We start from the raw sequence: 60,948 nt of genomic DNA, 5'->3' as shown, positions 1-60,948 counted from the left end.
AGTATCTTCATTTTCTACTCTTTCATCTTTCTCACCATCTTGTGGCACACTCGATGAAGAAGGTTGATCAATGACTTGTACATCATCTTCATCATCTTTTGGCTTGATGTCTCCCACCAGAATATTCTTCATAGCCTCCCTCAATGGTTCATCACCTACATCATCAAGATTCTCATGTGCTCCTTGGGAGCTGTTAGATTCATCAAATTCCACATCATATGTTTCTTCAACCAAGCCGGTGGCATGATTAAATACTCTATATGCTTTGGACTTTGATGAGTAACCAACAAGAAAACCAATATCACAATATCTTTGGAACTTCCCTAGGTGTTTCTGCTTCTTGTAGATATAGCATTTGCAACCAAACACCCTAAAGAAGGAGACGTCTGGCTTCTTCCCATTGAGCAACTCATAAGGTGTCTTGCCAAGGAACTTTTGAAGGAATAGGTGGTTGAATGTAAAGCACGCGGTGTTGATTGCTTCTGCCCATAGAGCTTCGGGGGTGTTGTACTCATCTAGCATTATCCTTACAAGAGTGATCAAGGTCCGGTTCTTCCTCTCAACTACACCATTTTGTTGAGGAGTATAAGTTGTAGAGACTTCATGCTTGATCCCAACTTCATCACAATAGGCTTCAATATTTGTGTTGTCAAATTCTTTTCCATTGTCACTTCTTATCTTCTTGAGCTTCACTTCAAATTCAATTTGAGCTCTCTTGGCAAACTTCTTGAAACAAGATGCAACTTCGGATTTGTCATGAAGGAAGAATACCCATATATACCTTGAATAGTCATCCACAATCACAAGACAATAGAGATTTCCTCCCAAACTCTTGTATGTTGTTGGTCCAAATAAATCCATGTATAGGAGTTCTAGCACTCTTGTGGTTGATATGAAAGCTTTGGTTGGATGGGTATTTGCAACTTGCTTGCCGGCTTGACATGCACTACAAAGCTTGTCATTCTCAAACTTCACATCCTTCAACCCTCTCACTAAATCATTCTTCATAAGCTTCTTGAGTGAGCTCATCCTAACATGAGCAAGTCTTCTATGCCATAGCCACCCAAGTGTTATTTTGGTGAATAGGCAAGTCTTCAAATTTGCATCTTCGGAGGTGAAGTCCACTAGATATAAGTTGTTGTATCTAAATCCATTGAATATCACTTGATTATCATCTACCTTGGATACAATAACCTCCTTCTCGGTGAACAAGCATTGGAAGCCAAGATCACACAATTGTCCAACGGATAGCAAGTTGAAGCTCAATGAAGTAACATAGAGCACATTGGAGATGGAATGATCATTTGATATTGCCACTTTACCTAATCCTTTAACCTTGCCCTTTGAGTTATCTCCAAATGTTATTTTCTCTTGTCCATCTACCTCTTCATCTAGTGAGGTGAACATACGAGGATCACCGGTCATATGTTGAGTGCAACCACTATCAATAACCTAATGACTTCCACCGGTCTTGTAGTTCACCTACACACAAGAGATTCAAGCTTTAGGAATCCAAACTTATTGAGGGCCCTTCACCTTCTCAACAAGTGACTTGGCCACCCAAATCTTCTTAGGCCTATTCTTGTTAGGGGGGCCTAAGAATATGACTTTCATCTTTCCACTAGAGTCCTTTCTAAGTATGTAGTGAGCATTGAAGGCAAAGGGTCTAGCATGCTTGGGCAAGGGTTGTGGCGGTGGAGTTTGACACTCATGAGCAAAATGGCCTTCTTGTCCATACTCAAAACATCTCTTTGGCTTTGGCTTTGGCTTTGATTGTTGTTGTTGAACTTAAGCCTTCTTCTTCTCTATACTTGCCAAATATTCAATGCCACTTCTATCCATCTTCATGATGGTGTTCATGAGTAGCTCACTTTGGAGATGCTTGCCTCTAGCAAACTTGCTCAATCCAATCTTGAGATGCTCTTTCTCCAACTTGAGCTTCTTATTTTCTTCCTTTAGAGTATCATCTTTCTTCTCTTCCTTGAGCTTCTTATTTTCTTCTTTGAGCTTCTCATTCTCAAGAATCAACTCTTTGTCATGATCAAGAGTTTCTAGCACAATGGTGTTGTGGCTTTTCATTTCTTCAAGATCTTTCATTAGCTTCTCATTTGTGTTCTTGAGCTTGACATATTTATCATAGTCATTGCACTCAACCACTTGCTTGCCTTTGCCACTAGATCCTTGCTCAATGCTTTCATCAATCAAATCATCACATGATGTAGCTATATCAATCTTAACAACATGGTTAGTAGCATCATGTGGCTCATTTGGTAGGAATTCTTGAGCAATGACAAGAGTATCATGATTGATCTTAAGAGTTGTATACTCATCTTTTAGTTTGTTGTGACTAGTGATGAGCTCATTGTGCACCCACTCAAGTTTATCATGTTTATCTTTAAGCTCTTTCTTAGAAGATTTGAGCTTCTTGAGTTTGGATGATATAGCATCATTAGTTTCTCTAAGCTCATCATTAGCCTTTTCCAATGTATCACACTTAGCTAAGAGTGAATCATTTTTAGCATCAAGCTTTTCATTTGTAGCTCTACTCTTTCTAATGATTTTAGTGTATTTTCTTAGTATTTTGACAAGATCATCATATGTAGGTAAATCATCATCATCACTATCGCTATCATCATCACTAGCATGCTCGTCATCACTACTATCATCATTCTTAGTTACCTTGCGTTCACCCTTGGCCATAAGGCATAGGTGTGTAGAGGATGATGGCGATCGTGGTGGTGAAGATGCAAGATCAATAGCAATGGCGGCCACCTTCTCATTGTTACTATCATAATCGGATGATCCATTTGATGAATCAATATCTGTGAGCCAATCACCGACAATTTAAGCCTTTTCACTCTTCTTCTTCTTGTAGAAGTCCCTCTTTCTGCCATCTCTCTTCTTGTATAGCTTGTTCTTCTTCTTCTCATCTTCATCTTCATTACTTGAGTCATCTTTTTTGCCCTTGTTCTTGTTCTTGAACTTGTCTTTCTTGGGCTTTGTGCGTTGATGAGCTAGATGGCCAAGTTCGCCATAATTGTAGCAATCCATCTCGGAGATTGGCTTTCTTCTTGAGCTAGTGAAGAACTTCTTCTTGCCGTCAAACTTGATGCCACTCTTGTTTAGCTTCTTTAGCATCTTGGCGGTCTTCTTCACCATGAGAGCAAGACTTTTTTCATTATCTTCATCACTTGAGCTCTCATACTCAAGTCTTGCTTTGCCCTTATCTAGCTAGCTTTGAATGATAAGTCCTTCTCTTTCTTCTTTGTAGAGGATGAGCCATCTTGTGGCGTGATGTGCATGTACATCTCATTAGCATTGATCTTTCCCAAGATTTGTGTCGGTGTAGCGACGGAAAGATCACCTTGATGTAGCACGGTCATAATGTGCCCATATTTGTCAATGGGGAGGACACTCAAGATCTTTCTCACAACGTCGGATGGTGATATTTGAGTGAGTCCAAGCCCATTGACTTCCTCTATAAGAACATTTAAATGAGAATATATCTCATTAGCACTTTCTTTGGGAAGCATTTCAAATGAATTTAGCTTTTTAATCACAAGATGATAGCGTTCCTCACGCTCACTCTTGGTTCCCTCATGGAGCGCACAAATGTCTGACCAAAGTGCATGGACGTCTTTGTGGTTCCTTACACGGTTGAACACATCTTTGCAAAGGCCTCTAAAGATGGTGTTGCGAGCCTTTGCATTCCATTTTTCATAATTAACCTCATCGCCTTGTAGGTTAGTAGCATCCCAAGGTTTTGGGAAGCCTTGTGAGGCGGCTCTAAGAATACCAACATCAAGAGCTTATAAGTATGCCTCCATGCGGATTTTCTAATATGGAAAGTCATCTCCCTCAAAGATAGGAGGAGGTCCATCCCCATGAGACATCTTGCTCTAAGTGGTTAAGCTTAAAAATGTGAGCACGAGGCTCTGATACCAATTGAAAGGATCAAGATGCCCAAAAGGGGGAGTGAATTAGGCTAATTCTAAATTTTCTTGCAATAATTAAATCCTACGGTTAGCCCAATTAACCTCTTGTGCCTAGAAAAATGTTTCTATTACTCTAACGTACAAAGGACTTGCAACCTATGTTCCAAACTTACTCTAGCATGCAATTCTATGAATGTAAGAACATGTATTGAATTGCACAAAGTAAATGCTCAAAGTAAATGGAGAGAGAGGAACGCAGCGATGTTTTGCTGAGGTATCGGAGAGTCGCCACTCCCCACTAGTCCTTGTTGGAGCACCCGCATAAGGGTGTAGCTCCCCCTTGATCCACGCAAGGATCAAGTGCTCTCTACGGGTTGATTCTTTGACACTTCGTCGTGGCGAATCACCCAAAGCCGCTCACAACTTGAGTTGGGTCACCCACAAGCTCTGTCGGGTGATCACCAAGCTCCCAATCACCATCAAGCCATCTAGGTGATGGCGATCACCAAGGGTAATAAGCATGAACTCTCACTTGACCATGCGAAGCCTAATGAGAAGATGGATGCACACTTGGCTACTCTTGATTCACTAATGAGCCTACTCTCTTGGATTCTCAAATCTCAATCACCTCACTAGGACCTTGCTCTTCTTGGCACTCACAAACGTGTTTCTCAGCTATTGGAATGAGTAAAAGTAACTCCACACATGAGTGGAGCTTCTATTTATAAGACAGCCTAAAAAACGAACCGTTATGAGCTTCTGCGGGGTGACCGGACGCTCCGGTCCTGTTGACCGGACGCTCTGGTTAGTTCAACCTGCGAACCAGTGAAAATGTGTTAATTGGACGCTGGCAGGGTCCGGTCACCATAGACTGGACGCGTCCGGTCGCATTAAACCCTTACTGGAACCTTACTGGACTCGACCGGACGCTAAACCCCCAGGGTCCGGTTAGTACTAACCGGACGCGTCTGGTCGCAGATTCCCTTCTCTGGAACCTTACTGGAGTCGACCGGACGCTACCTTTCAGCGTTCGGTCACTTGACCTCTCCAGCGTTCGGTCTCACCGAATGCAGTCTGGTGATCAAATGAACTGATCGGACCCTACGGCCAGCGTCCGGTCAGCATTTGACCCTCCATTCACTTCCAACTCTCGATCATATGTGAATGAAGTTTGCTCCAAAGGATCTTAGGCATTCATAGGAGCTACCTAGAGCTAGTTTTAACAAGTGTGCACCACACCTAACTTACTAGACTCACCTAGGTCAAGCTACCCATCCATACCCCCCTTAATAGTATGGCCAAAGGAAAAACAAAGTCCTAAACTACTCTAAGTATCACTTCAACTTCAATCGACACTTAGAACTAGTCATCCTTAACCTTGTCGTCCATCCTTTGAAAATCGAAACGATTTCCATCGTAGGGGCATGACAACCTTGATTGCCCAATTGATCTCCATTACCATGACCTAACTTACTTGTCTCTACAAAACACACGTTAGTCATAGTAACCTTGTATTGTCATTAATTATCAAAACCCAACTAGGGGCCTAGATGCTTTCAGAAATGTTTGTGAAAATATGCTAACACATGTGCATAAGGTGATACACTTAGTGATTGGCACATTTGAGCAAGGGTTAGGAACTTCATCGGCGGAGTGTCATGGTCTTCATCGACGCCTTAAATAGAAAAGATGGAGGTCACTGTAAGTGACCGAACACTGGTCTCAGTAGGACCGGTGCGTCCGGTCAGAAGAAGCAGCAAAGATGCTGGCGTCGGTCTCTGACCAGACATTGAATCACTTAGTGACCGAACGCTAGAGGGTTGCGTTCGGTCCTACTGACGTGGTAGTGCATAGAAGAGATGCCGAGTGACCGGATGTTGGGTGAGTCCAGTCGAGCATGACCGGACGTATCCGGTCATGAAAAATCATTTCTGAATGCTTACTAGAAACGACCAGACGCTGAGGTCCAGCGTTTGGTCACATTGCAGCAGCACGTTCGGTCATCACTTGACCGTTGGGATCAGGCACTCAGTTTTTAAAGAGAGGGGACACGTGGCGTGCATTGCATGACCGGATGCTAAGGTCTAGCGTTCGGTCACCCCGTGTTGTGCCTAGTGAAGAGGTACAATGGCTCTATTTTGTGGGGGCTTCTATTTAAGCCCCATGGCCGGATCAAGCTCACTATCTTGGCCATTTGCATTGACATAGCAACCTTATGAGCTTAGCCAAAGCCCTCCCACTTATCTCCATCATTGATTCATCATCTTTGTGAGATTGGGAGAGAATCCAAGTGCATTGCTTGAGTGTTTGCATATAGAGGCACTTGGTGTTCATGTTTCGCTGTGGGGTTTGCTTGTTACTCTTGGTGGTTGCCGCCACCTAGACGGCTTGGAGCAACGAGGATCGTCGAGCAGAGGTTGGTGATTGTCTCCGGCTCCGATCGTGGTGACTGTGAGGGGTTTTTAACCTTTTCCCGGTGGAGAGCCAAAAGGTACTCTAGTAGATTACTCGTGGCTTGTGTGATCCTCATCTTATGTTGGTTGTGTGGCACCCTATTGAGGGTTTAGCGTGTGATGCCAATTAGCGCGTGAACCTCCAAGTGAGTGAATCGTCACAACGAGGACTAGCTTGCCGGCAAGCAAGTGAACCTCGGTAAAAAATTATTGTGTCATCATTTGATTCCGAGGTGATTGGTCTTCATTGTTTTTCATTCTTGTGATTGATTGGCTCCTTCCTCGATATGGTGGTATAACCTTCTTGCTCACTCTCTTTACTTTATCGTAAACTAGTTGTCAAGCTCTTTAGTGTAGCTAGTTGTCAGAGCTTATTAGTTTGGTTAGTGTGTCTCTTTAGTTAGCTTTTGAGAGTACACTAACTTAGTGTAGTGTCATAGCTATTGTGTGGATAGAAACTATATAAACTAGAATTGTGGTAGGGGGCTTGCTTTTTAGTAGGCTAGCGCAACACTTGCTTCACCTCATAATTGTCTAATCAGTTTGTTACGTGTTGTTGTAGAAAATTTTAATAGGCTATTCACCCCCCTCTAGCCATTAGGACCTTTCAACCGCTCTCCCTCTCCCTTTCTTAATCACTAGCCTGAGGCTTCCTAGTCCAATTCCTCGCACCGGTGGGTAGCTGAGCAAGTTAGCTAGGGATCGCATTCTCATCGAGCCCAATCGTGGTCTATCAATGATCAATTTTGGCTTCTCCTCACCGCTGGTCATGTGCACCGCCGTGACCAGAGGGTTGGGGGTAAGGCCTGTAGGACTGATAATAGTTCAATTGCTCGTAACCCTGAGTTCACCTTGACTCCCTCCATTCGTTGCTCGCGTTATTTTGGCCAGGGTGCTCATCGTCGATGGGGTGACGTACTAGTGTCTATCACCGAGCGTCGTTGCATCCCTAGAATAGTCTCATCGCCACTACGTATAGCCACTCGCCACTGCAGCCCGCGATAGTGCGCCTCTGAGTCCCTAACGGCCACCCATCCTTGGGCATTTAGCTGTAGATGGTGGTCAGCCCCTTAATGCCGTCGTAGCAAGCCTAGTTTGCCCGGCGTAACCGCCTTGTGCCGTCGCCCGCCGCGCCAGCGCGCGCGGGGTTCCCAAGGACCTGCCCATGGTAAAGGCAAAACAATCCGAGGGTATGGTTACAAAGTTACTGATGGTAGGAATAGTGTGTATAGTAGTCGTATTAAGTTTTAAAAGCTTAGGGGCCTTTCTGTAAAACGGCCAGCGCGCGGGCGCCCCTGGCCTTGGGCCGCCGTGACGCGCGCGCAGCCACACCGCGCTGGGCTGTCTGTCCAGGAGGTGTTGTTGCCGGCCCTTTCCTTTTTCTAATGCATTTTCTAATTTAATTTCTAAGGTAAACTTGTAGATTCAATATAAAATTGAGACTTTTCCCTGTGTGCCCTTATAAAAGATCGTAATTCCCTGTGTGCCCCTGAAAAAATTCAGCGGTCTTCAGCGCCACTACTCCAACTTTTTCGTGTCATCCATGCCACTTCCGTCAGTTTGGGCTCTAACGCCGTTAAACTGCAGGTGTGAAAAGACGAAAATGCCCTTAAGTTCAAATATGTTATTAAATTTTTTTGAGCATCTTAACGACTTCAAATGAAAAAACTCAAAACTAGAAAGTTGTAGATCTCGTCGAGATCTATAATTTTCATATAAATTTTTTTTCATTTAATTTCGCAAAAAAAATATGATTTGATATGATTAATATATCTTAGAAAAATCATATTATTTTTTTTGCGAAATTAAATGAAAAAAAAATTTATATGAAAATTATAGATCTCGACGAGATCTACAACTTTCTAGTTTTGAGTTTTTTCATTTGAAGTCGTTAAGATGCTAAAAAAAATTAATAACATATTTGAACTTAAGGGCATTTTCGTCTTTTCACACCTGCAGTTTAACGGCGTTAGAGCCCAAACTGACGGAAGTGGCATGGATGACACGAAAAAGTTGAAGTAGTGGCGCTGAAGACCGCTGAATTTTTTCAGGGGCACACAGGGAATTACGATCTTTTATAAGGGCACACAGGGAAAAGTCTCTATAAAATTGTGTAGTTAACCAAAAATTGTGAAACCAATTTTGTTAAGTTCCTAAAATCATGATTTATCTGCTAGTATGTTTTATTCACATAGTCTTATAATATTTTTAGAAGTGATCTAATTAATTTGAGGCGCTTAATATTGTTAAGATATAAACTTGAATGAATTGTTGTGATAAATTGGTGATAGTGTTGGTTTTAAAATTTTTACAGTAAATTTCTAACATTATTAGGTGCTCACTGTAATTTTTGTAGCTCCATAATAATTAGTTTGCTAAGGTAGCTAAAATGAGCCCTAGTTTGAAAATATTTGTTTAATCAATAAAATGTCGAAACACCTTGGCATTTTAGAATTAAAAAAAATCGGAGGCAAAGCCTTACTTGACAACGTGGATACGTAGACTAGTACGTTAGTCATTAAATCTAGCTCGTCAGCTTGCGAAGCGTAATCGTATTTTAGAGTTGCAGTCGTCGTTGATTATTTACGTCTCTACGTTGCATCCACGTATATCATAATAGGAACAACGATGGATCATGGAGTCTACTGAAGTAGTGGAAAAGATGGTGCCTTGATGATCGTGTCACCATGATGGAATACTAACTTTTGGTTATATCTTACCCAGGCAAGCCCCGATACATAACTCCTATTATTATGCACTTTATTTTATACTTGTGCATTAAGTTTTAAGGAGTTGAATAAAAACCACTTATATATATATATGTATATATATACCATGTGATAGTAATATAATAACAATAATAATATCTTTTCTATCTCTCACGAGTGATAGGTAATCACTTGACTTCTACCGGATCCTCTCTCTCTATACATATATCATTATCATATAAGTCCTACTAGTATGTCAAGATCATTTAGATTGATATACTATAGGATCTGGTAGAAGTCGAGTGATTACCTGTCACTCGCGAGAGATAGAAAGATATTATTGTTATTATTATATTACTATCATATGAAATATATATGGATGATAATTAGAGACCGGACTGAATGGTACTTTGGATCTGGACTTGGTTAGGCATTCGAGCGAGGCTCGAATTGCACTTGTTCCGCATGTGTCGATTGAGGACCGTCCGCTGCTGTGGATGGTAGTCAGGTCACAAACTTATTATCCTGAGCACATACTTGCTTATGGGAGCGAGAAGGGTCGTTACGCTCTTGTCGTGGATTCCGGCTCTTTTCGGACCGACTGATTGGAGGCGAGGAAATGTGGAGATCTAAGCACCATACTGAGATCGGGTCTTAAATGTGGGGGCTTGGAGTCCAAGTTTGGACGGGGACCTAGACCTCTCGACAGGAGTGGAATGGGTTGGTCTCGTTTGTGCCTGGGGTAGAAACGAGGCGTGTGTTTCGGAGTACTTAGCTGTAATACATTGATTCGCGAATCGCTGTTTCTATGAGACGATACCGACTTGGCTATGGTCTAGCACCGTAGTAAGAACTGAAATACGAAGGATGGTAAAATGATTCTGATTGCTTACCACCTGCTTGAAAGTAGCATAAATGCTTACATAGAATGATTAGTTAATGAACTAATGATGACTGCTAATAAAATTGAATATAAGGACACACGTTTATTAATGTTTCCGCGGATACAATAACCCACAAGCCAGAGAGCCTTGCATATCCTTGGAGTCTTTTATTTTTCTCCTGTCGAATAAGTCTTGCTGAGTATAATCGAGTACTTAGGGTTTTATTCCACTGTTGCAGGTGAACGAAGGATACCTAGAGCTGACTCTTGTGTGGAAACCTCCAGTGAGCTCAGAGAGGATTTCTTTCACGCTACAACCATAGTATTTACTTATAACCCTCACTAAAGGTTTTTATAAGAAAAGATGTAAAATCTGCTGGCATCTCTTGTATAAAAATATCCACTATGTTAATGCTCCACCATGTCGTTAAATTAATCTTGCTTCCTCTATAACTCTGATAACATTGTTATATTCCGCTGTTATAATAAATTGAGGTAATATTCTAGTACTGTAATAAAGTGATGTAAGAAATGACTTAAGAATATTGTAAGCTTTATTATCTCATTTATGATCCTGATGGAAAATGTGGATTCTCGAGTTTTTTCTTAGAGTGTGCTCAACGGAATTACATAGTTTAATATTCTCTCTTTGATGCTTAGGGTCTAGAAGACAAGTACTTAGAAGCATTAAATTAGACGGTTATGGCACACTTTACGTAGGTGGCTGCTCCGCTAGAGGCAGAGCCGTGTTTGGCACGGATTTGCATGCGTGGACTCCTCCACCAGTCAGAGCCAGAGAGGTGCTAATTGTGGCTCCGCCTGTGTATGTGAAAAAGAGCTCTGGCTCCGAACGCGCAGAAATACTCATCTCTCATTGCCGTTTGATGCGTCTCCTCGGCAGTGCGGTGCCGGAGCGGCGGAGCGCCACCAAACAAGTTCTAAGATGTCGTCCCAAGAAACAGGGTTGAAAATTATCTAGGCTCTCGTAGTCTCCTGGGTGCATCTAAGAATCCGGTAAGTCGAGGAATGTCTACGAACAAAAAAGGACATCCCAAATCCAGAAAATTTACACAGATGGACATGCCGAACTGGTGTAGCACACTAGCACGCACAATCAGGACACTATTTATACATACCTGAAGAAAAGTGCTTACAAACTGGGATAGCTAACCCAACCACCTAGAGCATGCCTGAGATCAAAAACGGAGAAGCGCGAGCAGAGCGACGGCGGCCTCACGGGCTGCCCATCCAGCATGGCTCTGCACCACACCAGCATCGGCTCGAAGGAGTCGGTGGTGAACCTGTCCATGGTTACCTGCGCCGACAGCGGCACCCGCTCCTGCTGCAGGCGCTGGCCCTCCATGAGCCTGTGCAGCCCCGTGGGCATGCCCGGCATCCCCTCGCCCGTGGCCACGATGGGCACGGTCCCGACGCTCCACCTTGGCACGCAAAACGCCGGGAGGGCGGCGCGCGCGAGGGGCACGTGGGCGTACGACACGGCCACGCTCCCCCGCTCGGCGCAGAACTGGCGCATGTTGCGCTCGTTGTTGACGCGGAGCGCGACGCGGAACGTGGGCGCCGCGTCCGTGAGAGCCGGGTCGTCCAGCCCCTCGTACGCGGACATCATCGCCTTAGCATGTTTGTTTGGCTGTGGCTTGTCGTAAACGATCGTAAATTTTCAGCCGAAACAGTAGTACTTCTTCACGAACCAACAACGATACGAACCAGCCAATCGAACAGGCTGCAAACTTCGGGCGTGTGGTAGAAGACGTCCACGAAGAAGTAGACCGCGAAGGCTCCGAAGCCCACCAGGATGGCGCACGTCAAGCACCAGCCCACCAGCGGGTACCTTTGCAGCAGCGAACGTGGCCTCTCGCCGCCGCCTTGCTCATCTCCGGAGCTGTCGCCAGTGGTCATCGATGCGCCAATAATTAACCGGTGATTATTATTGCTTCGCCTAAGGATGGGGCCTGATCTCGTTTGTTGATATATAGCAGGAAGAGACTCGTGCTCTGCAAGAACTCCGATCCGGGCCGAACTCTTCTCTCTCTCTCTCTCTTAAGGAAAATCAAAAGAATGTGGCTTCTTTTTTGGTGGTGCATTTGCACCCCTACACGTAACTTACCTTCAACCCTGCACGTGGACAGAACTGAGACCAATAGTTGAACTGCTATGATTCTTCATAGTTGCTGCCTTGTTGGATTTTTTTTTGATAAACATATTTGCTGGAATATTGAATTTGAATTGGCACGTATGTGCTCAAGCAAGTACTACTATGATTTTCCTTCAAAAAAAAGTACTACTATGATTTATTGATTTTTTTAGTTATATAAAATCTCCTTTCCTAAACGCCCCGATGTACATCTTATCCTTGTGAATGAATAGTATATACGAGAGACTGAGCTAATACACTTTGAGATTTACTACGAAGTCACCACGTTTATCATATTGCCAACGTGCCAAAATACATTTTATCATTGCGATGCGGTATATGAGAGAATAAATCAGTATATCTTGAGTTTGAAAAATTTATCGTACTCACCTCGTTATCAACCTTGAACAAAAAGATTTCTTAAATTACATCAGACATTATATATACCAGTGACAATGCACGTGTGACACACGCGTGTTGAGGCAGAACGAAAAAAGAAAGTTTGGCTGGCTGGCTGCTCATAACTTCCTTGCTACAATTTTGCAATAGGAATTATGAACTATTTTCAAACCACCTAACTATTTTTATATTTCCTTTCTCTCTTGTACATTTACATTGGAAACCCTGTCATACTCCTTATTACCACCACGTCCTTCCACTTTTAGATTGGCCGATCAATACGCACGTGTATATTTTCGCATGATTGGATCGATTTTCCCGTAGAAAGGTTAAGAGTTTAGATAGGGTGTTGTGGGAGACCAGGTTTCCCCCCAATCTTGTAGGTACCTCGACTGGAGATCGTAAGATTTTATGAATGTGAGTTCATAGAGGGGGGGGGGGGGGATCTAAACATATAATTTTGTTTTTATCATATACTTTCTCTGTTCTAAATTATAAGACGTTTTGACTTATCTAGATATATTTTCTTTTACTATGTATCTAGACATAGTGTATATATCTAAGTGTATAACAAAATTAATGTATCTAGAAAAATCAAAACGCCTTATAATTTGAAATGGAGGGAGTACATAGTACATGGAAAGATATTGCAATTTGATTTCGAAAGTTCAACTGAAAATATGTACTTCCTCCTAGAAAAAAATACAATTCTAGCATTTAAATATTATCATAGTAAAGAGAATACAACGCCAACTTAAAATTAAATATGGTGTTTTAAAAAGGACGTCAAGATACGAACTTTGTTTAGATTTTGCAGAGGTAGACCGCCTCCTACTTAAGACAGTTAAAGTTAAGCCGCATCAAAACTTTGACCATTCCATATGGGTACGTGACTGAGTGACTGACAGATGAACCCTTTGTGCCAGGCACCCAAGCAAAGTCGAATCGTTCCAGCGCGTGATTGAACAGTACAAAGCTCCAGCCCCACCTGTCATGGATCCAGCAGCTCAACACCCAACCTCCCACACGCCACACCCCCGCCTTCCCAGAGCCACACACGCACCGCGTCGGCTGGTTCGGACCGACCAAACTCAGCCCCACACGCCACACACAGACACACCCCGCGGCGCGGTTAATAAAAGATCCCTCCCCCCAGCCTCTCCCGACTCTCGCCGCGCCTCCCCCACGCGAGCGAGCCCAACACGCAAACGGAACGCTGCCTCCTCGTCCCACTCCGCCTTATCCGATGGCGTCCCTCACCACCACCACCTCCTCACCGGCCGCGCTCCCGGCGGCCACCACCGCCGCCGCGGCCTCGTCCATATCCCCCCACGCCGGCTCGAAGCGGCCGCTCCTCGCGGGCGACGACGCGCCCTGGCGCGCCACCGCGGCCACCGCCGCGGGGCAGGGGATCCGGCCCGTCCCGCGCATCCACCACGCCCCCGTCCTCCGCGTTGCCACGCAGGAAGACTCCGCCGCCTACGCCCTCGCCATCATGAAGGTACGTACGCACCCTTCCCCCTCCCCTGGCTTGATTGCGGTTGGGTTGGGTTGGTTTGGTGGGGAAGGCTAATTCTGGAGGTTGGTTGATTGCTCCGCAGCATCCGGATCCGATTGGGGAGGGGCTGGCCATGGAGGCGTTCGCGGAAGCCGCCGGGCCGGAGTGCATCGTGCCCGGACAACAAGCGCCTCTAAGGCTCATGGGTCTCAAGGTACGAATCAATCCGTTTCCTTCTCCAGTATGTTAGGAATTCCATCGTGATTCATATGTGGTTGTTGTAGTTTTTAGTTATTCTATATATGGTGTTAAGGCCGTTTCGTGATGGTACTCGTGGTTGATTTCGTTCAACTATATGTGCCCCGGTCCTGTGGTTGATCATCGATTCATTCATTCATGCATAAGCCGTCTTTGATTCATCCATTCATGCATAAACTGTCATTGATTATATCATCAATTGCCATCCCTCGCTTGCTATTGGACAGGTTGTGTGGTCGATTTTGTTGTATTAGTTGTAGTATAAATAAGAGACTATTCTCTAAATCAGTTCACATCATAGTGATTGTGTACTTGAATACATCACATGTTCATTTTTTTTTACATTTATTACACACCTGCAGGGCTTGGCTTCATACTCTATGCTGTACATTGATGTTTATTAGATAATTTGGTCATCTTTGGAAGCAAGTCATTGTGAATTATATGATCTTGTTTAAAACTTAACAATGCTTTTCCCTTGTATGCAGGTTTGGCCCCTTGATATAGATATGAAGTTCCTAGAGCCATTTGGACGGGAATTACAATCAATGAAAAAAGTGAGTCTTTAGCATTAGACTTGTCTACATGTTTTCCTTTGATGAATCATTGTTTGTTTGAGTTATGAAACACTCAGTTATAAACTAGTTAGCAATAATATGTGTTAGGTCACGATATAACCTTGTAGGGTTCTAGCAATCATCAGGTGGGACTACTGTTCAGTGTTTTCCTGTAATTGTTACAGGTTTCACAAATGTGTAGCCATTGCCAGACTTGTTTGCGAGAGAGATAAGCAGGATATGCAGTTATCAATGTATTAGCTACACCATTAGGTCATGATAAACATGGGAAACATAGTAGGCATCGTACTCTTCCTTTATATAGTGCAAAATTGCTAAGTGCAGCCATTTATAAACTGGTTGTGTCCCTCTTACCTAATATTTGAGGACAATCTAGTGGTCCTAATGGTATAGGGAATTTGTCCACTATTGAGCATGGTTTGAAAGCTCTACTTATATAGTCCAGCAAACTTTTATCCGAGTAATTTGAAGAAATCAAGAAGATAATTAATTTGCTGTTTAAGATTTCTTACTCAGGCATAGATCCTAGTTCACTGGATTCATTTCTAAAATGAATGTAGTTTTAGAGAAGAGTCTCACTTGTGTGAGACCAGGGTAGTGCTAGAGCAGTGATATACTGATATGTGCTGTCCATTTAACCTTGTCAGAAGAGACATCATATAGGATCCGGTCTTGTACATGTAACCATGATTCTACACTTTATGTCAGGCAGGCAATGAACTAGCCATTATGCCAGTTCAGGTCCTCTTAGTAGTTAGTGGTGTTGGAGAGGGGATTTGGCTCTGTTGGGCCCATGGTCTCCGGCTCATTGACTGTTTAGACCTTGATCCGTATCCTCTTAGCTTTTGGAGAGTATATGCAGACGCACGAGCTGTTTTTGCTAATCAATTGTGCAATAATTGAATTGCTTAGATCATATATGTTCTTATGCTCTGCTCAATAAGAGACCTAAGCAGAAGATAGTTGCAGTGTTAGAATGTTAGCTACTCTACTGTTGTGAAGACCGAATCTTTGATTCTCGTTGTCATTATTGCCTTCCTTAGAAAGTTACTTTCACAAATATCATGCTTCCTGTTCTAATATTACTGTTCTGCACTTTTGCAGTTCATGGACAAGTCGTGCAGTGTTATGGACTCATCTATGGCAAACAAGTAGGCACATGGTACAAGCTGTTGTTGTATCCACCTGTTTGCTGAAGTTACAAGACCCGAAAAACAGGAAATTGGAAGAAGAGCCATGGAGAGAAGCCACATTCTTTTGCATATCTTGCCCACCGTCACTTGACGGAACAAGATATGGCATCGGGAGTGCAGTAACGATTAGTTAGTAGTCCTGTGTGGAGCCTGGGCGCAGCCTCAGCCAGTATAAGTTCTCTACGTGCTATACATTTTTTATATGTTCATGAAACATTGATCCACTGAGAAAATATATCTTCAGGTGCCAAGGGATCGGTTTGGAAAAAAAAAATCTTACCAATATCTACCATTTGATCTGTTCTGTTGCTAGATCAATTTATTTGTTTCTCGGGCGCGGGCCACATGTGGTGGTGAAGTCAGAATTCCTCCGAGTTAGTAGCATTTGTGAGGCGTGTTTGGTTCTGCGGGAGAGTTGTGGGCTTGTTTGTTGCCGTGTTTTCCTGTAGTTTTCAGCTTAATGTCCGTGTAGGATCTGGAGACTCTTTCGGGCCACACAATCCCTCCTGTCGGTTCACCGTTCACGCATGGTATCGCCGCCCGGATCGCGATGGTGACAAGCATGGAATGGAATCCATTGCTTACGAACGAAACCGAGGCACTGAGCAAAGATGGCAGTGCCCGTCACGGATAGGCGCCGGATAAAATTTGTATGTTCCACGCCCGTTGCTTTTGTTTTGACTCAAATGAGCGACACCGGAGCGATAGTGTTGAAACCGGCGCGCGAATCCACGGAAAATATTGGCACCCCTCGTTTTGTTTGAGCTTCTGGATTTGAAGAGTCAGCTGTCATTCAACGTGCTTTGCCCCCTGGTAAAGGGCTAAAGTCTCGTTTCAAAAAAGGGGCTAAAGTCCGCCGGTGTTTTTCTTATCGTAACGAGGAAGTGAACGAAGCAAGTTGAGACTCGGACACTCGGTGCTTGTACGTAGGAAAATTCGATCTGATCCTGATGTAGTGATGTCCATGGCAGCAGCAGAGTCGGCGTGGCTAGGATACAGGTCTAGGTCTCCACGAGCTTAGGATTCGGAAGCGGACAACGGGAGTTGAAGGCGAGCGCACGCCGATTGGTCCATCCTTGCTACAACTGCTAGTCTAGACGAGGCCGGAGGCAAGACGATCGTGTTTCTTGGTCCACGTGCTCCGTTCCTAGGTGTTGACGCTAACTAGGCCACCACATGGATAAAGAGCTAGATAGCTCGGTATAGGCGAGGTTAAAGACCGGTCTAGCTGAATTTTAGGTCGTTTTTCATCTACAACGTGTTCACAGTCGTAGATGAACACTTTATCTGGTGCCTCGAGGCCGATATGCAAGGCACCTCTCCAGAGGAGTTTCATCGAGAGTGCGATATACAAGACACGTTGATGAGGTCTCTTAAAATCCGAAAGGCCGAAACCCCACATTCCAGAAAGGGACCCTATCGGGGCATGTGGAGGTGATGAGCTACCCTAGTCGGCTTGACCACTCTAGATCTTTGTCATCGTGCAGCAGCAACAAAGAATGAGGAGTAGTAGTAGATAGGAAAAGAGAGGGTAAACTGTGTAGTACATGGCTTCTTTTTGTCAATTGGATAGATGGATTCTCAATCAGTCCTGATCTTTTCATATAAATAGAGGAGGTGGTCCCAGTAGAAAAACGTGACCACACACAACTTATAAGTTTACCACAAGATCGGATGAGTTTCAAAAAAAAACATGACTTTGAGTTCAGACCGCCAAAATCGGCTTGAGCCAGTTTCCAAAGTGCAAAGCGAGGACTCGGGCAAAACTGGCTTGGAATTGTTTAGTCTGCACAAACTGTCATGGGCTTGTTTCCTAAACCGTTCTGGTCCTATTTTTCCAGGGTGTTGCAAACTTCGTCGAATTCAATCCAAATTTGATCCTTTTCATTCCCTTCTTGTTCACGTGTTTTTCAGTCCATCTTCAACTCTTAGATCATGTTTTGGTCGTCAACATATAGTACTCTCCTCCGTCCGAAAATAAGTCTCTATTTCACATTTCAAGGAGTTAAACAATCTAAAAAAATATGTTTGATACATATGTTAATTTCTTTAAACCCAGTCAAAGTTGAGATTCTTCTCAAAATATGAGATGGAGACTTATTTTTGGACGAAGATAGTCATAAACCATATTCGTAATGGAATATTTTTGAAAAATGTTTTTTATCCAATCATATGTTTTCTTTCTTTGATCTATCACCTGCCTATCACATCTTTTTCATATATTAGTTCCATGTAGACATAATTTCTTGTACAAGAAATCATTTTCTTCTTTCTCTTCCTTATTCCAATGGCACATCTATTATCTTGCTTAGTTGGCACCCTAATTGATGACCATAGAAATCATCATACTTGCTAGGTTGGGACTACCTTTATATCAATCTACTGTGTTTATGTTCTTGTGCTGTATGAGAACACAATATAAGGCCTGATAATTGAGATTGGACGCGTGTTGTACCGTTACCACAAATCTTGTTTTAAATGTGACCTTTCGTAATATATTTTTAGTCAATCGTCACTATTACATAAGTGTTCACGAAGTATGAACAATGAGCTCAAATATGTACATCTACATATACATGTCAACATTTTGTTATATTCTTACACCATTTGCAAAAACAAATCCTCAACCGATTAAACATAATTAGCATAAAACCCAACATTAATTCTAAAGATCTCTGGCCTGCACAAGCTAGGTCAGTTAATTGATTGATCCAATGGCTAATCTAAAACTCACCTCATCATCAGGTTAGAGCCTTGTCTAGGATCCCAGCATATCATTCCTTCCCATGATCACCTCGTCAAATACTCTGTAAGAACACATACGAACATCTCCACCTGTTCCCTGTAGCTCTTCTTGTTGGCCACCGTGGTCTCCGCCTTCCACAGATCGACACTCCTCTGTGATCACCGCCCATTTTATTATGGAATGGAAGGTGGCAGCTGTGCCGCCGCAATCGGCGGTGCGGTTGACCTGTGCGACGAAGTCAGCGACCATGCAGTAGGATTGCATCCGCGACACAGCGCCCATGAAAGCAGCCGCCCAACATGAAGTCTTTGCGTGGCGCCAACCGACAATTAGAGAAAAATGGATTAGCGCGGGAGAGAGAGGCAAGCGAATAATGAAGTTTTTAGACGGGACACGTGATGGAGGCCCACTTGTACGTGACCTTTTAAAAATTAATAGCCCAAAAATAAGCCGAAACACTGTTCCAGCTGATTTATTGTGAGAGTAAAATACTGTTCCGGCTGAAAAAAAAAACTAAGTTGAAAAGTACGGATTATAAGAGAAGCGAACATGGCCAATAAGCGGTCTGTTCGTTTGGTTGTGGCTTGTCGTAAACGATCGTAAATTTTCAGCCGGAACAATATTTTTCTCTCACATAAACCAGCCAGCAGTACTTCTTCACGAACCAGCAACGATACGAACCAGCCAACCAAACAGGCTGAAGATTATGTTTAGATTCAGGTAATTATTAGCTGCTAGGGCACATACAGTGCGGGCGCTTGCACCGGTGCTTGCATGTAGTATGTGCTTTTTTTTACCACGATGGAGGCTCATAGGGTGCTTGTGTTTGCGTTCGCTGCCAAGTTAAGCAGCTGGCACCTGTGATTAAGTATGAAAATTAACGGTTATATAGCCTAGATTAGCGCCAAAGTTTAATTTACTCCATTGTAGGTTAGGACTCTTGTAGAAAAACAAATTAGGTTTTTTTAAACGCCTTCTCAGACATCTTTGCGTTGTACATGGCCTTAGCCAATTTGGCTCAACTAGTGAGGAAGTTGTCAGTTAGGTAGGAGTATTAGTTAACAATTAGTTGAGCTCGTTTAGATCCAAAGAAACTAATTATTAGAGCATCTTCGAGAGTCTTTCCGAAACTCACTCTTTAAATTATTATTTGAAGAATTATTTGCATAAAAATCGTTTTCTATATTTTTTTACTCTCTAATAGTTTTTTTAATCTTGTGCACTTTAGAGAGCTATTCTGGTTTTGTGTTTTTGACTAGCGAGAATTTCAGAATAGAAGATTGTTATATTTGAATAACCAATTTAAAAAGCTATTTAAAGATATTTTTTTACCAAAAAACTATATTCGTGATAATTAAAAAGGATACAGAGAGTCTCTTAAACATGGGGAGTCATAACGATCGATCGGGGAGCGCAGATAATTCCCTTTCACACTATGTTATGGATAGTACCATCTTCTGTGCACGCCGACGTGGACCGATCATGTATGCATATGTACGCGGGTTGAACTTGGAAGTTGCGTGTACGCCCGTTCCAAGTACGAATAAGCAGCATCTGTTGAAGTGGAGTAGCTAGAGGCGTTTTCTCTATAATATACCAATAAAACGTAGAAACTGCATGCCAACGTGTTTAGCTCAAAAACCATCGTAATCACCTTTCTAATGGTAATGGTACGATGCTTTTTTATATAAAGCAGAAGTGACAAAATCAGAGAAAGAGATGGCACCTCGTCCGTAATCACTATCATGACGTCTTCAAATACTACATCAATTCTAAATGGCAAGTCGTTCTGATTTTACTAGTATATAGTTTTTGTTAAACACCGCCTAGTAAAAGCTACTTTCTCCGTTCCAAATTACAAGACGTAAAATATATTTTTAGATACATTATAAAATATATTTTTATAATATGTCCATTTAGTGTCACAAATGTTTGTACTCTTTTCAATAAATCTGGTTAAATATAAAAAATTTGACTTAAAGACAACTTTAAAAAGTGTTTTATTCATGACCCAGGGTGTAGATATAACCTCATGCCATTTCGCTAAGAAAGAAATCTTCTTGTAGTGCCACACAGTAGTATAATTCCATCTATTTCAAATTACAAAATATTTGGCTTTTCTAAATAATAGCTTTTGCTATGTACTTGATATATATACTATGTTTAGATAAACAGTAAGGGAAATTATTTCATACTCCCAGCGAGTAATTACTCCCATGTCCATATCTCTAGCTTTAGGGTGTATATGGCCCGATGAAGTGTATAGACGAAGTATATGATCATACCAGACCATCTAGAGTAGTATGTATATCAAGTTTATATACTACTATAATATTATTAAAATAATATATTAAACAATATGGGTTCTTTTATAAAATTTCACATAGTAAGATTTGGAGTATCATAATGAGTATATAAACATACTCAAACCGATAAATGAGTTTGCGCACGTACGTAACGTGGTTTATTGAAGATAAGAGTAACTACTCCCGGGAGCAGGAAAAATACACTCTACATATTAAAATAAACGTAATATATCTAGAAAAAAAAATGAAATGCCTAATAATTTGAAATGGAAGGAGAAGTCACTATTGGTCGTCACAGTCTTGTTACCATATAAACTGAAACACGAGTAGCAGATACTACAATGAATAAAATACTTCCTTGTTTAAAAAAAAAGTGGCAGATATTAGAACCTTGGCCGCTGCCCGCTGCCACTGCGCCTGTGGGAAAAAATGTTCCTCTTTGTCGATCCCAATCCCAAGGTCAAAAAAAAATTCCATTCGAAGGTCCTCTCCCAAATCTGTCCCACTTGGCCGTCTCCAATCCCTATAGATTTGCCTAAAAAACTAATAGGCTTTTACATGTATGTCATTAAAAAGGTTTGTAATTACACATAAGTTATTAAAAAAATTGACCACACACAGGTGCCACTGCTCTAAACTTCTTTGTCTTACAGATCATTCCGTCCGTGTTCTGTTTGTTTTTCGTCGTTTGATGTGGGACCGACCAGTGAAATTGTCCATATTACCCTTGGCGGTCCCACACCAAACAACGAAGAACCCTGGGGAGAGAGAGCGCGGGGACGCTCCGGCTCACGGCGACAGCGGCGCGCGGCGGACTAGGAGTGCCGACGTCGGATCTGGCAGCGAGGCCGCCAGGGCACCTCCTTGCTCTCCCCGGGCACGCGGCCTCCTCCCTCCCGGCGGCGCACACGGTGGCCCTTGGAGGCGACGCGGATGGCCTCCTGGAGCCACCCGCCGGCCTCGCGCCCCGCGCCCCCTGGATCGCGGCCACCCTCCTAGAGCACGCGCCGCTGGATCTGCCGACGAGGAACGGCGGCGCCCCGGCTCCCACGGCGACGAGCAGCGAGGCCACCAGGGCACCTCCTTGCTCTCCCCGGGCGGCGTCCACTTCCCGTTCCTATCCCCACCGGTGGTGCATCCAGCATCTTGGGCGCCGCGCGCCTGTGGCGAGTGCGCTACGAGGCTTGGGGACTGAGACGGCGACGGCGCCCTGGAGCTAGCGGGCGCGCGCGGGTATGGCTACGGCGGACGACAACAGCAGCGCGCGACTGACGAGGAGCGCAGCGACAGATCTGGTGAAGGAGATGGAGACGGCGGGCGTGCGGTGGGGCAGCTACGAGCTCGGCCGCGTTGACGGTGACGGGGCGTAATGAGGACGACTAGAGCTCGACCGCGCGAACGGTGACGGGATCCAGGCAGGTGAGGAGTAGCCAGGCGCCGCTGGATCTGGCGACGTGGCGCGGCGGCGCCCCGGCCTGGAGTGTGCGCGGTCGCCGGGGGCACGGAGCCGGGCCGCCGCCGCCGAGGGTGCAGGGCGGTGCTGGGCCGGGAGCGTGGGGCTAGGCCGTCGGGGTCGCTGGGCGGGGCTGGTGCCGCGAGGCGCCGGGGCGAAGGGCGGGGTCGAGGGCTAGAGTTGCCGGGGGCGTAGGGCCGGGCCACCGGGCACGGTGCCGACGACGCGCAAGGGGAAGAAGACCAGGAGGAACACAAAGAGAAAGAAAACAGTCGGTTTCCACCGCCAAGGGTAATACGGACAATTTCACTGGCTGGTCCCACACCAAACGGCGAAAAACAAACAGAACACGAACGGAATGGCTTATAAGGCAAAGAAGTTTAGAGCAGTGACAACTGTGTAAGGTCAATTTTTTAATAGCTTAGGTATAATTACAAACTTTTTTAATGACTTACCTATAAAAACCTCGAAAACTAAGCATCCTCCTCCGTTTTCTATCGGTCTCTCTCCGGTCTCCGCTCCCTCGGTCCCTCTCCGCCGTCTTCACTCTTCCGTCTCTGCATGCGTGTTCAAGCCCAGAGCCAATCCGTCCTCTCCGTGCCAAATTATTTCTTGGCACCTCAGATCAGCATATTCCATCTCCAAACCGCACGCTTTGACCCAGAAAGTCGATCCATCTCCGAGCACGAAGTCGAACACGCGATCCCATTCCCGTTCTCTCGTCCAATACAACCTCCAGCAAGCCGCGGCGCCAAGCCTAGAAGCAGAGCACGGAACGCAGGAGGCACTGCCGTCCCCGCGCCGCCGCTGCGGGGAAGAATGGGGCGGCACGGCGTGGACCAGATCGGCGCCGTGGCGGCGTTCGCCTGGGTCGCGCTCCTTCCCCTGCTGCTTGTGGGCGTCGTGTGCCCGGGCGCCCAGGCCGGCCAGACAAGCGAGTACCGGCGCCAACTCGGCTCCGCCATCGACATGCCACTCGACGCCGATGTCTTCCGCCCTCCCCCGGGCCACAATGCGCCCGAGCAGGTAAACCGCTCGATAGGAATAGGATGGCCCCCGCGTTATGCTCTTCACGACTGCTTTCTTGACTTCAGAGTATGTAATCGTTCCTTTCAGAGTATGTAAACTGTTCGCGACTTCGCGTCCGGTAGCACACGGGTTTGTTGCTCCCTAGTGGTCGCTGCGACGTGAAAGGCACGAGTGGCCAGAGTCGGTATAGTGGATTGCCATGTTCTGCAGAATCTTTGGTGCTTCCAGGGAATCTGTATTTTGTTTGTCAGCGTCTGTTTGGTTATATTCTGCATTTGTCGTTAATCCCGATCGTTTGTATGTAGTATGCTTGTCATTTTAAATCCATGCTAGTTACATGCTTCCCATGTGAATACTAGCTAGGCGGCGCCTAGCCTGAGACAAGAAAATTCTTTCCCAGTAGTACATGTGAAGTTTTTACTGTTGGTTCCTTTGGAACTTCCCTCCGATTAGTCACACTGTTTTCTTGAATTCAAATATTTCCATCTGAAAATCTATGTCCTTTTAGTGGACTTGCATGGTTTGCCCGCATATGCTCCTGTCAGCTATCCTACTGAAAAGCCGTTTGAAGATAGTTTGTGGACCATTTTAGAATGTTATTTCTAGAACACATAGATCACAACAGTTAGTCATTGTCCATTTTGTCATACTAATCTAACATCCTTTATCACCAAAAAAAGACGATGTTCCTGTGGTTTCCTTTATACTGAATGCTGAGCTCTGCCTTTTAGAAAATCTGTACCGTTTTTATCTTCTAATTCCCTAGTTTTCTCTTTAGATGACCATTTATCTGTTGTAGTATTTCGTTGGCCTGTGCTATGTTCTTAGCACGTTTTGATTGAACCTACTTCATGATTGCAATTTGCAAGTTACAGATTTATACTGCAACCATGAAAGTGTAGGGTCTTTTTCAGTGCTTCTTATATGTATTTTACGCTTTTCAGGCTACTTTTGCATCCTTAATCCCAGGCCACAAATTAAACGTGAAGAGTTCAGTGCTCTTGAATTAGAAATACTGGTTCCGTACCACCTTTTTGCCAATTTGTTTTGCTTTAGTCGTTCTTAAAGTTACCAAGAACTTCTAGAGTAGCCTTCCATCATATATATTTATGTTCGAGTTTGACCGTTACTTATAGGCTGTAGGACACCTTTTGTGGACTTCTTTGTGTTTACTTTTGTCCTAACCTTTTTGTTCTTGCTTCATCTTACTCCATAGAATTATTAAATATTACAATGCCTTTTGCACAAGGCTGACGTCCATTCCTTTTTTTTTTCTATGCTGCAGTGCTCACATATAGTCAGTGGGGTATCTCCACTCTGATGCTGATTGATTTTGTGCTGTCAAAGGTTCACATCACACAAGGCAATCATGATGGCACAGCCATGATAATCTCATGGGTGACAACAAGTGAGCCTGGCTCGAGTACTGTGATCTAGGGGACTTCAGAGGACAACCTCAACTATACTGCAAATGGGAAGCATACTCAGTATACTTTCTACAACTACACCTCAGGATACATTCATCATTGCACAATCAAAAAGTTGGAGGTCACCATCTCATCAGAATTTTGGTCGTACGTATGTTTGTTTCTTCCTCATATAGAATCTCACTTGGATACCCATCTTTGTTTCAGTTTGACACAAAGTATTACTATGCTGTTGGGATTGGACAAACGGTGAGGAAGTTTTGGTTTATGACTCCTCCAGAAAGTGGCCCAGATGTTCCATATACGTTTGGTCTCATAGGTGCTTCCCAATATGATGAGGCTATGACTTTATTGATCATCGCTGAAATCTAGGATTTATTATATTACTGAAACTTGACAATTCTGTTCAGGTGATCTTGGTCAGAGCTTCGATTCCAATGTTACGCTGACTCATTATGAGTCCAATGCAAAAGCACAGGCAGTGCTTTTTGTTGGGGATTTATCATATGCAGATAACTACCCATACCATGATAATGTGAGGTGGGATACATGGGCAAGATTTGTAGAGAGGAATGTCGCATAATTATTTCATATGCTATATGTTTCAATGGGTGTGTTGGCAGTTCAAAAAGTAGATATTTCACTAGAGCCATGTTATAGGCATTGAAATGTTCATTCAGTTGCATACATTTGCAGGGTGAAACAAAGCCATTCAAGCCATTCAGCCACAGGTATCCCACACCCTACAAGGCTTCTGGTAGCACGGCACCTTACTGGTATTCCATCAAAAGGGCCTCAGCCTACATTATTGTCTTGGCATCATACTCAGCATACGGTATGTGTATGTTGGACTGATGCTGTGTTTTAGTCCTTTTATTGCAAGTATGCACTATGCCAGTGAATATTTGATATAAGATAATTTGGTCATATGCTTCATTTGGGTAAAATAATACACTGTCAATATGCACATATGTTCTGGTTGCTACTAGCTAGAATGAATTAGGGTTATCTATAAATGCTATTGTTCCTTTTCCAGGAAAATACACTCCTCAGTACAAGTGGCTTGAAGCTGAATTTCCCAAGGTCAACAGGAGTAAAACACCATGGTTGATTGTCCTCATGCATGCTCCATGGTACAATAGCTACAACTATCACTACATGGAAGGTGAAACCATGAGGGTGATGTATGAGCCATGGTTCGTGAAGTACAAAGTTGACGTTGTGTTTGCAGGACATGTCCACACCTACGAACGCACAGTAAGCAGCTCTGTACTATCAAATTCTTCTGCTGTAAATGATTGATTTTTTTTTTCACTCTGCTATGGACTTCTGAGAGTTATACTAGGATTTAGTGTTTGTGCGTCGGTGAGGCTTTCCTAGGCTGTAAACCTAATGAATATAGGCACCGAACCTCTAAACAAGAACTCCTGCAACTTGTTTGTGTATATGTTTGTCGCCATATCAGTGAAAGCTTTCAGCTCAACTTGCTAGGCGGTACTCTGGTTAGAACAATATCATAATCCTGAGTCTTTGACGCTGAATGTTGTTCTCTGATTGCAGCACAGGATATCAAATGTGGCATACAACGTTGTGAATGGCCTGTGCACTCCAATCCCTGATCAATCGGCCCCAGTCTACAACACCATTGGCGATGGAGGGAACCAGGAAGGACTGGCTACCAAGTAAGATAAGACACTACTGCATTTCCAGTTCCTGAGCTTCGCGAAGATGGCTTGTTCATATTTCCCTCATGTCCTGACCAAACAATGCGTTGGCTCTGCTCGGAAAAAAAAAATCGCAGCATGTCGCAGCCGCAGCCGAGCTACTCGGCCTTCAGGGAGGCGAGCTTCGGGCACGCCATCCTGGACATCAAGAACCGGACGCACGCGTACTACACGTGGCACCGCAACCAGGACGGGAGCGCGGTGGCCGCCGACTCCATGTGGTTCACCAACCGGTACTGGGAGCCGACGGACGATTCGGCCGACGATTTCCAGTGAGGACGAGAGACTGCAGCTGGCTATTCGTTGCGGTCCCTCACGACCAATAAAAGCATCGCCCCGAATACACGAAGGCTCCGAAGCTCCAATGCAGCCTCTGTCAGTTCTAGTTAGCTCTCCTTGGTCGTTGCTCGTGCAGTCGTGCTCTCTTGGAGAGAGAGAATAACGTGTGAAGCGTTAAACGGAGTGGCTCTACTCTGATTGTGTACAGAATTCACGTGCACAACATACGTTGCCGATCGCAGTGCGGCAGTGGTGACCTGTAAAGACACTGTTGGACTGTGGACGTGGTGTGCAAATTGCTAAACAGCGTGTGTACTCATCTAGGTGCTGGTGAATAATACCCTGCTTCCTTATTCAGAAAATAACAATAACACCCTGCTTTCGCGGCATTGCAAATTGCAGCGTTAATCTGAGGGCCGTTCGGACGAAGGGGAATGGCTCCCTGCAAATATACCAGTCAAGATTTGTATTCGAATTTGAATAGACATCGTCAACTGGAATTATTCCTGGTCAGGTTTCAGCTTAACCGAACATGCCCTGAGGGAATTCTGGCCGTGATCGAGTCTCTTTGTTCAAGCGCCACGACTAGCTGGCTAGCACTCTTCCTGTTGAGGTTTAAATACCATATATGTATTTAGGAACTAAAATGCAAAATATAGTAGGAACAGTGAAGGACCTGGAGATATGGACTAGAAAACTTTTTCCCATCCAATTCTTGTCTGTGTTCTCCCCTTCTAGCTCAAAGATCATGAAATCCTCGAAACGTCTCCAATTAATTAATTAATAGAGTAAAGTCTGATTTACCCCTTTGAACTAGTTGCTGAATTTGAAAGACATACTCGAACTTCAATACTGGACAATATGCACCACATAATTCTTAAAATCATATAAATATACCACTTGACCATTTTAAAGTGGTTTCTTGAGCGTTTTTTTTATAACATGGTAGTGGGGCTTGCCCCTCTCTCTCTCTCTCTCTCTCTCTCCCTCTCTCTCTCTCTCTCTCATATAAAAATATAATTTTTTTCACGTTGGATGCTTTATTTCAAAAGATGTAGAGCTCGACACGATTTACAACTTTATAGTTGACACGTTTCTTATTTAATATATTTTAGAGGCTTCAGTATTTGTTTTAAGCTATTAAAATTTAAAATTCAAATTTTTGAATTTTCAACTGACCTTGGATATTGACATGGTCTACAAAGTTATAGTTCCCAATAAGGTCTATAACTTTACAGTTGACAATTTTAAGTTCTCTAATTTTGAAATTCATTTTTTTCAAATGACCCCTAAAGTTGACATGGTCTACACCAAAGTTATAGCTCTCAACATGATCTAACCTTGTAGTTGACAAATTTTGTATTTGAGTTCATTTAGAGGCTCAATTTTTTTGTGGTTTTAAAAAACAAATAAATTGAATTCAAAATATGAGAATTTAAAACAAATATTTGGACATCTAAACAACAATAGATATATATCATCAATTACAAAGTTACAGAACGTATTGAGAGATACAATTTTGATGTAGACCATGTTAACATTTGAGGTCATTTGAGTTTTTTTAAAGTTGAATTTCAAAATTAGAGATCTTCCTAGAAACTACAATTTTATTGTAGACTGTGTCAGCATAAGGTCATTAATTTTTTTTAAAAAAAATTCTAAAATCTTATTTAGAGATAATAATATTATATTAGTCGTTGAATTAAAAATATATAAATGTTACTAATATTTTTTATTTTTTATAAATCTTGGAATATGCCAACATCGAAGCAGACACTACAGAGTACTGTATACAGGCCAAACAATCCAAACTCCGTCGTGGGCACGGACACGAAACAAGCCACTTCTTGCCAGCACACGCCCGTACGACCGCCTGAAGTGCCCGAGTCCCCGAGATCCAAGCCCCCGCCGGCCTCGTCCCTGATCTCTCCCCGGGGCGCGCGCGAACGACCGGCCACGCGGCCGGCGAGACGGAGGAGATGGCTGCCGCCGACTCGGCCACGGCCTCCTCCTCCTCCTCCCCGGAGTGCCCCGCCGCCCCTTCCATGCCGACGGACCCTGACTTCCTCAGCTGCGTCCTACAGCCACCGGCCGCCTCCTCGTCCCGCCCCGACGCCGATTACGCTGCCCTCCGCCGCCTCCTTCTCCGCCGCAAGCCCCCCTCCGCCCTTCAGCACCGAATGGTACGTAGGCGTACCCCCGCTTCTTAGATCCCCTCGTTCGTATCGCATTTAGCTTTGGGGAATGGATGAATTCGACTCATTGGTGGTCGCGGGAGGCGTTCCTGCGTGCAGGAGTGGCGGTGCAACGGCAAGGGCTATGTCGCCTACCGCAACTTTCTTCTCCGGCGCATCGAAGGCGGCAGCGCCCACAGCACGCCCAGCAACAGGTTGGTGCGCCTTAGATCTTTTTTCGTGTGTCGCTGCCTGCAGCCAACAAAATGAGACAATGTTGCTGTGCTCGCGTGGCTTGCTCTAGTTGCGTTGTTAGTTTGTTGGCCATGCTAGTTCACTGGCAGTATCTTGCTCTCAACCTTAATCTTTTGAATACGTAGTGTGACCGAAAAGTTAAGGTGAAATGTAACCATGATAGTTATCATAACATCTGTAATTGATCAGTGGAAGGTGGGCTCCCTCTCCAGTACATGCTACACTCTCCGAGGCAGACAGCTGGAGTTATATGCGGGTATGTTTCATCTAATTTCTCTCTCTCTCTCTCTCTCTCTCTCTCTCTCTGTTTTACCTCATCCTTTCAAGTTTCATATTTTTGAATCGTGTGAAGAGGCTTTTGTGGACAAGAGACTGATGCAAAAAGGAAATTTTATGCAAGAGATGCTTACTTTCATGCTGCTTTAAGCTTTTGTGTAACATGTTTGATGCAGGACTTGAGAAGTAACAGCGGTGTGTTAAGCCGCACCGTAAGTATTGGCTCAAAGCAGAGTGATACTGAGCGGCATGTCAGATTTGCCGAGCCTGCATACTCATTTGTTGGAATGCATTGCATCTTTGACAACTGCAAAGCCTCAGGTTTTTTCTTATCAACCCATGGTCATGCCATGTGTTTCTTCTCTTTCTGCGATCAAGTGTTTTTGTCTGATTGATTTGGTTAGTATACTAGTCTTCTCATTAATGACTGATTTTATTCTTGGCAGTTACGATACTGAAATTTGGCCGTGCAAGTTCCGACCTGCTTGCATATGGTGCAGCAGATGGCAGCTTGACAGTCTGCCAGGTTTCTGAGCCACCATCTGTTCTTCAAAAAATGATAGGGCATTCTAAAAATATCACAGGTTAGACTACACATAATTTTGCTAGTAAAGCTATTCTTTTGTATCTACCTTCATTTGTCACAATGAAAGTCAACAAAGAGTTGCTACATATTACCAAGATTTTCCCTCCTATTTCAGAAAATCACTAGTTCTGTTAAAGTTGATTTCCAAGTATCAATAATAACTGCTATTCTGGTCATGAGGAAACTCGCGTATTGCTGAGCATATACACATTTTTTCTTGAACGCTGAGCATATAAATTGGTTTACAGAAGTAATACATTTGCTAATTGAATGTGGGTTTTGCCATAACTAGAAAAAGTAGAAGATATGGAAACTTTTCTATAATTTTTTCTTGAAATGTGCAGGAGAACTACATGTCATTTCATTAATAAGAAGATAGAAATACAAAGGAAAAGGCGAAGTGCCTTTTCGAGACCCCCCAAAAACAACACACACACAGTGACACAGAAATGCACCACACAAAACAAAAAACCGACCACCAACAGCCCCTCAATTAAATAAAAGGTTTAGTTGGATCAGGGGAAGTGACCTCGAAAGCAACTCTTGGAGCGCTAAAGCACCAGCAGAACACCATAGGCTGCTCTCATACACAATAGCCTGCAGGACAGCTTCTAATCTCAGGCTTGCTCCTTCAAAAACACAAGCATTCCAATGCTTCCAAAGTTCCCAAGCAACTAAGATTATTAGAGAATTAAGGCCTTCTCTCACTTCCTTAGGAACCCCTTTGCAGCACTGCACACCAGCTAGAAAATATAGTTGCATCCAGGCTTGGCGCAAGGTTGGCCATGCTGAGTTTATGAAGAATCATGGTCCAGACTTGCTGTGAGAAAACACAAGAGATAAGAACATGCTATATCATTCATTTCATCGGCTTGGTCACAAGCGGACTGGCAGCAGGATGAGGAAGTCCGCACTTGGTCGAAATACATTAGAAATGATCAATTCAAACTTCAGTTTCCTATCTATTCCTTCATTACTTATCTAGTTATCTTGTGTCTCGTGATTTTCAAATTCTGACCACATTACAGATTTTGATTTTTCATCTAATAACCAGTACATAGCTTCATGCTCTCTGGATAAAACTGTACGAGTATGGGAAATCTCTAAAGGCACATGCATCAGGGTCGTCTATGGAGTTTCTTCCCAGCTATGTATCTGTTTTCATCCTGTAAGTTCCAACTTAGCACAATTTACAATTTCTTTGTAACCCTTTACTTATTTCATTGGTGCTATCCCCCTATACCTCTGCTGCTAATATTTCTTTGTATGGGAATCATTATGAGTTCTCTTATGGACTGCTTTGTTGCAGGTGAACAATAATTTGCTTTTAGTTGGCAATGCAAACAAGGAAATCAATGTAAACTTCTTCGCCTTTTGCTCCTGAAGTCCAAAATTTATATACTGTTATTGTCTGTCCAATATGTTTCTTGTTGCTTGTTGCTTGTGCCTCTTATCTAATATCCGTGGGTCAATAACAGTGGAAAACAAAGTATCTGTCTTCTGCTATTTCTTTTGATATGGATGATGTACTCTACTGTGTAATTGGTTAACAAAAATCATGTAAAACTGTGACCAGCACTTTTTTCCTTGCCCCCATTTGTTTTTCCCACCTTGTGATCCATTTATCTCTGTAAACTAGGCAATAAATTTTAGCACTGGGAGAGTAATCAGCAAACTTAACTTTGATGATGCGGTTACAGCTTTGGATATTGATCACACTGGGCAGTTTATTTTCGCTGGTGATGCACAGGTATCCAATAATTGAACTTGTTTAACTTGACATGATATATGCTGTTCATATTTTTGAAATGGTTCTTGAAATGCAGGGTTACATATATACTGTTAGTGTGAACTCACATACAGGGTCATTATCTAGAACTCACAAGAACAAAAGTAATAAGAGCAAATCTCCTATTACGACAATCCAGTATCGGACCTTCTCTCTGGTGGCGCGCTGCCCAGTACTTCTTTCTTGTGCTCAAGATGGAAACCTTTCTTTCTTCAGGTGTGTTACCTTAATGATAGCTTATTATATGGTAGACTTTACATAACCATTTATATTTTTGACTTTTCAGCATCATGACAGATGCTAAGGGATACTTGACTCTCATATGCTCCCTAAAACTGGCCTCACGGCTGCAGACTATCCGTGCTTCTTTCTGTCCACTTCTTTCCCTTGAGAAAGGAGAGTTCATAGGTATGTGGGAGTTAAAACCTAAAACTGGTTCCAATGTTTGAAGCTGTTAAATACCTAAAATTTGAAGCTATTGGTGATCATGGTGTCTTATTTCTGCAATTTTCCTGCAGCTAGCACTAATTTTGGCACGCTTTATTTGCACTACTTATTATCATATATGTTTTATTATTAACACTTGTAAAGTTCCATTGTAATTAACAGAAGTACCTTGACAAGCACACGTAAAACTTGATTTTAAGTTTTCTGAACAAATGTTAATCAATATATTTAAATGTTGAATTGGATTTACCCCCAAAAAAATGATGGATGACTGTGAAAGATAGGTGTATCAGCTATCTTTTGTTCCATTCTTTGACTTCATGGTTTCTGGTTACACACAGCTGGATTTTTCCAAAAAAAAAAACATTGACATATTTTGTTCTGAACTTGAAGTTACTGGAAGCGAGGATGCAAATGTCTACTTCTATGATTTGGCACGCCCAAAGAACTCATGTGTGAATAAACTACAGGTATGTGATATCCTTACTGTGTTTGCCACATCTTAAACTTTTTTGTTCCACCATTAAGACACGTATGAGACCTCATGTGTATTCCTGAAGGGACATGGTTCTCCAGTAATTGGGGTTGCCTGGAATCATGGGGAGAATTTTCTGGGCTCATCTGATTCAGATGGCACAGTTATTGTATGGAAGCGATCGAAAACTAATTAGAGCGATTCCACGCCATGAAGGATGCTTCTATAGAACGACGGGTAGATGCTGTTTGATGATTCCAACGAAGGCATTTTTTGTTTTGTTGTACATTGCACCTCCATGGTGTTGTTTGTAACATAACTACACCGGCCTTGATTGTATTTACTGTAGTATAGGTCTCCATGTAGAGTGTAAAGCATTTGTGGCGGTATATCCTTCGTCATTTGTTTTAGGACTGTATCTTTGTATCATTCATGATTTTGTCCTCCAAATATATTATACTCGGTTAGGATTAACAGGTACAGTGCATTACATTATATATTTACTTTCCAATCCAAAACTCATGAGTCGGATTGGAGTTGTCTAGTTCTTTGAGATCAACAGAATTTTCATTTCGTTCCGAGAAAAATGAGCGTCAGACCTGTTGGGTGGGGTACAGTGAGGAGCAGGGCGTGTTTATCTGATTATTGACGCATCGTATTGTTGACGCGGTTGGGCCAGATGGTGGGCTTAGTCCAAAACACCCTTGTCTCGCCTTAGAATGAATCCCCCAGTTGCGTAGAAAAAAAAATCCATCTAACCTCCCTGAACTATCGGCCTAGTCTAATTCTACAGTAAATAGTAAAAATAGATATCCTTACTACCTTCCGCATTCTTAATTATAAAAATGTATGTCCTTACTACCTTTTGCACTCTTAATTGTAAAAATAGATATCCTTGCTACCTCAACTACTCTCTCTCTCCTGGAATAAATCAACTTCTAGAGTTGTTCGAAGTTAAACTTTAATTTATAGGAAAAGGACTAATGTCTATGACATAAATCTATGACATAAAATTAGTTAGTTAGATAGAACATGAAACTTTAATTTTATATGAAAAAGACTAATGTGTGTGACATAAACTTCTAAACTAATGTTTGTTTCTATGTGTGTGTGCTATGTTGTGGTGGACAAACCATGGACACTCTATGTGCGTTGATTTCCCTCTCAAGCTTATTTGGATGTTGTCGGATTGATTGGAGGTTGTATTTGGTTCAAGTTTTACTCCAATCCACATCGACACATGTAAATTGATGTGTTAAATTTTACTCCAATCCATTCCAACATATATGGATTGAGGTGCATCAGATTACATTCAAACAAGGCCTCAAATGGAGCATTTCACTTCTTGTTTCCCAGAGCTTTGGGCGACAAGTAATTGGGCAGTACAGATTACAGAACCAATTGCTCCTGACTCTTGTAGTGGAATAAAACCATTCTACGGTCTACCGCGGTTCGAGCTCCGAAACCGTGACGCTGTTCTCGGAAACAGGTCCGATCGCAGAACGACGCCCATAGCTCGCTGCATTTCCGCGGGCAGCACGCCGCGCTGAGGCGCCGCTTATGGATATGGACCCGGAGCAGAACGCCGGTCTGGACGGCGTTTGCTGGATCGCCGACCGTCCGTCCAGCATCAGGACGACCTCCGACGCGTCTGGCCTGGACCTGGGGTCCTTCTGCACACACAGGAGCCCGATCTGCACGCAGGCGAGCGCCTCGGTCCTGGCGTACTGCCCGCCCAGCGACGCGTCCACGGTCTCCGCGACGGATCCGCGCCTCCACTTCTCCCAAACCTGCAGCAGAAAGATGGTATAAGCACGTTGACCATCGAGGAAGCTTTGGTTTGGTCTGACGTGACGACGTGACGTGGCGGCAGGTGCTCACGTAGCTCAGCAGATTCCTGTTGCTGCCATCTTCAACCGACGGGCTGCTGTTCCTTTGGCCGGTCACGATCTCGAGGACGATGACCCCGAAGCTGAACATGTCGGATTTGGTCGAGACGTGCCCGTAGTACGCGTACTCCGGGGACATGTACCCGCTGCATGCATGCATCAGGAAGTGCACACGTGTGTGCGTGTCGTGCTGAGTTGTAGCTACTGGAGCTTCGTTAACGAGATGGAGCTAGCTACAATGGCCTGCTACGAGAGGATACTCACAGGGTTCCAACAGGTCGTTTGGTCACCTCTCTGGACTCGTCTCCCCAGAACGCTCTGGCGAGTCCGAAATCCGAGATCTTGGGAGTCATGTCGGAACCCAGCAGGACGTTGCTGGGCTTGAGGTCCCGGTGGATGATCCGCAGCCGGGACTCCTCGTGGAGGTACAGCAGGCCGCGCGCGATCCCGCTGATGATCGTGTATCTCTTGCTCCAGTCCAGAGCTTGCTGCTGCCGTCTCCCTGCATCACACAGAGAAGGACCCCAGTGGGATGGATCCATAGTTCAGTGGGATAGCTAGCTGCCTAGCTTCAGCTTCAACTTCAACTTGTGTGCAGACTGCAGACTGCAGAGGACCGCGCGCCTACCGAAAAGGATGGTGTCCAGGCTCCGATTTGGCAGGTACTCGTACACGATCAGCTTCTCCGTTTCCTCCAGGCAAACCCCAAGAAGCTGGACCAGGTTCCTGTGTGTCAGCTTGGCGGCGAGAATGAGCTCGTTTTTCAGCTCGTGGAAGCCTTGAGAGGAGCCCTTGGAGAGCCTTTTTACTGCAACGGCTTGTCCATCCTGAAGCCTGCCCTGCGAACTTGTAAGAGGTGCAAACTTTAGCCTTTGGTTGAGAGTTAAGTTGGAGTTAGACGGTCCTGTCTCTGAATTTTAGAACGGGACGGGAACAGGACGGCTCTATTTTCTGTTTGGTTGATAAAAGACATGATCGATCCATTTTGTGCTTGGTTGAAGTGATAAATAAGAATAGGATAGATGGTGCATTTGACACCGTTAGCTACTGTTTAATATAAACGAGATTGTACTGTTATAGGAATGGGATGGATTGGCTATTGTTTGCTATTTTAGAATTTTTGTGCTAATTACTATGCATTTTAGAAATTTTAGCCTATTTCTTGTATAAAAGAGAAGGATAACAGAAAAATGACCATTTTTTACCGGGGACCCTAGGGTTCTAAGGCCCCGTTCGGCTTGCTGAATCTTGGCTAAAAAACACTGTTTTGGCTGAAATGTTGTGAGAGAAAAATACTGTTCCGGTTGAAAAAAGAAACCGAACAAATCAAATATGGGGTAAGTCGAACGGGACCTGAGCAACTAAACTGCAGCCTAAAGATATTGTGCAGAAACAGAGGCGCAGGGGCAGTCTCGATTTGGCCGGGGGATATGGTCACCGACGGGGCGTGGGGAGTGGAGCCACGGCCCAGCGGCGGCAGGCCGCGACCCCAGGTGGCCTTGACCTGGCCGGAGGCGGCCCGTGGCCTGCTGGCCATGGCAACAGGCGGCGGCGCGGGAGATGCTCCGACATCACGCTGCCTCGCTCGCGCAGCTCGCCGTCGACTCTCCGCCTTGCCTGCACGATTTCGTCTCCGTCTCCTCGCTCGCAACGTCGTCAATCGGGGACGACCCCGTCCGTCCCCTCGATTTGGAGGGACGGGAGTCACATGAATATACTTGGGATATTCCTGAAAGGGACCGTCCCATCCTCCATCGACTCCCAACCAAAGAGCACAAAAGAGGGATCATACCACCCCATCTCAACCCATGCTAACAACCAAACACTACTTTACTTGTGAGGCATCAATCAGAAAAATGCTGAAGGGCGTACAAACTCAAAATTGCTGAGTTCAGACTGACAGTACCTTGAAAACTTCTCCAAAACCTCCCTCTCCCAGCTTGTTTTCCGCAGCAAAGTTACCGGTTGCCACCCTCAGCACCGGCAGGGTGAATTTCTCCGGGTGAACGTAGGTTGCGCTGCGGTCGTCCTTGGCCCTCCCCCTGGGCGGGGCCCGGGAGTATGGCACATCCGGTGGACGACTTCTCCTCTCGTTTACACCTCTTCTCCTTCGCAAGTAAACACCAGTAGTACACACGAACGCGAGGAGTATGGTTCCAAGTGGAACGACGACGGCAAGGATGATGGTGTTTCTTGGTCTCCCCGTTCCTGCATGTTTGCCGGCGATCAGGACCAGCATTAATGATGGGTGCAGCGCAGTCAGACACATCAGTCAATGCCCACAGCTTGACGCGAACGCGACGCGGGGAGAGGTACGCGTGACTGGGTCGCCATTCGCCGAGGAGCAACGTGGTGAACTGCGGCACACATGTACCGACACGGAAAGGTTTGGCAGCGGCAGCAACCTTCAGCGACGACCGTTCATGCTGTTTTGTCGCATCATCGGACGGGGCCGTGGCGGTTCTGACGGGCAATGGACAGAAAGTCAAGAGTCAACACATCCAGAGTTCACACACTCACCGCTTGTTTCCCCAGCGGGCGTCGGCGACGGCGGTTCAGCAGCTGAAGGCGGCGCGTCGAGCGCCAGGTCGTAGTAGGTGTACACCTGGATCCGCAGGAAGCAGTTGTAGGCCAGCACGACGCCTCCCTGATTCCCCTTGCAGCACGGCAGCTGCGGTACCGAGGCCTGCAGGCAACGGTCGCAGTCCGCCGCCGTGATGTCCCTCATGCACTGCACCATCCCGTACATGGTACCGTTGGGATCGTCGCTGGCGTACTGCGCCTCCCCGGTTGCGAAGAACTGCCTCGCCGTCGTCCCTGCCTCGCCGCCGCCTCCACCCACGCCCACCGCGCGCGCCACCAGGTTCCTCATCAGCGCGCCGTACGCCTTCAAGTAGGCGGCCGGTTCGGCTACCAGGCGCGTGTCGTAGAGGAGCATGCGGAAGTCGTCCTCGCGGGGGGTCGAGGCGTTGGTGTCGGCGTAGGCGACGTAGACGTCCAGCCACACGGCAGCGCGGCGGCTGCTGGGGCAGCTCCCGCCGAGGGTGCGCACGGCCTCCTGCAGGTCCGCGAGGCACCGGGGAGGCTGGAAGTCCCCACGGCAGAGGCCCCGGACGAAGGCGCGGTCGCGGCCGGCCCCGAGGGAGAGGGACGCGAACCCCGTGGGCGCCGCGGCGCGCGGGAGCGCGCTCAGGAGCATGAGCAGGTTCGCGCGGAACGGCGCGTTGCTGCTGCTGCCGTTGGCGGGCGGCGATAGTGGTGAGGGGGAAGTGGAGGACGAAGGAGGAGGCGACGGCGAGGCGTCGCCGCAGTCCACCCATGCGGCCACCTGCAAGACGGCGGCGCCTGCGGTGAGGAGGACGAGGAGGCGGAGAAGAGATGGCGTGGCCATGGTGGTTGAGCTCTGCAACAAGTACTGTGGGAGAGTTTTACTTCATCTCAGCGTGCTTGGGGAGATCACGAGGGAAAAAAAAATCCCTGCAGCGCGTCCGTAGACTCCATCAGCTACATACATATCCTCAGCGTGCGACGCGTGGACGCTCACGAGGGACGGATGCTCGGCTTGGCTTCGTCAACTCTTCGGCTGTTAGGCTGCGTTCGGCTTACCATACTGAGTTTGTTCGGTTTTTTTTAAGTTTGAATAGTGTTTTTCTTTCACACTAATTCAGTCAGAATAGTATTTTTCAGCCAGTTTTAGCTGCCAGCCGAACGGGGCCTTAACGTACTTCGGCTATTAGCAGAGATGTTCCCACAAGGAAACGGGAACCTGGAACTAGAACCAGAACTTGGGGTGTTACTTCCGGAACGACGTTTCTGGGACGAAGAACGTGGCCATGTCCCATATTTTTGGCTACTAAGCTTCGGTTCCTCCCATGCTACGTTGAGCTTGGCAGTCGGCTTGGCTCCATCCTAAGAGCAAGTATAATAACGTTTTTTAGCCGGCTGGGAGGAGTCCACATCGACACGGAAAAGGGCCACGTCGGAGAGAGATTACGGAGCGAGCATTTCCCATCTCGCCCGCCTGTAGCTCATGGTCCGAGAAAAAATTTATTTCTCGCAGCCGTCTCCCAGCTCGCTATCGGCGAGAAGCCGACGCTTCGCTCTCCCGTCTCTCCCCTTCCCGAGCCCGTGCTCCACACCATCTCTCTCGGCGCCAAATCGGCATGCTCTCCCGCCAAATTGCTTCCCCGCGCGCCAGATTGGTTGTTTGCGCGCCAAATCGAACGATTTAAGCCTCAATTCCTCCCCAATCGACCTCTCTCCCAAACCCTAGACACCACACCGACTGGCCGCCGCCGTTGCCTGTGCGAGATGAGTAAGAAATCGAAGAGAACCTCTGCGCCGGCACCTATGGAGATTCCCCGGCCGGTGGTTCAGCCTGTTGGCGCCCCGGGCACTCAGCCCGTTCAACCAGCATCCATCCCTTCCATGTTCGGACCCGGCATGTGGTGTCCGCCTCGCCCGCCGCAGTGTTTGCCTCCTTCATCCGCACCATACTGGTTCGGTGGCGGCATACAGCAACCAGGCGTGGCAGGTTCGTCAGCTCAGCAACCAGGCATGGCTGGTTCGTCGGGCTTGGTGGACACCTGTTGTTGCTGGTATTGGTGGCTCAGGGCATTCTTGGCCTACGGCTGACAGTCAAGAAGATTCTGATGTGCTAGTATGGATTCTTGATTAATATTGTTTTGTGGCCCTTTTAAGTATTCTTAGTTATTTAATTTTGTTATGTAATTAGATGGCTTATATTTTGCTCTGTAATTCATGATCTAGTCTATTTTGCTCTGTAATTAGATGGCTTATATTTCATATGAGAGACTTCTGCAACAAAAATGATGCATATTTTTTTCTAGCAATATTTGTGGTGTTTCTTATCTAGCCTAGATGTCTGCGCGATCCCTCATGGTGTGATCAGGAGATTAGTTAGTTTATATTTATTTTTGGCAGGGCTAATCTAGTACACAAGAATTCAGTATTCATATTTATTTTTGACAGGGGATTAGATTCTCACCCTCCTGGTGGTTTTGTTAATATGTTGAAGAGCACACCACAAGTTGCAAGCAATAGGACTGCATCACAGGCAATCCATATTGACGGTGACAACAATGATGCTGATCACAGTAGGTCTGAAAAGCGCTTGACATGGACAAAAGAGGAGGATCTTAAATTGGTAAGTGTTTTTTTAATTAAAAGGCATTATGCGTTACATTGCTAGCACACACATCAATTGACATCTATTGATAATGTTGCAGGTTAGTGCTTGGCTGATGAATTCAAATGATCCCATCCAAGCCAATTATAAGAAGAATGATCAGTACTGGAATGGTGTTGCTGAAGGTTTTAACAGAACCGTCCCAAAAAATCGAGTCAGATCAGCTAAGCAAGTAAATGATCATTGGTGGAGAATTAAGCTAAGGGTTGGTTGGTTTTGTGGTAACGGGAAGGAGGCTGATTCTATGTGGGGTAGTGGTGAATCAGAAGATGATGTAATGAAGAAGGCACTGGCAAGTTACGAAGAAGATCACAAAAAAGATGGTCCATTTGCGTACAGGCATTGTTGGGAAGTTCTTTCCAAGGAACCAAAATGGGAAGCCTATTTGGAACGCCTTAAAGATCTAGAGCCAGAGAAGAGAAAGTTTAGTGTTGATGAGGAAGTGGAGCAGCAGTTCTCCCTGGATGATGTTAGAGATGAACGACCAATGGGGGGCAGGAAAGCTAAAGAGCTGCGCAAGAAAAAGAAAAAGGACCAGCCTTCTATAATAGATATCGAAGATGAGCTTCACAGCTTTTTAGATGCTCAAAAAGCTGCAAATGAAGGGCGTACAGAGATGTTAGAAACACAAAGGCGTGTGTCTAGTGAGAAGCTTGAATCTCGGAGGCTTGCTCACCTTGTAGCAAAAGAAAACAAGGAGGCAGTTATGCTAGAAACATATTGATCGTTACTGACGCAAGACACAACTGGAATGGATGAAGATGTGAAAGCCGAGCATGTGTTGGCATTGAGGTGCCTGAGGGAGAGCTTATTTAAAAAAAATGACTAAGGTATTCCTTACGGTTCCATTTATTATACTGAATGATTACTATGCTGAAAATGTGGACTGTTAGCATAGATTGCATGCATTGGCGTTGGGAGAATTGTCCTTTAGCTTGGAGGGGGCAATTCACCCGTGGTGATTATGGAGTTCCAACTATAAGCCAAGAAGTCGTTGCTTCCCATGACCTTCATATTTGGCATGCATTCTTTGGAGTTGCTGGGTCAAACAATGACCTTAATGTGTTGAACCAGTCCCCACTTTTTCTTGATGCCTTAAAAGGAGAAGCCCCTCAAGTTCAGTTTTCAATCAATGCCAATGAGTATAGAACTGGTTATTACCTTGCTGATGGTATATATCTAGAATGGGCAGCCTTCATGAAGTCAATAACACTTCCCCAAATAGAGAAGCATCAGTTGTTTGCTGAGCATCAAGAAGGGGCAAGGAAAGATGTGGAGCGTGCTTTTGGGGTATTGCAGTCCCGTTTTTCCATTGTTTGTCGTCCTGCACGCCTATGGAAGAGAAAGAGTATTGGAAGGATCATGCTAGCTTGTGTGATTCTCCATAATATGATAGTGGAAGATGAAAGAGAGGATGTTAAAATTCATATTGACTTGAATGAGAATCCAGGGGCATCCTTTGCTCTACCTCCTGAAGTGAACACTAGTCGTAATCCACGCTTTGCCGATGTCATGCGTAGAAAAGCTGCTATCCGAGATCGTCCACAGCATACCCAGCTTAAAAATGATCTCATTGAGCACATTTGGCGCAAGTTCGGAAATAGGCAACGTAACTAGTCACGGTAGAATTCTGAAACCTGCATGTTTCTGTTGTTTATTCCCTTCATAGTGAGAACTAACATGATGTCTTACATGTATTTTTCCAGGAATCAAGACTAGGCATGGTGTACTGAATGCTGCAGATGCTACTTGCAGGTATCTACTCTAAAATTCTAAACATGTTGTCTTGAACGTATTTGATCCACACTTGTCCACAAACTTGAACTTTTCTAGCTAATTTTCAGGACCCATATGTTTAACTTTGACAATATTATGCTTGTAGTGTTGTCACTTGATGCAAATGTGCTGGCTGCTCCATTCTACCGAAGTTGCTTCTATCTCCGTCGTCTAGATCTATGTGCTAGCGAACTCTTGCTTGAACTTATCAATGTGCTAGTTAATGAACTTATTTAGTATGGTTTGGTTGATGTTGTTTCACTAGTTGGAGAAAAAAAATTCTCTGAAGTTCCGTGGATCTCATTTCAGTATACAGTCATGTCTTGGCTTAGTATTTTTCATTTATTCACCTATTTCCGTCATATTATTATTGTTTGGTGAATGGCTACAAAGATATCTATCACAGCTGATGGCATGTACATGGGCTTCTATATGTTGACATTAAATGCTTGTATTTTTATTATAGTACACCTCTCAGCCGGCTCACTGTACAAGTTGACTGTATGATTAGCTGTAAGTGACATGGCAGCTTCTCTCAGCCGGTAGTGGGCTAAACCATTAGCCTTGCTCTAAGTAATCTCGGTTCCTTGGTCCACGTCAGCTTGCTCATCACACACGTCATGATTAGATCTTGCCAACCGCCGGTGCTAGACCTTGCGCCACCATCTCCATGGACGACGCAGCCGGCATGACAGGAGGAGGCCAAGAAGGTGCTAGTCCATGCGCCGTCGTCTCCATGGACGACGCAGCCGGCATGACACGAGGAGGCCAAGAAGGTGCTAGTACTTGCGCCGCCATCTTCGTGGATGACGCAGCCGGCATGATAGTAGAAGGAGGCCAGGAAGAGAATTTGTCACCATCCCATGATAACACAGTCGTCCTCATCCATGGTTTCTCCCTCTGCTGTAGCGCACAACATGGCCGGAGAACAGTTGCTCTCACTCGCGCAAAGACGATGACGGCGCGATCAAAGCTGTTCGTGGAGTCAACTGAGAGCAGATAATGTAGGTATGGTCATCATTTGGTCTTTGATCTTCCTCTTCTATCTTTTGTGTAGTTTCATCATGTATAAATGTGTGCATATTACTGTATAGAATACTGCTGTTGCTATCGACAATAACACTCATGTTTATATGACAACGCACTCCATCATGTAGTACATGAAGAAGTGATAGACAGGGTACCAGATAAGGTAACACTCTTTTTTGTTCTCTGAATAGGATGAATAAAATTATAAATACATTGTGGCAATATAGCTTTAATTCTCATTCGATTGCACAACAGGTGGTTGATTAAAGTTGGAATAATCCCTGAAGTTGGTATGACTTTTGAATTAGAGGTCAAAACCTATGAGATGTATAATGCCTATGCCGATACTACTAGGTTCAGTATAAGAAAGAGCCAGACAAGGCGTCGAGGAGATGGTAGTATATGTCAAAAATATATTGTTTGTATAGTAGCCAAGGACATGGAGAAAATCAGACATCAAAGGACAATACAAGGACATGTTGTAATGTACGTGTTCAGTTTAGTGTCAGCAGAGAGCGAGGGGACTTGGGAAGTGCAAAATATTGTACTTTTGATAAGCCAATAACACTAAAGAACGGTGTCTCACGGTAAAATTTGTCTTTATTCTATTGATGAGTGATAACATGCTATGATCATGTGATTCCTGGGAAAAGCTTTTGCTTATGAACTAATTTATCTTTAGTACCCGTGAATTTAGAACTTAGACGTCATTTCTTAAATTTATGTACATGTACATTTATGAAAAATTGAGAAGCAGGCACTTGATGTAATACTTCTTTACATGCGTAAATTTGTATTACTTGCTAGAATACTTGATGCAATACTTCTATGCGTAGCATTGCATCTTCATTTTTAACATTTCCACTTCTCAAGGGATCGCCGTAATAAATTGCTAACTTTTTGACATGTAGGTTGACATTGTAAGGCACTTGATGAGGACATGACACCATCGGATACGACCATTGATTATAAGGTGAGCTCGTTCCTATATTTGCATAGTGATTTTTGGTACAATTCACTTGGTTCCACATGTACATGTCATTATTTGCTTGTAGGAATAAATGTGTCTCAAAGTGCAAGTCCATCAAAGTTGAACTTTCAATTCATCGACGGCCCGACAATACTCCATTGGCAAGGCCATAACTTCTCCATCCGGAGTGCGATCGAGGTCAATGAGCACTTAATGGAAAGCTTGTTTGATAAGCTTTCAAATAGATCTAGTCCCACCTAAATATCACATCAGCAAGGCCTCCAAATCATTAAGATATTATGTCTCTATTTCTGCAGGAGCTACATCATCGTCATGGGCTTGTTATTCATCCTTGAGACCCTGGCCCAAGTGGGAGCATGCCCCAAGGAGATGGAGAACTCACCAAGGAAGCTCTTGGACATCCTCCTCCTTGGCCACCTCCTTAGGAGGCCAGCAAGGGCATCCAAGCTAAGCCGGACGCCCAGACCAACTCGAATTTGAGTCTGCCTCGGCCTTCAAGACCAGTCTGCAATAAAACGGATGCACATGACGCATTCGAACTTCATTTTCGATGATCCACATATGGATGAAAAGATAATTTCATAATCTAACCAATGGCTTTGGTTTGAGGCCCAAATTCCACCGAAGTCATTTGTTTTGGTCGAAACAAATCAGCGTCCATAATATGTCAGGTGCTGCGCCACCGCTTTTGGTTCGTGTATCGTCTTTGAGCCCGTTAGGGGGGCGTCCAGGGGGAGCGACGACCCTTAGACCTTATATTCAGCTGTCGCTGCCATCGTGAGGGTTTGGGTTTTGCTTTAAATCAATCTATCATTGAGCAGTCATCGTTATCGGTTTACAAGACCCCAACTTCAAGTGCTTAATCATTTATCTGCAATTGTCACTTCAATTGAGTTGCATTTTATCTTGTTCTTGCTTGTGTTCTTCGATTCGCAGCAGAGATTAGCCTTTTTGGCGAGGTCAACTAGATTGTGACACGGTTGATAACCAGAGAAGACGTGGTGCTAAGGTTGCAGGGTTCGGGTCTTTGTGATCTGAAGCCAGATCGGTGTGTCGCTTTTCGCCTAAATTGATAGTTATCTTGAACCTGACGGAAGATCAGGAATCCCGTCCCCATTAGCATTGGTTTGAGGTGTGCTAACTCGCAAGATGAAGGTGGAGAATGGCAATGTTGAGTCTGGAAATGGTAAGAGTTGATGCATGGACTTCATACCAGCATGCATGATGAATGGACTTGTAACATTCTTATGGATATGTTTGTAAGACAATACCATGGTTGGGATCCATAATAAAATTATTATATGCATGTTTTCGTGTGTTAATTAATTTAGTGACTAAAATCTTAGAGTTTATTGGTTAGGGCAATCATTTTTTTGTTGGCAATATGCATTTCCTTAGGGTTGGTCTCCAAGAAAATAACAATTACCTTGACGGTTAATAATAGACAAAGAAATCCATAATTTTTTTGAGGTGAAGGCAGCCAATGAAACAAAGATTATCTTAGTGGTCTAGAATTCTTTGGAGATTACTAGCCCACAAGGAAAATAAAATATTTGACGATTGGAACATTACTTTAACATGTTGATAAAATTAGTCATCGCCTTAGTTTTTTTTGCGGACAGCCTCCACGAAAATAATTCTTGAGGGCCAAAACCGCAAATGAAGTGGATTTCCCTATTACTCTTGCCTTGGCAGATTTTGTTTGACGACTCTTGGATAGATTTATTCCCTTGCCGGTTTTGGGTATGTCCTTGGCGAGTTTCGTCCCTTAAGGTAATTCAGGTTTATGGTAGTGGTCGGCCGACAGTGCCCCCCCCCCTTCCCCGCCTCCAAGTATTTTCTGAATTTAGGTATACAACTTGTGGAATTCATTAGATTAAATCCCTAGAGATATGATGTTTATTAAGTTAAATATGGAAGCCATATTTTTTATACTATATTGGTAGTCGGATTAGTAAGTTAAGGACTGCCAACAAGATCTCTCGTACTTAGATCTTTGCTCGTCCCAAGTAGAGGATATGAATTAAGGACAAAGGATTGAGCAAAAACTAATGTGGGGGCTTGGAGTGCCTGCGATGCTTGACTTTGGCGATTGAGTGATGGAACAACTCGAATGACGATATGACTCGCCTCCTTTTTTCAATTTTTGCTCGTAGTAGTTGATAAAATTTCAAAAAGAAAATCCTAGCTCATCATGCTCCTCAAATGGTACTCTCTTATCTCTCAAGCGATTTATGTATGTCCCCACCAGGACCAATGGCCTTTCTCTTTCCCGACAAACTATAGGATTATGTGGGGCTCAAGTAGAGATAAAAGAAGGCATAACCTATGGCATATATGGTCCTAGTGAAGGTCATGACACTTCTCAAGCCGATCACTGGAAGTATGGATATATGATGGAGAGATATATAATGTATTCACATTGAATGATATGTGATTCATCATACCAAAGCAATGTGGTTAGGCAGAATATGGTCTTGAATGAAACTTCTTATTTGATGGATCCATGCTTAGAAATCTCATTTAAACTCTTGAGGTCACGGAGCTATATATATTATTTATTTTTTCTATATTAAGACATTCATGTGTCCATTTTTTCTTTTTCATTTTTTACTTGGACCTTTATGTGTCTAACATTTTTTATAGCTACATGTCTCCATATTATCAGGAATTTGAGGAGGATTCACAAAATGATGAATGGAGTATTTATTTTGAAAGACTAATTGCTAGATAGGATAAGTGAAACGAATATGGATTTAGGTTAGTGGAGGAATGTCTGATAAAGAGCATGCTTAAATTCAATGAGAACTTTGTCATAATCAGACATATAATAGGCTAGCAATCAAAGGCAAACATGAAGGAGATAGATTGATTTTTGTAGTACACTACTTCATAAGGTCTCCAAATTTGACTAAACTCAAAACAACAAAAGGTGGCATATGTAGAGGTTTCATCGTGCAGAGCATTTGGCTCTAGGACATATAAACCATCGAGGAGAAGTAAATTTAAGGGTTTTAACATTTTGCTCAAAATAAAAATATCTAAGCAACACTTAATCAAGAGGGGATGAAATACTTCTATCTTTCCATATCTCATCTCACAACAACTTAATCAACATCTTCCTATTTGAGAATTGTCCCACAAGAATCAAGAACCAATCAACAATAAAACCTATGCAAGCCAACCATGTGAGAAACAAGGGATTTGTTCGGCTGGACTAAAAAAAACACCGTGTGCTGGTTTGTTGTGAGAGAAAAACACTGTCCCGGCTGGAAAAAACAAGCCGGTTTGTTGCTCAGCCGAACAAGCTCTCGTTACATCATAATTAAATTGATGAAATTCTAAGGACCAACTTCAGATTAAGTTACACATTTTTTCTTAGAGGAATGAAGCCAGCATAATGGTTATCTCAAATCACTCCTTATATATAGTATGGGATTTGAATTGATCACAATTACAACATCGTCTTAGGCCAAATAGGGCTGTTTACACAAGTCTAAGTAGGGCTAACAAACTAAACATACAGCATATTCCTGCCAGGCTGCCACGAGACAGGCTAGCCCGGGCCAGGCCATAGTTCTAACCGGGCAACCAAGGAGGAGCGGGGACTGCTGGATCCAACGGACAGAAATGCTTCGACTGCTACATCCGACGGATACGTATTCGCGTGACGGCAACCAGAGAAACAAACAAGCGTACGTTAGCTTTTTTTTTACCCAATCCAATTCCAATCCCAAAAAACGAGGGTCAAATCCTCCTTCCGGGGAATTCGCCTCGCTTGGCTCCCCAGGGTCCAGCAGCGGGCAGCAACAGCCTTCGTCCTCCTCTCCGGGCCGCGGCCTCTTCCTCGTGTCCGACGACGCCCTGCTCTCTTCTCTTCTGCTGATGATGGAACTGGATCCTCGCCTCTACGAGAATGTCGTACGTTCACTCTCCACGCGCTGCCTTCTTCGGTCGAGGGTGCAATTGTTTTGTTTTCCTTAATTAGGCAGAGGCCCTCATTATATAGGGATTAGATTTGTTCTTCTTGGCGTGGGAATTTATTGTCCTCTGTGTTCATCTGCTGTATATGAGGGTGAATGGGTTACTTGATTATGTTTCGGAGCTACGGGTTACCTTGGTTTTTTTAGTGTTTGGACTTGTGGATGCGCTCGTGTTAGGGTTTCCAAATTAGATTGGGAGTTCTTCAGTAGCTGGCTTCCAGTGGGAAAAGATAGGTATTGTCGTTGCGTGGTTTTGTAATGAAGAGAAGTTTGAAGCTTTGTCATTGAGGTAGGTTGGGAACTTGGGATCCACCAGCAGAGTCTTAAGGGGCAATTCTGGCTCATGGCATGGGGGCGGCAAGCTCAGTTGGTGTTTAGTGGGTAACTATATTGGGAGCAATGCTGCAGGCAACCCAATTGTTGGACAATGTAGCGCAAATAGCTGAACCACTTCACAAATCTTGTTCTTTTTTAAGGAAGGAGTGGAGTTAGGTCAATTGTTATTCCTTTGTGGCAAAGAAGACAAAAGAGCCTAATCACCAAGGCTGATGAGCCATATCATATTACTAGTATTTTTTTTCCCCACAATCAACAAATCTATATGGCATCCGAAGCTTGCCAAACACCTGTGCCAAATGTCTTATCTGAATTGTGTTGCTGGCCTAAAATTGAGCATTGGTCCATGTCACCTGCTCATGGATGTCCTTGCATTTGTTTATCTTTTCCAGCACCATAAGATGATTCATCCACACCACCTTTTCCCAAGCTGTCACCGTACTAGTTTGCATTACCTCAAAGTCACTACCACTTTCATCCTATGTCACTCAACGTGTGGCTCATATGGGCATATGACTCTGCCCTTAGTGTTGGTCCAACCATGTATATTTATGGCATAGCCATGCTCTACGCCAACTGTACCAACAGCTTCATGTTCTACCCTTTGTCGTCCTTTTCAATTAAGGGGATTAATTATTACTGCCTTTTGCTGGATAACTGGATTAATGCAAACTGTACCATCGTCTTTGTTAAGCTGTAGTATGCTATTGACATAAATTTCTCCCTCCTGCAGTCTGTCAGCGACAACGATGTCCGAAACATAGTTCTATCTTATCTTATGCACAACTGTTTTAAAGAGACAGCAGAGACATTCCTATCTAGCACTGGGTTGAAGTTACCTGTCGACTATACGGTGGATGTGGATAAGCGTAAAGGTATTTATTTACAGGTCAATACTGAATCTTTTCCACATTATGTTTTGGGGTGCGCTTTACTTGTCATATTGCATCTTGAAAACTATAAAACTGAAAAAGAAACTAAAGGCCAACTTACTAAACTAACATGAACGTGGAAAAAAAGAGGAAAGAAAAGAAAATTACGAACATTCCATCCAAAGCTAAAACTAGAAGTGAACCCATTATTAAGTGTGAATGCTCATTTCATCTTTGAAGAGGTACACCAGCAGTCAAAGGAGGGTCTAATCCTATAAAAAAATCTGAGCATTTCTTTTAGATCTTCATATTCCTTTGTACCCTTCTGTTTATGGTTTTGAAGTTAATGGTAGATGTTTAGTAGTATTATGATCACTTGTATGTGTGCTTGGAAGAAAAAATATTATCACTTCACTACGGTTATTATTGTCAAACAGTAATTCATCCAATTGAAATGATCTTGCCTAATTAACAACTGGAGCCATCTCCATTCAATATAGGATTATAGTTTACCGATATTCATTGCATTTTATCACTGACGCTAGTGATTGGATCTGATCTGTTGCACACCAGTGCAAAATGCCAGTTCTGTTCAAATTTTACCAGAATAATAGAACTGTATTGAACGAACAAAAGTGGTTTATAAATTTTAATCTTTTGCTAATGTTCATTCAATAGGTAAGGTTGTCCTATGTTCCTTGCAAAGACCTGAGTAATGGGTGATTCATACATATAATATTCTTGCATTTTTTTTTCAATTTTTCCTGGCCATTTTTTTTATCTCAGCATATAATTAACTGCTTTTTTTGAAACTTCAAAATTAATTGGCAAATCGTGACATAATGCTTCCTTGCACTGTCTGCGCTGCTCGAGGATTCGTTCACGCTAGGCCATGCCAAGCTGTTATAGAGGGGAGTAAATGATGGCGCAAGGTGAGACTCGGTACATGATCGTGTCAGAGATACCGGAAGCACCATTTTCTGCTTGGAGGAAACCAAGGCTTCATGGGAGGATGTCTGGGCGTTTGGCTGTTGTTCACCATGGGAAGCCGGAGCTGCTTTTCGCTGCTTGTGATCAGCTCGGCAATGAGGACACGTGGTGGGCGTCGTTTGGTTTGGTGTGTTATCTCTGTGTGTTAGTCGTCAGGGCTATCGTGTTCTGGTGCTGTGGGTATTTCCTGTGTTCTAATTTGTGCCTCTGTAAGGTTTTCAGGCCTAGTTTCCCTTATAAACTAGGCCAATTCTATTCTTCTTAATTGAAAGGCAGAGCTCCTGCCATTACTTTCAAAAAGGATATTATATGCAATAGCTGTGATTCAAATGGATATTTGATGTCTTCCATTTAATTCATCGTAGGTCATGAATGCATAAAATCACAAAAGTTTGAAAATTGAGTATTTATATCCCCAGTTATCTGATGATGGCATTGTTTGTTTCTAATAGCCTTGATTTCCTTTCAGCAATTTTTAATTTTGTGCTAGAAGGGAATGCCCTTAAGGCCATAGAGCTGACAGAAGAAATGGCTCCTAACTTGCTAGAGAATGATATGGATCTACATTTTGATCTTCTAAGTCTCCACTTCATTGAGCTAGTTCGTTCCAGAAAATGGTGAGTTTGCGAAATTTAATTAGGAGGGAAAGCTGTTTTTACATTCTTATATTAACCTGGCTATTTTGGCTGACAGCACAGAAGCTCTTGAGTTTGGCCAGAAAAAATTGACATCATTTGGGAAGGTTCCCAAGTATGTTGAGAAACTAGAGGTACTTTTCCCTTAAACCTACATGTCTTAGGACCCTTCTGCCAGTTAAAACGAATTTTATTTTAACATAGAAGACCAATGGATTGATTACTTGTTTCAGATGTTTAATTGCTACTATTATTATAGAAGGATATTAAAATCCATGTTTTCATTGTATAGGACTTTATGGCCCTCCTGGCTTATGAAGAGCCTGAGAAGTCACCTATGTTTCATCTACTAAGCTCAGAGCACAGGCAGAATGTTGCAGATTGCTTGAATCGGGCTGTCCTTGGTATGCTATAGATATCATGTTTAGCTCTTGCCATCATAAGTTATTTCCCATGATCTGATTTATCTTCCTCTATGATTAACGATAGCACATGCTAATCTTCCGGCATATTCATCGTTGGAGAGAGTGGTGCAGCAAGCGACTGTGGTTAGACAATACCTACAGCAGGAAGTTGGCAAGGTAAACATTGCAAAGTACTTGTCAGCAAATCGTTCAGTATCATATCTTGTAAGTTTTCATTTGTAGTTTGTGCTCATTGTGTAATGTCCTCTGGTGAATTATATGATGTTCAATGAGAGGGCTGCTTACATATCTTTTTGTTCTCAGAAGTTCTCCCTGTTCACCAGTCCACTTGAATTCAAAATTTAGTTTTGGTATTCTACATCTTGCTGCATACATGACATTTGGAACTCTTCGAGCAGGATTCTTACCCACCATTTTCTTTGAAGGCCTTTCTGAGCAAGTAAAAGCGCAAATGGTCAATTCTTCAGAAAGGGTACCACCTCTGCAGGCCATTAGGCACATGTACCCTTACGGAGTGCATAAACGATGAAGCAGTTTATACAATTCACAGAAACGTGTTCTTGGCACCACTTATACAGTTGCAATGGTGTGGTACTTTGAAAGGAGGATACTGTATGTGGTCTGCTTCCTTGATTTACATTCTGTTTCACGTGTCTCTCTGCCTTAGACATGGCAAAAGCATGTACATATGACCTGTTGAGCTATTCTGTGCTTTCGTTCTGTGAGCTCAGTTCGATTCGGTTTGCTGTGTGGTATGGGTTGTAATTGGTCTACCGCATGTCCGCATATGCAGGCTGTGCAGAGGCTAAGGGTAGTCCGAACTCTGAATGGTTGCGTTTGTAACGGTTATTCGAGCAGGATCTTAAACGAACTACAAACATGCATCAATTCACATACTACTCTGATACTACATCCTTTCTAAATTCTAAATTATAGCTCACTTTGGCTTTATTCCAAGTTAAATTTATTTTAACTTTTATCATATTTATACATAAATTTTCAAACATCTTGAACATCAAATTAGTTTTATTCAATTCTTCATCAAATATATGTTAACAAAGTATTTATTTAACTTGTAGATGTTGATAAAAAAAACACTTAGGGCCTGTTTGGATCATTGGAATTGAATTCATTCTAATAATTATAATTTAGACATAGATTAATTAAGCTAATATAGTTATATATAAAATATATTTGTATATTTATTGTTAGGCATACAAGAACATATATGTTGCATTTCTATTGTAGGAAATTGAGTTGAAGAGTGTGCTATAAGTTGAAGTAGAATTATAACATAGTGATCGATAGAATCTATTTCCATCTCCCATCTATGAATTTGAGATAGGCTTATTTGTGAGCTTGGGAAAGTTACGTAATGTCAAATTCCAAGCCAAATAGCCTAATCCATTAAGTAGATTTCAATTTCTCTAAAATGAAGAGATCCAAACAGCCCCTTAGAGAAGTTTGAATCAAAGTCAACTCTAATTTGCAACTGGGAATCAAAGTCAACTATAGTTTGGAACTGGGAGAGTAGCGCTCAATAGACATTGGAGATTGGACACTCGCTAGTCGCTAATAACATCATTAGTGTGGCCTTGCTGGCAGTGAAGCCTGATTCAAGCTTCGATCATATGGCCTACGAATAACCTTTTTCATCGACTTTTCCAAAACTATATTTGAAATGTTTGTTAAATTTGGAATCTGTAGTGATAATAAATACTAAAAATTCCAAAACAAATTCCCCTCATCTCGAATGATCCCTTAACCTTTCTGTACTGCCTTGCTCACCATTTTCAGTGTATTTAAAACCCGAATTTCGAAAAGAGAACTACATGTTGGGGGAAACAGAATAAAGGGGTGCGGCGGGCTGCTTTGGCTGTGCGTCGCGAACGTGAACGCCAGGACAGCACTGATGCAAAGTTGGTGGTAAAAGTGAGATCTGACTATCTGAGAGCGAGCGGTGGCAAACAGATTGCCACTTGTGACGGCGGCAGTGAATGAACCCAAGAGATTTCAGCGATCACCGATGTCAGCGAATCGAGTTCTTCGGTAGCTTTCAGGTTTCTTCAACCGTTAGTGCTGCTGCCAGCTTGTGAAATTGTGACGTCTCCGTGTCCGTGCCTGCTCTTTTTCTGGGGACTCTGTTCTGCGTGTTCCTCTATAAATAGACGGATGACTTGTTCCTGGTCTTCCTGGTAAGCTCATCATCAGCCATCACTACGAACCACTTGGTACAGTGTTAATTCTCTCGGTCAGGTGTTCGGGCTCTGTTTCGACAGCGGCACATGGTACCACCTCCTTCCTGTTTCTTGGACGATTAGACTGTTTTTACCTGTATGCATGTTTTGTTAGCCGTTCATACACTGAAAACAAGTGAAGGAAGGTCCTTTGATGTAATCTGTTGGTCGGGAAGAGCTTTTGCATATCTGTACTATCTGGATTGCTTAAATTTCGAATGAGTCAATTGGCTATTGCTTATGGGATCAACTTGACATCTTATACCACAACAACGACAAAGCCTTTAAGTCCTAAACAAGTTAGGGTAGGCTAGAGTTGAAACCCAGCAGAAGTCATCAAGGTTTAGACACGTGAATAGCTATTTTTCAAGCACTCCTATCTAAGGCTAAGTCTTTGGATATATTCATCCTTTCAAGTCTCATTTTATTACCTCAACCCAAGTCAACTTCGGTCTTCCTCTGCCTCTCTTCACGTTACTATCCTGGCTTAGGATTCCACTATGCACCGGTGCCTCTGGAGGTCTCCGTTGAACATGTCCAAACCATCTCAACCGGTGTTGGACAAGCTTTTCTTCAATTGATGCTACCCCTAATCTATCACGTATATCATCATTCCGAACTCGATCCCTTCTTGTATGACCGTAAATCCAATGCAACATACGTATTTCCGTGACACTTGTCTGTTGAACATGTCGTCTTTTGGTAGGCCAACATTCTGCACCATACAACATAGCAGGTCTAATCACCGTCCTATAAAACTTGCCTTTTAAGTTCTGTGGTACCCTTTTGTCACGTAGGACACCAGGTGCTTGGCGTCACTTCATCCACCCTACTTTGATTCTATGTCTAACATCTTCGTCAACTTGACATCTTATACTTATATATAAAATATGAAAAATCTATCCAAAAGTTTTCTATTGCTCCACCAGACCATAGTTGGCTCGCAATGTTTGGGAGAAGTCAGACCATAGATCTTACATATTTGTTCAACATTGACAAGGCAAGCGTGCTAAAAGCATTCCTGTCCTTTCATCTAATTTTGGTTAGAAGAGTAGCATATATTGATTAGAGTGATCAAGGATGGCACAATATTTTTGCTCTGATGATGCATCATGAGCTGAACATTCTGATTTTAGATACCCCTTATCTTTCGATGCAAATCTCAACGTGTTTGTGTTCAACAGAACTTCAGAGGTTCATCCGGGAAGAATTCAATGACGGTCGGGCCATGGGGAGGTCTAGGAGGAGATCCATGGGACGATGGTGTTAACTCCGCAGTGCGCCAGATCATCATCAGTCATGGTGCGGCCATTGATTCCATACAGTTCGAGTATGACCTGAGAGGAGGCTTAGTCTGGTCAGAGAAGCATGGGACTAGTGGTGGAGGCTCAAAAACTGATCAGGTTCGGTTGACTAGTTTCCTATTACTATTAGGCTGCTGTGATATTTGAAGCCTATACATATAAATAATAGCACTTATTATATATAATATAAGATAAGATGGCAGTACTGTCAAATATCTACTTGCACAAGTTGGTACAGTGAACTCTGTTGTTTGGATATTTGACAGTGATATAAAACATTTGAGGTGCAAACAAGCTGCAATTGATTTTGTGGAAGAGTAGATATGCATTCAGTTTTCTTATGGTGTGCTAATAAAATATACCTTCGTTTTTGTACAGTTAGACAAAACTAATCTTTGATTGGACAGTTCTTGCAATTCGGTCAATAGTTGAGCACACCATGTTAGTTTTACTGAATACTGATACAATGCTACAGTAATGCTACCATTAAAAATGTGTACGTTTCCAACAGGTGAAACTTAATTACCCTGAGGAAGTTCTCACATCTATCAGTGGCTGCTATGGTGCAGTGGGAGCTTCAGTTGTCATAAGATCACTTACCTTTGAGAGCAACTGCTCCAAGTACGGGCCTTTTGGCACCGAGCAAGGGACATCCTTCTCACTCCCGGTGTTCAGCGGCAAAATCGTCGGCTTTCACGGCCGATCTGGAACGTGCCTCCACTCCATAGGCTGCCATATGAACAAAGAGAACACAACTAAGCTGTCAAAAAATGCGCCATCTGCGCTTCGGAGCATCACAAGATCTTATGACAGGAACGGTCACAGATATGCAGATAGCAGTGCTGGGTATGACATGGTTCTTGCAGTGAAGGACAGAGGTGACAACTACAATGTCCTGACCAGCAGTCTTCCAAAGGAGCAGTATCCTAATCCATCTCAGATGAGCAAGGTATCACCAACAGTGCATTGTTATTAAATTTTTTTTGAAATGGCTCCAATTCCTAGGATATTCATTTTCTAGTTATAGAAATTGTAGCTACAGAAGCCATATTCAGATTGTGAATTTTACACTGCAGATGGTATCGATTCCTAGTTTCTACTCGGATAATGGGACCATGACTATAAGCACTCCAGTGAGATTTGGTCCCTGGGGTGGAAACGGTGGTACCATATTTGATGATGGAATATACACCGGTGTCCGGCAAATCAATTTAACGCGGGGACTAGGGATATCTTCCATGAAGGTTCTCTATGATCGCAACGGACAGGCCATATGGGGTGACAAGCGTGGAGTCAGTGGGGGTGCTAGACCTGAAAAGGTGATGCAGTTTCAGCATCAGTGTTATTTGGTTCTCAGTTACATATCAACACTAGTGCTAGTACATGATAACATGGTAATTTTGTTTGGCAGGTTGTATTCGATTTTCCATCAGAGATCTTGACTCATATAACCGGTTACTTTGGCTCGACGATGATCATGGGCCCGACGGTGATCAAGTCACTCACATTCCACACAACAAAGAAGAGCCATGGACCATTTGGGGATGAACATGGCACCTTCTTCTCCAGCTGTTTGACTGATGGAAGGATAGTAGGATTTCATGGCAGGGCAGGGTGGTACATCGACAGCATTGGAGTTCATGTTCTGGAAGGGAAGGTGTTGTCACAGAGAGTTGACACAGAACTGACCGATGCAAGCCAGTCTCGACAGTCTGACATGCTTGCACTAGCACGAAGGGAAATCGGAGACGAGGTAACCAATTCCATGAACTGGGGATGCTAATGCAAGCAGTGTGTTAGCACTGATATTATATGACAAAAAATGTGTTTGGATCTTATTAATTCTGCTGCAGGTTACATACGGTGTGGTGAAAGAACCCATACCAATAGGTCCAGGACCATGGGGTGGGGACGGAGGCAAGCCGTGGGATGATGGCGTCTACACTGGCGTCAAACAAATCTACATCATGAGAACCGACTTCATCGGGTCTGTTCAGATCGAGTATGACAGGAGTGGGCAGTCCATCTGGTCTACCAAGCATGGAAATGGTGGCCAGATAACACACAGGGTAAGTTCAGTTGTGACTTGTGAGTACTCACACAAGCTCTCCAAATCATGAAGTGCAATTGCAGTGCAGTTTTTTCAGTATTTAACACGTTTATGAAAATGATGTACGGTTTCTCATTAAGCGCACATTGTGCATGCAGATCAAGCTTGACTATCCACACGAGGTCCTGACCTGCATCTACGGGTACTACAACACCTGCGTGGAAGAAGGGCCCAGGGTCTTGAGATCGCTCACCTTCGTCAGCAGCCGAGGGAAGTACGGCCCGTTCGGCGACGAGATCGGGACCTACTTCAGCTCTGCTACGACGGAGGGGAAGGTGGTCGGCTTCCATGGCCGGAGCAGCCTGTACTTGGACGCCATTGGGGTGCACATGCAGCACTGGCTGGGAGACGTGAAAACTACTAGCGATTCCAACTCCAAGTACTACATCTCCAGGTATCTGTTCTGATCCTGGCTGGTGGTTACCCTGTGGTCTGATGCCAACCGAAGGCTGTGGAATTAGTACAGTTTGCAGTGTTTTCTCTGCATGCGGAAAGAAGTTCACTGATGAGCATTTCTGAATGATGAGTAATCATATCATGGTGTATTTATTTTTTATTCTTATTATTACTGGTAGTAGTTTGCTCTTCAGGAGCCATTGTGTGTCGTGTTGGTGATTTGGTGAGTGATTTGTTTGTCTGGTTTGGAGGATTGAGCGTTGTCGGTATCTGGTCACCTTAAACTTGTCAAAGTCTCTGAATTGATACATTGAACACGATCTGTCAAACAGATTTTGTGCCATCGCATCTCGGTTGTTGTGTCCCGAGGTACATCTGTCTGTCACGAGACATCGAGTGCGCCATCATTCAGTGCTCCGTATTCAGATTTCAGACAGACCAGCACACGACATGAGGTGTTTGCTGTCAGAGCTAGTGCTTGGTTGGTTCTTTCTGCAGATGGCTAGGTTTCGCCCTGTGGCTTGACTCTAGCCGGGGAACATTCAAAGGACTAGTGATTCGCGTAGTTGCTGCGGGCTGTGACTCTAGCCGGAGAGATTCAGAGAACCAATTTGTGAAGTGGGCGAGGAACAAACAGGCAGTACATTAACATCCATCCAAGTGATTGAGCGTTGTCGGTATCTGGTCACCTTAAACTTGTCAAAGAATGTGTTCGGCTGGTGCATTCAATAGTGAATTTTGGATGGTTTTAGATGATTGAATAGTATTCTGTGAGAGAGAATAAGCTGGAACAAGCTGGGAGTGTACCAGCCGAACGCTGTGAAAGTCTCTGAATTGATACATTGAACACGATCTGTTAAACAGATTTTGTGCCATCTCATTTCGGTTGTTGTGTCCCGAGGTACATCTGTCTGTCACGAGACATCGAGTGCGCCATCATTCAGTGCTCCGTATTCAGATTTCAGACAGACCAGCACACGACATGAGGTGTTTGCTGTCAGAGCTAGTGCTTGGTTGGTTCTTTCTGCAGATGGCTAGGTTTCGCCCTGTGGCTTGACTCTAGCCGGGGAACATTCAAAGGACTAGTGATTCGCGTAGTTGCTGCGGGCTGTGACTCTAGCCGGAGAGATTCAGAGAACCAATTTGTGAAGTGGGCGAGGAACAAACAGGCAGTACGTTAACATCCATCCAAGTGTCAAGTGTCTCTCTAGCCCAAGCGATGTACCAAGTGGCAGGCTCTCTCTGAAGTCTGAACTGGTGCAAAGCAACTTGCAAACCTGAATGAAAGCCTGCACTCAAAAGGCTGCAAGCAAATTGCACGGCTGAAAGAAAGCCTGTACAGCAGAGCCCCTCAATCCATATAGACCATACATGTTCCATGTTTCTCCAACAAGATATATACAAACCCATGTTCCATTGAATGAATCAGATGACACGAGTGGCGGACGATTGACGTGCCGGTGCCGCCCCTCAGCCCCAACTGTGTTTTAACTAGCGAAATGCCGGTGATTTCGTCGGTGTGTTTCCAGCTAATGGAAACAGAGACATGCGAACCGCCCTGGAGATAAGATTCTGGAAATGCCGTGTGGGTACTTTGGTTGGGGCCGGTGGCCAGAGGGACATAATTAGGACGCACGATTGACGGCAAAAACAATTGCAGGGCTGTGTCTGTCCGTCCCTGTCTGAACGGACACACTGCGCTTAGCCTATGCACACTTGCCCTCTGGTAATCGTGGGAGGAGCCATTAGGATCGAAGTGGGGAGTCAACTCTATCGCATTGCATGTGCCCTGCCTGTGCTGTGCTCTCGCGTCTCATTCTGTCGCGGGCCAGGCCAGGGGCCAAAGTCCAGGGACGGTGACGTGAGGTGTCACATCGAGTATTCGGATAGTAATAAAAAAATAAATTATAAAAGTGCTCAGTAATCCGCGAGACGAATTTATTAAACATAATTAATCTATCATTAGTACATGTTTACTGTAGCGTTACATTGTCAAATCATAGACTAATTAGACTTAAAAAATTTGTCTCACAAATTAGTCTAAATCTGTGCATTTAGTTTTATAATTAATCTACATTTACTATTTCATATATATGTCAAACATTCGATATGACAGGGCTAAACTTTTGTCTAGGGAAAGAAATGTACGAGGTGGATCAGTGTTAGGTATCGGGGCGATCGCTTTTGCGTGGCAGAGCACGAGCACCACCCGGCAGTGCAACTCCGTTGCTTGCTTTTGTTGCTCCCCTAACAGGATCTCGGCGGTCGCCGTAGGATCGGGTCGGGCCAACGAGCGAGCGAGTTCCACCCGTCACTTATCAGGTATAGGAGTAGGACGGAGTCGCCGGCGCCGGCAGCAACTGAGCAAACATGGCTGAGGCTGACGCCGTGTTCCTGCCCGCCGCTCGCAGTCGCAGTCGTACCGCAGCGCACCGCCCATGCGTACGCACCCACGAACTGGCGACCGGAGCCTATCGTCTTTGGGCCGCCTTTCTTTGCGCGCTGCGCTGCCTGCCAATCGGGAACTCGGCGCGTGCGCAAGCGTGACGGCACGAGATCCGCCTGCCGATCTCGCCTTCTGATCTTGCAGAGAGAAAGCGAAGGGGGCCAGGAGCGGGCGGCGCGGAGGTGCCTGCTAGTTTCCTTGTGCTGCCATCCGGCTGCGGCCTGCGGCCATCGGTCTCGCCGGCTGCCTGCCAGCCAGCCTGCCTGCCGCGAGCCGATCCGGAGCCACGTACTGCCGGTGCACGCTGACACAGTGACATCTCTCCCGTCTCCCTGCTGCAGTCCCACCTTTTGGAACGAGATTGCGATGGCGCCGCTGCCGTATCTTCCTTGGTTGTTTCAAAAGACGGGAGAGAAAGGCAGGATCGGCAGAATGGCCCGTGACCGCAAAACTATGGATGTACTTTTGCACCTCGCATATACTAGTAGATAAATTTTGTTGTAGACATATTTAATGTTTAATATTTGTTGATGGATACTATTTAATATTGTCTTTGTTGATGAACATCCTATCTGCTATTTTTCAAAAGTGTAGGAGAGTGAGAAAGTTAAAGTGGCTATTATGTCTCTGGCTATTCTATCCCAACCTTTAATAGTCATTTATAACTTTTGCACATGAAGTAGGATGAAGATAACTTCATATCAAAATTATAGAGCTTAATAAGATCTACAATTTCTAGTTGACAATTTTTTATTTAAAATTATTTAGAGTACTAAAAATAAGTTCTCAGCTTTTAAAATTTAAAATTTAGATTATTTCAACAGCATTGGACATTGACACGGTCTATACAAGAGTTGTAGTTGTCAATGTAATCTATAATTGTGTACTTGATAAATTTCTTACTTGCTCAGATTTACTTGAAGGACATTGGGAGCATGACACAAAATTTTATCATATCAAGATGAATGTAGACAAATATCGTAGAAAATCGTAGATGACGATGTTGAAACAACTGTGACAAGAGATTAGGATTTTAATGAAACCAACCACAAATTCTATAAGCGTTAGCTCTAAAATAGTACAAGTGATTGTTGCTCTCTCACAACCCTAAACTCCAAAAGAGTACAAATGATTGTCGCTTTATCACAACCCTACTTGACTTCAAAAGAGTACAGATTGTCGCTCTTTGACCCTCTAAAACCCTCGGATTCTTTTCCTATATATGAATCTAGCGCAATAGAATTGTCTAGTCTAATTTTTTTTAATCCTTCTAATTGCTTCTTATAAGTTTTAGATG

General features: G+C 44.0%; 5 protein-coding genes and 2 pseudogenes across 9 annotated transcripts; 6 read left to right on the top strand and 1 right to left on the bottom strand.

Annotated features, from left to right (window-relative positions):
• The first annotated feature begins 13,683 nt into the window (after nucleotides 1-13,683).
• LOC136456664 (uncharacterized) lies at nucleotides 13,684-16,422 on the top strand. Its single transcript, XM_066456595.1, has 4 exons — nucleotides 13,684-14,031; nucleotides 14,132-14,242; nucleotides 14,775-14,843; nucleotides 15,969-16,422. Exons 1-4 carry the CDS (start codon nucleotides 13,777-13,779, stop codon nucleotides 16,017-16,019), a joined length of 486 nt encoding a protein of 161 aa, XP_066312692.1. The 5' UTR covers nucleotides 13,684-13,776; the 3' UTR covers nucleotides 16,020-16,422.
• A 6,785-nt stretch (nucleotides 16,423-23,207) lies between these two features.
• Nucleotides 23,208-27,410, top strand: LOC136456665 (purple acid phosphatase 2-like; annotated as a pseudogene).
• A 1,442-nt stretch (nucleotides 27,411-28,852) lies between these two features.
• LOC136456663 (uncharacterized) lies at nucleotides 28,853-33,524 on the top strand. The gene is made up of 12 exons (XM_066456594.1): nucleotides 28,853-29,204; nucleotides 29,316-29,410; nucleotides 29,640-29,706; nucleotides 29,903-30,047; nucleotides 30,173-30,310; nucleotides 31,341-31,480; nucleotides 31,622-31,669; nucleotides 31,952-32,062; nucleotides 32,139-32,317; nucleotides 32,388-32,509; nucleotides 32,942-33,018; nucleotides 33,109-33,524. Exons 1-12 carry the CDS (start codon nucleotides 29,001-29,003, stop codon nucleotides 33,217-33,219), a joined length of 1,437 nt encoding a protein of 478 aa, XP_066312691.1. The 5' UTR covers nucleotides 28,853-29,000; the 3' UTR covers nucleotides 33,220-33,524.
• Nucleotides 33,525-34,276: 752 nt separating this feature from the next.
• On the bottom strand, nucleotides 34,277-38,495 carry LOC136456662 (cysteine-rich receptor-like protein kinase 34). 2 transcript variants are annotated; one of them, XM_066456592.1, is made up of 6 exons: nucleotides 37,433-38,493; nucleotides 36,819-37,120; nucleotides 35,541-35,751; nucleotides 35,177-35,414; nucleotides 34,905-35,058; nucleotides 34,277-34,813 (listed from the first exon to the last, which is right to left on the bottom strand). In XM_066456592.1, the coding sequence occupies exons 1-6, from the start codon at nucleotides 38,301-38,303 to the stop codon at nucleotides 34,466-34,468; spliced, it is 2,124 nt and encodes a 707-aa protein (XP_066312689.1). In that variant the 5' UTR covers nucleotides 38,304-38,493; the 3' UTR covers nucleotides 34,277-34,465. The 2 variants fall into 2 exon arrangements, with proteins under 2 accessions (XP_066312689.1, XP_066312690.1); XM_066456593.1 differs by having other exon boundaries at nucleotides 34,674-34,813; nucleotides 35,541-35,758; nucleotides 37,433-38,495.
• Nucleotides 38,496-39,223: 728 nt separating this feature from the next.
• On the top strand, nucleotides 39,224-40,845 carry LOC136461057 (glutathione S-transferase T3-like; annotated as a pseudogene).
• A 6,792-nt stretch (nucleotides 40,846-47,637) lies between these two features.
• LOC136459149 (uncharacterized) lies at nucleotides 47,638-51,897 on the top strand. 4 transcript variants are annotated; one of them, XM_066459048.1, is made up of 7 exons: nucleotides 47,638-47,838; nucleotides 48,970-49,111; nucleotides 50,568-50,715; nucleotides 50,792-50,867; nucleotides 51,026-51,137; nucleotides 51,223-51,314; nucleotides 51,584-51,897. In XM_066459048.1, exons 1-7 carry the CDS (start codon nucleotides 47,803-47,805, stop codon nucleotides 51,599-51,601), a joined length of 624 nt encoding a protein of 207 aa, XP_066315145.1. In that variant the 5' UTR covers nucleotides 47,638-47,802; the 3' UTR covers nucleotides 51,602-51,897. The 4 variants fall into 4 exon arrangements, with proteins under 4 accessions (XP_066315145.1, XP_066315144.1, XP_066315146.1 ...); XM_066459047.1 differs by having other exon boundaries at nucleotides 51,557-51,897; XM_066459049.1 differs by lacking the exon at nucleotides 47,638-47,838 and adding an exon at nucleotides 49,998-50,206 and having other exon boundaries at nucleotides 48,973-49,111; nucleotides 51,557-51,897.
• A 1,458-nt stretch (nucleotides 51,898-53,355) lies between these two features.
• Nucleotides 53,356-57,531, top strand: LOC136459148 (jacalin-related lectin 3-like). The gene is made up of 7 exons (XM_066459046.1): nucleotides 53,356-53,446; nucleotides 54,580-54,798; nucleotides 55,211-55,648; nucleotides 55,776-56,018; nucleotides 56,111-56,452; nucleotides 56,553-56,768; nucleotides 56,908-57,531. Exons 1-7 carry the CDS (start codon nucleotides 53,444-53,446, stop codon nucleotides 57,214-57,216), a joined length of 1,770 nt encoding a protein of 589 aa, XP_066315143.1. The 5' UTR covers nucleotides 53,356-53,443; the 3' UTR covers nucleotides 57,217-57,531.
• The last annotated feature ends 3,417 nt before the right edge of the window (nucleotides 57,532-60,948 follow it).

Source organism: Miscanthus floridulus, chromosome 6, assembly GCF_019320115.1.
Source record: "Miscanthus floridulus cultivar M001 chromosome 6, ASM1932011v1, whole genome shotgun sequence".
Classification (NCBI taxonomy): domain Eukaryota; kingdom Viridiplantae; phylum Streptophyta; class Magnoliopsida; order Poales; family Poaceae; genus Miscanthus; species Miscanthus floridulus.
The sequence above is the reverse complement of the archived record's forward strand: the minus strand, read 5'-3'. Positions and strand labels throughout refer to the sequence as shown.

What these genes read in the sequence shown, in the direction of transcription:
- LOC136456664 (XM_066456595.1), top strand. Translation starts at nt 13,777, where the DNA reads ATGGCGTCCCTCACCACCACCACCTCCTCACCGGCCGCGCTCCCGGCG. An exon ending in ACGCCCTCGCCATCATGAAG is followed by an intron (nt 14,032 to 14,131) that starts GTACGTACGCAC and finishes ATTGCTCCGCAG; the next exon opens with CATCCGGATCCGATTGGGGA. An exon ending in AATTACAATCAATGAAAAAA is followed by an intron (nt 14,844 to 15,968) that starts GTGAGTCTTTAG and finishes GCACTTTTGCAG; the next exon opens with TTCATGGACAAGTCGTGCAG.
- LOC136456663 (XM_066456594.1), top strand. Translation starts at nt 29,001, where the DNA reads ATGGCTGCCGCCGACTCGGCCACGGCCTCCTCCTCCTCCTCCCCGGAG. An exon ending in GGAAACCTTTCTTTCTTCAG is followed by an intron (nt 32,318 to 32,387) that starts GTGTGTTACCTT and finishes TTGACTTTTCAG; the next exon opens with CATCATGACAGATGCTAAGG. An exon ending in TGAGAAAGGAGAGTTCATAG is followed by an intron (nt 32,510 to 32,941) that starts GTATGTGGGAGT and finishes CTGAACTTGAAG; the next exon opens with TTACTGGAAGCGAGGATGCA.
- LOC136456662 (XM_066456592.1), bottom strand. Translation starts at nt 38,303, where the DNA reads ATGGCCACGCCATCTCTTCTCCGCCTCCTCGTCCTCCTCACCGCAGGC. An exon ending in GCCCGCTGGGGAAACAAGCG is followed by an intron (nt 37,121 to 37,432) that starts GTGAGTGTGTGA and finishes GCAAACATGCAG; the next exon opens with GAACGGGGAGACCAAGAAAC. An exon ending in CCTGGACACCATCCTTTTCG is followed by an intron (nt 35,415 to 35,540) that starts GTAGGCGCGCGG and finishes TGTGTGATGCAG; the next exon opens with GGAGACGGCAGCAGCAAGCT.
- LOC136459149 (XM_066459047.1), top strand. Translation starts at nt 47,803, where the DNA reads ATGATGGAACTGGATCCTCGCCTCTACGAGAATGTC. An exon ending in AGTATGTTGAGAAACTAGAG is followed by an intron (nt 50,868 to 51,025) that starts GTACTTTTCCCT and finishes TTCATTGTATAG; the next exon opens with GACTTTATGGCCCTCCTGGC. An exon ending in CTTGAATCGGGCTGTCCTTG is followed by an intron (nt 51,138 to 51,222) that starts GTATGCTATAGA and finishes GATTAACGATAG; the next exon opens with CACATGCTAATCTTCCGGCA.
- LOC136459148 (XM_066459046.1), top strand. An exon ending in ATCCATCTCAGATGAGCAAG is followed by an intron (nt 55,649 to 55,775) that starts GTATCACCAACA and finishes TTTACACTGCAG; the next exon opens with ATGGTATCGATTCCTAGTTT. An exon ending in GAAGGGAAATCGGAGACGAG is followed by an intron (nt 56,453 to 56,552) that starts GTAACCAATTCC and finishes ATTCTGCTGCAG; the next exon opens with GTTACATACGGTGTGGTGAA.